Source organism: Bidens hawaiensis, unplaced genomic scaffold (genome assembly GCF_021521415.1).
Source record: "Bidens hawaiensis isolate Kalapana, Puna unplaced genomic scaffold, B.hawaiensis_p1.1 tig00015453_1, whole genome shotgun sequence".
Taxonomy (NCBI): Eukaryota; Viridiplantae; Streptophyta; class Magnoliopsida; order Asterales; family Asteraceae; genus Bidens; species Bidens hawaiensis.
The window spans coordinates 293,394-365,482 of NW_027492383.1; the positions used below are offsets into that span (position 1 = coordinate 293,394).

Consider the following 72,089-nt stretch of genomic DNA (forward strand, 5'->3'; position numbering starts at 1 on the left):
TTAGCCTGCGGCCACGTAGCCTTGATTGATAGGTTAACAGATATGTTTGGATTCAGACACATGTGTACTCGGTCTGAGTTGCTTTTATTATCTACCTTGTAACTTAGGGATCACGTAATCCCTTAAAATGTAGAGATCACGTAATCTCATATTTGACTGACTGTTTAAGATAAACAACTCATTTATCTGACTGTAAAAGGTTTAACGTATTCACCTGTGATTGTGATTGTCTTTTCTGAATGATGTGGTGACTCTCGTTTGAAAACCCTTGTGAATGAATGATTGATCTATGTAATAACATAAGTTTATATAAATACTCGGATCGTCTCTTGATCCAGTGACCTTTAGTCTGGTTTTGATAGCTTTAAACCTTGACTGATCATTTGTTTGAATAAAATATTTAGACTCATAATCTTTTCATTTGTTTACAAATCATGTGTTGAGTTTCTTCTTCATGAAGAAACATCAATTGATAGGTTTCTTCGTCAAGAAGAAACATTGAATTGACTATAACCCTGGTATGTAAAATCTTACATTTCTTAGTTGTGAAGAAACTACTATATATGCTTGTATGTAAAAGCTTATGTTTCTTAATCATGAAGAAACATTATTTTAACTATAACCTTTGCATGTATAAAGCTATTATAAACATAATCATGATCAAGGTTTTGGGCTATACTCCTGACTATGGTTTAAGCCATATAATATAATAATAAAATAATGTTTAGGCAGAACCCCTACCTTATGCGGGTATTTGGAGTTTATATGCCTAAGCTTGTACGAGAAGCGCTTCTACTTCTATCGCGTATCAAGGCTCAAATCGTCGAGACTTCGAAGCTTGGAACGTATTACGAGGTCGGCACGCTTCTTGAGACTAAGTGTGTGTAAAAGTGTGTGGTTTGATGTGTGAATGAAATGCCGAATCCCTCCCCTTTTATAGCTGATTCTGGGAGCCATCGCGTAGCGCGATGACCCTTTGCTTAGTGCATCGCGTAGCGCGATGTCAGACAAGTGACGCGTGGCTGCTGACTCAGCCCTAGCGTCTGCCACGTGTCCCCTGATCGCGACACGTGTTGCTGCGTCATCGTGCACCATCGCGTAGCGCGATGGTTTTGTTCCTGGGCTCATCGCGTAGCGCAATGGGTCTTAAAATTAGATTTTTAATTTTTGGTCCCTCGTCTTTGATAACCTGCCACTTCTTAATCATACTTCCATTTTCCAAAAAAATACTAAAGCGGCCCTTATGCGGCTCGCGGCGATGCGAGCGTGTGAAGTGCGCCATCAAAACGCCACACTACGCCCATCGTCCGAGTCCGTGTCCGTGCGTGTCGGGTGCGCAATCAAACGCCACATTACGCCCATCGTCCGATACCGTGTCCGTGCGCGTGCGCGTCGGGTGCTTCGCACCCTCCGCTAGGACTATGGAGAGTGGTTAGCCACATTAAAACATTTTTATTGAAACTTGCTTCTTTATAAAGAGCTTTCATTTCTTTGTTTGTTTCCATGTGGGATGAAAATTTCATTCCTTATTTATACCCATGGAATGCTTCCCTTTTTCTTCCATCTATCCATGTGGGATGGATTTTCCTACTTCCTTAAACATAAGATGCTTAATCTTTCCTTATCTCATTTTTCCCATTACTTGATTTTGAGGTTATTTTAATCCTCCAACTTTCAAAGTTGACATTTTTTAGTCCAAAATAAATATGGATTTTTCTAGGATGTTACATCCTCCCCACCTTAAAATGAATCTCGTCCTAGAGATTCGCTGACTTAAGTTTGTATGATTAGATTCTTTCTAGTCTGATTCTCGAGTTTAATCTTGAAATGACATCTTAATTAATACTATCAGCCAATGGTTCAGAATATCATAAGTAATTGTAAATTACTAAGCGCAGTGGCCAGTTGTGTTTAGTTATTTACCTTACCTTTTGTATTATAATCATTTACTGATGTTAAATAAAATATCTTCTTGGATTCAGACTTATCAAATCCTTTCAACTTATTTATCCTGATAACTTTCAAGATACTTCTACTGGTCTCACGTTGTCCTTTGCTTTATGAACTTGACGGATTTCTTCAGCCTATGTCCATCGGTTATTTCTTTGAACTTCCCATGTTCATGTAACCGAAAAACATACTCCTTTTTATCCGATTTGTTGCATCCTTTATTTAATATTTCCGGATGATGGACTATATTAATTATATAGTCTTTACATTCTTATTGTATTTCGGATAAAACCGTCTCTTTAATAAATATAAGCATTATTGTGTAAAGACACGATCTATATGCTAATATCTTTCTTTATTTACATTTAGGGATTTAAAGACCCTATTATGGTTATAAAACTTCTCGTTTAAAACGAGTTACAAGCAGTTTATAAGAGCTAACTTAACTATTAGTTATTTCTAATGCCTTGGAATCCTGCATATTCATTCAGCATACTCTTATCTGCTTCTATTCTTGATCGCCAGATGCTCAATCTGCTTCTATTCTCATCCGCAATCTGATGGTCAATCTGAGTGTACGATTCAAACTCTAGAAGACATGCTTCGCTCATGTGTACTCGATTTTGGTGGAAATTGGGATATTCATCTACCGCTCATTGAATTCTCGTATAACAATAGCTTTCACTCTAGCATTGGTACGGCACCTTTAGAAGCTCTTTATGGTCGCAAATGTCGTTCACCTATTTGTTGGAATAAAGTTGGTGAATCTCAAATTACTGGTCCGGAGTTAGTTCAAGAAACGACTGATCGTATTGCTCAAATCCGCCAAAATCTACTCGTTGCTTGTAGTTGTCAAAAGAATTATGTGGATAAACGTAGGAAACCTCTTGAGTTTAATGTTGGTGATCGTGTTCTACTCAAAGTATCTCCATGGAAAGGTGTTGTGAGATTTGGAAAGAAAGGGAAGTTATCTCCTCGTTTCGTTGGTCCTTTTGAAATCATTGAGCGTGTTGGTCCTGTTGCTTATAAACTTGATCTTCCATCTGAACTCTCAAATATTCATCCGATATTTCACGTTTCGAACTTGAAGAAGTGTCTTGCCGAGGGTAATTTTCAAATACCTCTCGATGAAGTTCGTATTGAAGAGACCATGCATTTCGTTGAAAGACCTGTTGAGATCATGGACCATAAAGATAAAGTCACTAAGCGTAGTCGTATACCGTTAGTCAAGGTGCGTTGGGAATCGAAACAAGGAGCTGAGTTTACTTGGGAACGTGAAGATCAAATGAAGGAGAAGTATCCTCATCTATTCGCTACAGTTATTCTCTAATTTTGGGACGAAATTCCTAAAAGTAGGGGATACTGTAACATTTCGGGTTTTACGAACTTTTTCGGATCCTAAACTTTATTAATACTTTGCATTATGAGTTATGAAGTTTCCTTATGTTCACTTTTAGCCCTCCATGTTCTATTTAATATATATTATATCATAGAATGTTCTTAAAATGACCAACACCCAAACCATAGGGACCATATTTGTCAAAAGTGAAACCTGAACCACCTGGACGCCGGAGCGCCGCGCGTCGGGGGTCCAAGGGCCGGTCGCGTGACGCCTTGAGGGTGCTGTGCAGATCAGAACGTTTATTTTAGTTCGTTAACTCATTTAAGGCATAAAATCGGCTATTTTCGGCATGAATCACAAGACTTAAGGGCCAAGACAACTTAATATAACTGAATTACATGTATTAACTCGTTTCTTATTCACCAAGATCATATCTTTTGATCATATTATGTGATTCTTTCATTAATTACGTAATTTCTTGCTTAACGGGCCAAAACGACTTTAATTAGTTCGTTTAGGCTTTTCTTATATAAACTAACCTTAAATCCCTGCCACAAATCTTTACACAAACCCTAATTATCATCCTCCAGCCGTCACCCTCTCTGCCTCTCTCAATTCTCTTTGGTTGTTGGTGTTTTTGTTGAAGAACCGTTCGTTAAACGGTTGACCTTGCTAGTACAAGGACCTTTGACTCGTGATAACTTGTTCGTTCGCATTTCGGGTAAGTTGTAAATTGAGTTTTCGTTCATAAACATCCTCTAGTCGATAACCCTCAATCAATTTATGAGATTGACGGTTATTGACTGGGCAATTGCTTTAAAACCTTATAAAGGGTAAAATAGTCAATCTGTTTGACTTCTCGTTTACTCATACTTCTGGTCGGATTCAACGTTTGGTCCAGAAGAATTTTCTTCTTGAAATTAAATTTTAAGAGTTCTGACCAAAACCCGACTCCCGACTCGAAGTTCGGATTCTGGTCAGACTCGACTCGTTTAACTATTAAAATCAACATAACGCGAGTTATACTTATCCGTATGGATTGATTCCGGCGGAAAAAGTTTTGATTTTTCTTATACTTTCATACCGTTAATTTTCAGGTTCTTTTGGATATTTTCGTTCGGCGCGTTAATCGGAAGACTCGTTGTTTCTTTCTTAATATCATATTAACTCGCTTATCTTAAGGTGAGTTTTGTCATTCCCCCGTTTTCACATATTTTCAAACGTTTTGGGGGCGTATACGTACTTATAGTATTTCGTATTATACATATCTTAATCATCAGCAAACGTTGTATTGTGTGTGAATTGCTAGACTTAAATTGCTAATTGATTACTTGTTTAATTTGCGCATTCGGAGAGGTCCACCATGTTCTCATTATAGTATGATCATACGACTGTTTAGTTGTAACCGGCGCCCGATTCGCTTGGCAATGGTTCACTTGACACTTATTTGCTCATTGGTTTGGTTTATTTACCGCTTTACTTACGTTTTGCTACTTTTCATATTACATATTATTGCAAAACTTAATGACTTGTTCACTCAACATATTGTTGACAAAATCTATTGTATTTTCTACCTATATGCAGGTTATCGCTTGAATTGAAGATTGGAGTATTGGATTGCTAGATTGAGACCCTAAGCTATTTCAAGAACACATATTTAATTTAAGAATTTTTGGATTATTTCTTTATCTGTCATGAATTATTGTTTGGAATTTATTTGCTATTTTTGGATATTATTGTTTTAAATGGAATAAATTAATTATTAGATATTGTCACCATATTTGTATGATAGTTACCTCGAGCTATGAGCAATCATGCTCACGCCCCGGCATATCCGCCTTAGGTTGGGGTGTGACAGGTTCGTTAAAGGCACGTGCATATGATTCAAGCCTTACTATTGATGAAATCGTGTCACAACAAGTTAAAAATGACAACAGAGTGAATCAAACTCAGTTTAAAAAACTTGTTACTAGTTGGTTCACTCCAGAATTTCAGGTAAAATTGTTGAACTTTGATATTTTATACAATATATGTTATTATCGAATTATTCCGGTAAATTATTTAGGTTTCGAGTTAATCGAGTTGGGTTATTAGGGTATTCGGTGTTATTCCGGTAAATTATTGATTTTTTTTCTTGTATTAGGGGCGTTATTCTGGTAAAAAAAATTTATACCATATTGATTTTTTATCTTGTATTAGGGGCGTTATTCCGGTAAACTATTTAGGTTTCGGGTTAATCGAGTTGGTTATTAGGGTATTCGGTGTTAAAAGTTTATCCAAATACTAACTCAAGAAGGTGTGTTTATTCGGTTATCGGGTTTTACAAAATTGGGTATCGTTTTAGTTGGGTTGGGTTGCTTTGGACCGGGTTCGGCGATCGGGCATCGGCTAAAACAATGACCTTATCATGCATTTATATACCATCTACCACAGAAAACATGTGATGCTAAAAGATTGAGCCGCTCAATGATGAAGGAGCCGCATGTTAGTGGGACAAAGTCGTTTGCAAGACTTGGTCATGAAATGGTATTATTCTAACTATTTTTGACATTTATTATTGTATTTTTGGGTTTTTTATTTCCCTTACGAACAATCAAACATAAATTATAGGCAATGAAGAATAATGGTGTATATCCAAGACGAGGAGAATTGTATATAAAAACTCATACTCGTAAAGATGGAAGCATTGTTAATGATGAAGCTGCTCATGTTGTGGTAATACATGTTAATGTTCCTATATATCATGGTGTGTTTTATAATTTTTTTATGATTACCTATTTTATTATTTGTTTAGGCTTCATTAAAAGATATTGCAAATAGCTCTACAATCACACCCGGTGATCCAAATGATTTTACAAATAATGAATACTCAAAAGTTAAAAGCCCGGAGAAAAGAGGATACGTTCGATTAGTTGGAAGGATGTTTGCTGCAAAAAGTAATGGTGCTTATTCGAGAGATTCACAAACTGTTGATCAGCTACAGAGTGTAGTTAGTGCTATGGCTGCCATCATCCAAGAACATATTCCTAATGCAAACTTGTCTTCGGTGCTGAGTAGTTTGAACATACAGGCAATTACTCACCTAAGCCATTATTTGTTTATATACATACATACATACATATACATATACATACATACATATATATATATATATATATTGTGTTCATGTACTAGGATTTGTTTCGTTTATATCATACAGGCCCCTTGCATCGGATCATTTGTCCATAACAACTCTTTATCGGTTAATGAAGTATCATCTTCAAGAATTCATAATGATAATGGTGATTACTTTTAACTTGGTTCTTTTTAATTTATTTCGCCCTATTAAATGGTTTTAATTATGTTGTAAATCGTATGAAATTGATCAGCCTAAACTTTTTATTTTACAGGGCAAGAAAGACGTTTGGACAATTGATCTTTAATTTTTTGTTGGCATTGCAGTTAAGGTAATATGTTAGTTTTTTTGTGTAATTCTTAGGTGTTCTGGTCATTTATAAATGGCCACTTATTATATGTTGGATTTTTTTTATCTAATTGTTAGGTGTTTGTGAATTTTTTTTATACATATTTAACTTTTGAATAAAAAACAAATGACTTTCATTAAGAAAAAAAAGAATATTTAGTTTTTTTCAATCAATACTAATGCTTGTTTATATGGTCGATAATGACAGGTTGGATGTTATGATGAGCTTTGGATCTAAGTTTTATGAAAGTGAAATTCTCACCCAAAAGAACGTTTAGATTCATCATGTAAACATTTTGAATTTGACATATGTAACTTAGTACATGGTTTTTTTTTCCAGCAATTGGATTATGTTTCGGATTGAACTTATTATTGAAGTTACAATATTATGATTTCTTCATTTAATATCGAACTTTTATGTTTTAAATATTGTGATTTGTGTGATGAAATTATGTGCCACTAATAATAATACATTTATTTAAATACACATAGTTTTTACTAACACAAAATTTGTGTCACAGAAGTCGTTTATAGATTAATGGCAGAAAAAAATGTGCCACTATAACTAGTATGATTATGCAACTATGATTACTTTTTAAAGACACAAAAATTGTGCCACGAAAATCATTTTCTGTATTGTGTCAAAAAAAAGTGTCACTAAAAGTCTAAAAACTTTGTGCGTCATATCCAAGAAGTGACACTAAATGGCTTTAGCGTCATCACTTCTAGTGACACTTTTTTTGTGTGCCGCGCATTTTTTGTGTGCCGCATATTTTTTATTTTTTTTAAATAATAATAAGAAATAATTAATAACTAATGATAACAATTAATAAGATTAATTCTTATAAAATGACCTGCTTGTCATTCGTTGCTCTTGTTAATAAATCTTTTAGACATATTATATTGATTAAAAAACTACTAGTAATAGCTTACATAAATGGATAAATGAGAATACTATATTATTTTCTGCAAATGCAATTGTCTATTTAATTAATCATTCGATAGATACTCTTTACGTTTTATTATTTTACCATTAAAATTCCATTATAATTAAACTTTTGAAAATCTTGCAAAGCTAGACAACAAAGACAAGTGAAGTTGATTGATATGGCTGCATATCGATCAAATTTCAACGATGGTGACATTTTTTATAAGTATTTTCTCTGAAATTTTGATAAGTATATTTTCACAATGGCAGGACCTGGCCATCAACTCTAGGAACGATTTAGGAGCATTCACAATGTAGTTCCTATATTCTCATTTCAATAATTTAACTAAAAGTCACAATTCTTTAATTGTATGATACATTTTTTTTTATAAGAAACCTCTTCTCACCACATTCATCATCTCCAACTCTACACATATATTTTTTCCAACTATTATTTCTTTCGCTATAATTTATCTAATATATCTATGTGTCAACATGTAATTTGTTTCTTAAAACTAAGAGATAAATAGTGAATCCCCAAATTAGAGAATGAATATAGTTTTCTAAAACTAAGGGATGGGGTATAGCGATGGAGAATGGGATGGAGTGATATTTTTAAGCAATTTTCTTAAATTTTAACGATGGGAATTGGAAAATGGGTTGGGAATACTTTAGTTGGCATTATTTCAGCTTGAACATAGCTCATGTTATGGCTGGCATAACATATGTAAGACACAATGTTATAAGACATGATTACTTATGCTGCTAGAAAATATGATGTAACAATTAATCCAAGAATCCGTATGATTATGATATATATGATGTACTTTTCTATTTCCAAACCTCCGGTCTACTATTGTACATAAAGTTTTATGTAAGTTATAAAAACGAGGAAATCAAATTTAAACTAATTTATAGATTATAATCGGTTGAGTGCTTCATAAGTAGCTTTTAACACTATATATATACATGTCTTGCTACCCTCTCTCAAGGAACCATTCAAGGAATACAAAGTGAGTTTGCTGGTATTCTTTTTTTTTCTACTCTGAGAAACAAATTTGAGACTTCAAGTTTAAGGCGTAAATGTTTGTTTCTATTTTGTTCAATATCAAAATTGTTATCTTCTGTCCTGATTAAATCTGTGAAATTTCATTACCAGGAATATAAGATAATAAGGAAAATAAGTAAGATGAGAGTTGCAGTGGTTGGTGGAGGTATAAGCGGGTTGGTATCCGCATACGTGTTGGGTGAAAGCCGGGGTGGAGGTGGTCTTATACGGGAAGGAGGACCACCTTGGTGGTCATGCCAAGACCGTGTCCGTGGATGGCATCGATTTGGACATGGGATTCATGGTCTTTAATCGGGTAAGTATGTCCTCCGCACGCTATGCTGATTATTATTCTTTGAACCAAAAAGTTCATCATCTCTCTCTATATATACATACATACATATAGGGGAAGCATAGAATGAAAACTCATTTGAGTTGTGAAAACCCTATGTAACATCGTTTTTTTTTGTACATGTAATATATGTTGTTACATTTAATACAAAACATCTAAAAAATTAAAAAAAATTGTTTTGCTATTTTTTAACATTTTTTTACTAATTTTTATATATGTTTTCAGGAGAGAGAAAAAATTATATTTACTTTTACATTTTTTATTAATTTTAATTGTGGACCACAAGTTTCAAACATTAATTAAAAATATGTGATTGAAAATGGGTTTCTAGAGTTTTCACAACTCAAGTGGGTTTTTATTTTAACTTTACCCCATACACACACACACACACACACACACATATATATATATATATATATATAGAGAGAGAGAGAGAGAGGGAGAGAGAGAGAGAGGAGAGATTATGAGAAAACGCTATTTGTGAGAAAACTAAAAAATACATATTGTATGTAACTATGTATATATATAGATGGTATATATGATATATTGTATATAGATGGTACGAAGTTTTTTGGTTATCTTATGAATTATGAGTTTTCTCGTCATCAAGTCCCTACAGGAATGCGTAACACTTACCTATTTGTCATTGTCAGATGGATAGATTAATGTTCATGAACTATTTTCTTTAAAATTTAACGGATAAATATGCAGGTGACATATCCCAACATGATGGAGCTATTTGAAACACTCGGAGTTGACATGGAGGTTTCTGATATGTCGTTCTCACTGAGTTTAGATGATGGCCGTGGCTGCGAATGGGGCACTAGACATGGATTGTCAAGTTTGTTTTCACAAAAAAAGAATCTACTAAATCCTCACTTTTGGCACATGCTTAGGGAAGTAAGAAAGTTTAAAGATGATGCATTGAGGTACACATGTTGCAAATAAATCAAGGGATTTAAGACCCTTAGATATGAAAGGCCTACGTATATCATTTTACATTTTTACCATCAAGTGCTATTGTACATGTGTCATAATTAGCAAGTCGTTAACTTATATTATTATAACTAACATAGGTACCTGGAACACAACCAAGACATTAGAGACCATGAAACATTGCAAGGCTTCATCAAGTCACATGGCTACTCCAAATTATTTCAAAAAGCTTATCTTGTGAGATAACATCAAAATCTTGAAGTTAAATACGATTTTAGTTCTTACGGTTTGGCCAAAATAACAGATATAGTTCAAAAGTTTAAAAATATCAATTTCAGTCTAGTAGTTTCAACTTTTGTCTCATTCTCTTACAATAACCTTCGTGTGTTTCTCTATTAAGTTGTTATGAAAAGACAAAAATACCCCTGGACAAAAATGGTTAAAAAAAACCTCCTCCTCGTCGCCGCAACCTTTCTACTTCACCCGTAATCAAAACCACGCATCCCTCTCCTCTTTATGGTGATGGAGGGAAGGTAGAGAGAGGTAGGAGATAATAGATAGTGTGTGTATTTAAACTTTATTAAAAGGGGTATTATGGTCTTCTTACACAAATTTAATAGCAACAAACGGATGGCATTAGTGGGTTGATTTTAATTGAGAAAAAAATAAAACCAATGGACAAAAAAAGTAAAAAGCCTAAAAAAGACTTGGACTCAAATAGTAAAGTCAAATCACGGGGTCTAAAACCATAATTAGCTCAAACTTTTACATTCAACATTTTTACATACGCTTATATATAAATCTCTGAGTGACAATATATTTATACATCACCACAGGTACCAATGTGCACTTCACTTTGGCCCTGGCCTATAGAACAAGTTCTGAGTTTCTCTGCTTACTCAGTTCTCTCATTCTTAAATAGCCATCATAACATTCAGGTACAACTCTTCTTAAAAACAACTTACATTTGAGGATTTAATATCAGGGTTTTGATCCTGAGCTATTGTGAGCACATATGTTGAAGCTATCAGCATATGCGGCGCATATGTTATTCGCCACAACATATGCGCCGCATATGTTGTTGTATATATATAGTTTCTTTGTTTCATTTGAATTGTAATTTTGATTTTGGAGCAATAAAATTTTCTTTCTTCTTCATTTCTATTTTCTTTCGTGTTATCGTTTTGTATGATTACAGCTATTTATGCATCTTATATCAGGTTTTTGATCGCCCTCAATGGCTTACGGTTAGAAGCGGTTCACATTCATATGTTAAAAAGGTGATTAATTTATCTTCCATCTAGTTGTTTCATCAACGTAACTATATATATTTTGGAATGAGTAACAGCTCAAAAAGGATCTCGAACGGAAAGGCTGTGAAATAAGAATGGGTTGTCCTGTCCAATCCGTGTCAAAACTTGATGATGGTAAATAATTGCTTTAATTTATTACTTTAGTTGTTTTCTTTTAAATTTGTGGCCCTATTATGATACTTAATCAGGACACTTGTCATAGCAATAATATATGGATATCCAATAGTTTTTCTAGTGTCACCCCTCACTTTTAGGATTGGTCCCCTTTTCTTTTCTCATTTTTATCATGGTTAGTAGATAAGATGAAAAAATACTGCTTTTGTAGGTCACTAGGTCCTGTGACGGATCTAACAATTAAGATCCCGGTTCAATCTGGACCACTAGTTAGCAGAAATCATTAGTGGTTAACCAAGATCTCAGATCTTGGAGTGTTTGGTTATTTCCAAGATGGTTGGAGAGAAAGAGAGAGTAGAGAGAACGAGCAGGAGGTTATGGATGGATAAGAGTGCTGTTTTTGCAAAAGGTTGCATTGCATGTGAAGTCTTACACTATTTATAGTGGAAGACATTCCATGCTCCCATCATATTATTTCCGGCTCATTGGGCTAAACCATGCAAGGCCTCGGGCCCAAACATACAAGCAAACGTAAACCAATAAGCTACCTAGATACAACATAAACAAACTAAGTAAATACAAAAAGACTAATATGCAAAACCGGGCTCTACATCTTTATATTAGCTAATGGATTTATGCTTGTTATTAGTCAAAAACTGTGAAACACATATATAAACCCTGGCTCCTATTGGCTAATGTAGTTGTCACCTGAATTCCTCTCATTGATACATATCTCATAATGCTAAAGAATGTGTACACAAAAAATAATAGTTGAACCTATAGTGAATGTTACCAAATACGAATAGGTTGCCTGATAATCTGTGAAGACGGCTCTCAAGAAAGGTGTAGTGGATGCGTAATAGCCACACATGCCCCTGATGCTCTTAGAATTATTGGAGAACAAGCTTCATATGAAGAAAAGAGAATACTCGGCGCTTTTAATTTCGTCTATAGGTATGCTCGCCCTCACAACTTGGAATGCATACTTTCCGCATGTGCTCGCTAAAGCCTTTAATTTATGGATCTCATGATATCCTATCCTTGATGAGTGGAAATTTAGATTTGATATTTAAACTCTAATTAATTATTGCAGTGATACTTTTCTACATCATGACACGAAATTAATGCCACAAAACCAGAAAGCATGGAGTGCGTTGAATTTCCATGGAACGGTGGATACGAAAGTATGCTTAACATACTGGCTGAATTTGATTCAGGTACCTATGACGTCTTGCGTCTTACCCTTAAATATTAGTTAATCTATTTAAGCAGAGCACTGAAACTTGTAAAAGATACCAAGATGGTGTAGAACCTATGCGAATTCCTACTTCATTTTTAAGCGCATAAGATCATATTGGAGCACATCAATCTACTTTGAGACCAAGTTTTTTTTTTCCCTTTTTCATATTTATATCAAAACGCAGAACATTGATGACACGAGACAGCCTTTTCTTGTTACAATTAACCCACCCAAAACCCCGGATGGTACGGTGCTTAAGTGGTCAACTGGGCGTCCAATTCCATCTGTTGCTGCATTAAAGGCTTCACTTGAGCTTCATACCATTCAAGGAAAGAGGAACATTGTGTTTTGCGGAGCATACCAAGGTAGTATTACTTATTTATACAAGTTACAAATATTTGAAAGCTTGATATCTTTATGGTCTTCTTGATATATAAATTAAAGTTACTTAAGGCCCACTAATTCATATTTTATCCGAATAGGTTATGGGTTATATGAGGACGGAGTGAAGGTAAGTTCATTCCTAAATAAACCCTTATTCAACGATTAGAGTAACTTGTGGATTATTTGTTTGATAACTTTTTGGCAACATCATTGAGTGAAAAGCATCAAATGACTCACAAACATTTTTAATGTGTTGTAGGAAGGTATTGCTGCAGCAAACATCATGCTTAATAGAAGTTATGACATTCTAAACAACCCTAAACAAATGGTGGCTTCTTTTATGGAAGCGGGTGCACGGTCGCTTATTGTGAAGTTTCTTCATGATTATATTTCTACTGGAACTTTAATGTGAGTCACACTTTAGCAGTTGCCATTTTCTTTTGGAAATATTTTCTGGGCGCGTTTAATAAAACAAGTTATATTCCTGACACATTTGATCCCCAAACATTAGTCTTTTGTCTAGATATTCATTTCTTCGAGTTTACGAAGCTTGTATCTGTGTAGTTTACTTGAAGAAGGGGGTACAATGTTCACCTTTGAAGGAACCAACAGGAAAACCTCTATAAAAGTTTATGTAAAAGTTCACAATCCCCAATTTTATTGGAAGGTTAATTCTCTATTGCCTTTTTCTAACAATGTTAATTCCTTTTTAAATGTTTTTGTATAACTGTTTTGTCATCCTAAAAACTTGTTGTAGATTATCACAAAAGCTGATATAGGTCTTGCTGGTGCGTATATAAACGGAGACTTCTCATTCATTGATAAGCATGAAGGCCTTTTTAATATGTTTACGGTACTTTTTGATTGACATCCAAGTAGTTCCTTTACACGATTCCCTTTTCTGACTCTTCCTGGTTGTAGCTTTTTATAGTTAATAGTGATTTACAACGTGCCTCAAGTTCTAGAAAAAGGTAATTAGAGCTTCCATATGATGCCACACATTGATATTTAATATTTACTAATTTACATTTTTAATAAATTATATTGCTTGTGGCTTTAGAGGATGGTGGACACCAATATTCTTAACAGCAGGAATATCATCTGCAAAGTATTTCTTTCATCATGTTATGAGGAAAAACACGGTTACTCAAGCACGCTCTAACATATCTTGACACTATGATCTGGCATGTGAAAGTTTCTTATCATCTTTAATACATTTTTTTTAGTTTTATGAACATTTGTGGAATCCGGATTCTTATTTCATATAATATATGGTTTTCTCATGTTTTTGTAGAGTAATGAAGTCTTTTCTCTCTTCCTAGATGAAACCATGACATACTCGTGCGCGATATTTAAGGTTATAATTTCAAATATTACATTTATCCCAATTTTTGGTGTTCGAGTACTTAGTATAACACATCCCATATGCACATTCTTAATAGAGCGAAGATGAAGACTTGACAACAGCACAGATGAGAAAAATATCTTCCTTGATTGAGAAAGTGAGTGTTTGTATGTTTTAACTTTCCATTATCTAGGAAAAAAGTTTCACTAAAATGTATCTTTAAACATGTTTGGTTTATATTCCGCACACCTCTATATTGTCTACGTACAATGTTGTCATGTTTTTCTCTTTAAGGAAACTTGTGCCGAAATGTTTTTTGAACCTGTGTAGGCAAGAGTTGATAAAAACCATGAAATTCTTGACATAGGATGTGGTTGGGGGGCTTTCGCAATTGAACTAGTTAAACAAACTGGATGCAAATACACTGGCATCACTCTCTCCAAAGAGCAAATTCAATATGCAGAACGTAAAGTGAAGGAGCTTAATCTACAAGTAAGTGCTTAAAATCGGAATACTCGCCTTCATAATTAAACTTTAGAAAATACCTTTCGTTGATGCATTTCTGATGATGATTAAAAATATAGAAAAGCTAAACATTACATCGATATTTGATAATTAAAACAGGGGTTTTATGCTTATTTTCGATGCAATTATTTTTCTCAAATATGTTCATAGGAATTTTTGTAGGAAAGATCAACATGTAAATTTGGAATCAGTAAAACTTTAAGATTCCTCGTGCTCCTTTTATATGTTCTCTAATGCCATTAAATGTTCAGGACCGAATCAAATTTCTACTATGTGACTATCGGCAATTACCGGACAATGTCAAATACGATAGAATAATAAGCTGGTGAGTTAGAACATTTTCTATCTCAATGCTACTTCATGATGTTGTTGTTGGTTACAACAAATTTTCGGCTACTGGTTACTCATAATTTAACCAATGCACGTTTATTTTTCAGTGAAGCCATAGAACATTTTGGCCATGAATACTATGAGGAGTTTTTCGGATGCTGTGAATCCGCGTTAGCAGAGGATGGAATTTTTGTCATGCAGGTATCTCAATTTCGCAATACTGTATATTACTAAAATCAACTAAGATTAAATTCTTTGGAATATCTTTAGTTCATATCAGTCCCGGATGGAAAGTATGACGAAATCAGGAGGACACCAGGCTTTGTTAGAGAATACATATTTCCCGGAGGTGACATACCGTCGCTTAACATATTAATATCAGCCATGGCTGCATCATCCAGATTATGGTAAGTGCGCTGCTCGGAGGAGGTCATATATATACGAATAATTTTAAGTAAAACACGCAGGGGCGGATTCAGTGTTGGGTCAGGGAGAGCGTAGGCATCCCCTCAAGATCGTATTTTCTTCAATAAACTTCTAATATATTAGGTTCAAAGACCCCAAGTGCCCCTTCCATGTTTTTTCTAGTGCCCCAAACCCACCATTCTGACCCAACTCGTCAAACGTAAGTTTAATTTTGCTTTCACAAAATAACAATTAAGCCCAGGTTATTTAGTTGTCTAACCACTTTATTAATTAGTTATTTATATAGCGATAAATTCTTGAGTCTAATTGGATCATTATGAAAATTAGACCAAATATGAGATATTCAGAATATCATTTCCTTTTTATTATTCTACACTATTTAATCATGTAACTTTTTTATTGGTTTAGTAAAAGCCTTGAGCTATGATACATATGGAAAGGTTTTCATCAGTTGTAATATATATTTTGTTTATTATGTTTTATTGAAATTTGTTGCTTACATTTTTATACATGACTTATTTAATGTAATTTTTTTACCCGACCCATTTTGGTTGGACCCTTTCTAGGTTGACCATTTTTGGCACCCACTGACTCAAATTTCTGGATCCGCCACTGAAAACACGGTGCTTTTTTTTGTGATAACCGAAAGAACACAAGTAAATTATTCATTATTTTCATCTTAAGGAAAGTTAAAATATCTAAAAATGGTTGAAATACAATATTGTACGTGGAATTAGAATTAGCCCCAAAAAGAATTACCAAGTCACCCCGTGTTTCTTCCTTTGCTTCACACTATTTACATGTTAAATTTTCATTCGTATTTGATTCAAACACTATATATTTATACACAAACACATATACACCTTGATCTAATTTTGTCAAATGCTTCAAATTGCAGTGTGGATCATGTGGAGAAGATAGGAACACATTATCACCCGACACTTAGAAATTGGAGGTCTAACTTCTTGAAAAACCAAAGGTATTGTTATTTTTAACAACGGTCGTTTCAATTCATGAATTCTATGACTTGATGGTTGGCTGTTTGTTTATGATACTCCTAGCAAAATCCTTGCTTTGGGCTTCAACCAGGAATTTATTCGTACTTGGGAATACTATTTTGATTATTGTGCTGCTGGCTTCAAGATAGGAGTACTAATGGACTATATCAGGTACTCTTTGCATATTCTCTTCAATGCAGTCACCAAAGTTATTATTAGTATTCTTATGTTTTCTAAGAAGTAACATTTTTAAATGCTGATACATAGTTGATTATAACGATATGTCTAACTAATTAAACCTATATATGATACATCGGCCGGTCATGTGTCTAAACAAATTACTAATATCGGTGTCCAAGTTTTCCATGCAAGAAAGAACTATGTTATTATAAATGATGTGTTCAAACCTTTCAACGCTTTATTCAAAAGAAGCTGTGACTTGAATGCATTTACTTTTCACCTTAAAATATGCATCCCGTATTGTGGTTAGTTCATATGATTCCCATGTTAATATCAATTAGCACACGAACCAGCCACTATACATATATATAACCCAAAAAAAAAAAAGACTTATTTTTATAAAAATGATTGTTATGAATTTGATGGTTTCTATGGAGTTACCATTTTTGCATTTGAACAACAACTATCATCCTCGCAAAACACACAAACATCTCAATTATTTTTCATCTATATTTTATTGAAGGTTGTGTTCTCAAGGCCTGGAAACTTTAACGCCTCGCTTGGAGATCCTTACAAGCCAGTTGATCCTGTTTATTAATTGAAAATGTAATTTACTTAGATTGTATCCGGTGAGATTCTGTCGTGGTATCTTTCTATATGGTTAATATGTTATTGCATATAAGTCATCACGGCGATGACCTGACAATAGTGAAGATTTTTGCCTACAATTGTGCATCTTATATATGATAACTAGTGTTAACCCGGCGCAGGTTGGTAAAACACCCATGCGTTTATAAAACACAAGCGTTGTCGGTCCAGAGCGTTGAGGCGTTAATTTGACGCGAATTTGATTGCCTTCATTTACATGCGTTATGCTACCAGAACTAAAACAAAAAATAAAACCAAAAAGTATATGAAAATGGAGATGGACCAATGAGTTGTCGTTGTCGGTAAAACTCAGACATTGATTAGACCCGAGCCTTGTCGAACCTGGAAGTTGAGGCGGTGAGTTTACACAAATTCGGTCGGTTTCCGTCACGTTGTTATTGTACCGGAACTAAAACAAACAAATACAATTGGCATTCGGTCGGTTTCATTACATTCGTCACGGTACCAAAGTTAAAACAAAACGCGGTGAGTCTACGTGAATCCAGTCGGCTTCAATCACGTTCATTACGATACCAGAACTATAAAAAAAATTGAAATTTTATCGAAATATGCTTTGAACACGGTCCAACGATGCGAAAAAACCGATCAAACTTTGACTTTCTTCAGTTTGGTCAACACGAAAAACAAACGGCTTACTTGGCCCAAAAATATCTTGCAAACACTTTGCCTCAGTTCGATATCTCTTGTAGGCGTTTATATAAAATTATCAAATTCAAGAGAATTACCTTTGTTGAATCATGCCAAAAAAAATGTCGAACCATATCCCCTTTTAACACGTAGACCCAGCTTGCCATTGCATCTTCTGAAAAAAAATATCACCAAGCTTTAAGGTAAAATTATGTTTTCAGACCCGGCCCGTACGTTGGCCCGGAAGCCTTACCGGGTCAATGGTCGGACCGGTGTTTGACCCGGATGACGTCATAAATAAATATATATATATAGGGTAAGGATCCTAAGAGAATCATTGGCAAATTAAGAACTTTGAGAACCATTTTGGACCACTAAAAAAACCCTCTAAAAAATATTAAAAAAATTATAAAACAAACAAAACCGAAAATTTTAAAAAATAAAAAAACCAAAATTCTTATATTTCATTCCGGTTTCATTAAAAAAAAAACCGAAATTTTTTTTTCTTCTTAATTCGTATTATACCTATACACATATGTATAATTTCATTTAATCTCTAGTTACATAATATACACATATGTACATTATTATTTACCTTAAATTATACATATGTGTATAGGAAAAAACATGTGTGTACATATTATACATATATGTATAATAAAAAAAACCAATTTTTTTTCTTTTTAATTCGTATTATACCTATACACATATGTATACTTTCATTTAATCTCTAGTTATGTAATGTACACATATGTACATTATCATTTACCTTAAATTATACATATGTATATAGGAAAAAAAACATGTGTGTACATATATGTACATATTATACATATATGTATATGTATAATTTAGCTAAACCGAGAATTTTTTTTACGTTTTTTTTAGAAACCGGGATGATAAATAAGAACTTTGGTTTTTTTACTTTTTTTATTTTTGTGTTTTTTTTGTTTTATGATTTTTTTTTATTTTTGGGTTTTTTTGTGGTCCAAAATGGTTCTCATAGTTCTCAATTCCCAAAAAGTTCTCACATGATCCTGATCCTGATCCTATATATATATATATATATATATAGAGGAGATTTCAAATGAGAACCCCTTTGAGTTTTAAAAACTCGAAAGAACTCAGTGTAACGATTTTTTTTTCGAATTTTTTTTACACATGCGTAATATATGTAGGTTACATACACGTAAAAAAATTACAGAATTTTTTACGCACCGAGTCGACATTTTACACATGTGTAACGGACGTAAAAGTTAGTATAATCAGTTACATATATATTCTCTCTCCTACTTTGACTTTTTTGCCAGATTTAATCTCAACCACATATTCAAATTCATTTAATTAAATGTGTGGTCTAAAATGAGAGTTCTTAAGTTCTTACAACTCAACATGGTTCTCAAAATATCCTTCCCATATATATATATATATATATATATATATATATATATATATATATATAATATGGGGAAGGTTCATGTACATTTTAATCTTACCATGAGAACGTAGGAAATAATACCAATTTATAAAAAAAAAATGAGAATGTAAGAGGCAATACTAACTTCAATACCAATCTACATAAACAATGATTAGAAAAAAATCTAAAAATTACAACAAAAGAATCAAAATCAAGAACAAAATAATAACAATAAGTACCAACAAATACTTATAACAGCAAAAGAAAAAATCTAATGATAACAAAATATAAATCAACAAATACTTATAACGTCTCATAATCGAAAATTAGCAAATACGAACAAAAAATAACAGCAAACACCTATAAAAATAATCATAATAATAGCAGCAAATTGGTTCTCACTGTTTTCATGTTAAGAATAAAATTTATTTGATCATGTTTCTATATACATATATATATATATATAAACGAAGACCCTAAAATCCTACGTGTCGCGATGTGGTCGCTCCCCCTTTTATGGAAACCACCAGATTGCTTGATTTTTAAATGGAGGCCTCTCATTGATTTAACCCAAATTCATGGGTATGGGTCTAACCAAACCAGATAGCTCTTAAACGGGTTATAACATCTCATTAAATTAAAAATTAATCTTTCCAATTATTTGATATGAAAATCCTATAAAATAAGGATTTACTAAAATTTAATATCCAATTTAAAAAAAAAATATATTATTTATAATTAATAAAAAAATTTATAGTAAAAAAACATAAGCGGGTCATGAGTCACCAAATTCAGATAGCTTTTAAACGGGTTATAACATATCATTTATTTATAAAACTCTTTCATTATCAAACCCTAAGTATATTATTAATTATATTTAGTCGTCTATGTCTATGTATAACACTTTAATAATAAACATCACCTAACGTTATTTTCTATAAACATTATCTTATTTTATCAAGAAAAAAATCTTAAAAGATTTATTTAAATAACAGAGGATTTATATATACTGGAAGCCGGGTCTTCGGAGAAACTCACCGGAATCACCAAAATAATGTTTTGCGATACCAGACGCTAGAAGAATTAAGCTAATCTTTGTGTAATGTAATAATGTATCCCGTCTTAACTGTAATCAAAACTTTAAAGAAAGCAACCCCTTTATTCTCCGTCAATTCTCACTCTCTTTGTTCATCCACCTTATACCCAAAAAAATAACTTCAGATATTAACTTTCTTACAATAAAGAAAATTAAAATTCAAAAAATAAATATTAAAAAAACAAAAAATATAAAACAACCATTCTTTCAAGCCATCAGATTGTTTTATTTGTAAATGAAGGTTTCTCACGTATTTCACCCGAATTCACAGGTAAAGGTCTCACCAAACTCAGATATCTTTTTAAACGGGTTATAACATCTCATTATATTTAAAATTAATCTCATAAAATATTTGATATGAAAATCCTACAAAATAGGGATATACTAAATATTAATATCCTATTTTATTTAAAAAAAAGATATTATTTATAATTAAAAAATAATTTTATAATAAAGAAAATAAATGGGTAATGGGTATCATCAAACCCAGATAGCTTTTAAACCGAATTATAACATGTCATTTATTTGTGAAACCATTTTATCATCAAGCCTCAAGTATATTAATTATTAACTTTCTTACAATAAATAAAATTAAAATACAAATATACATACATAAATATTAAAAACGAATAATGTAAAACAACCCCCGTAATACGGGGGATAAAATCTAGTATATATATGTGTTAGTTTTTTTGGAAATAGATAAAGACGTGAAGTTAATGTTGGTATTCTACTGTCCGAATACTTTTGTTTGCTTTTATAATTGCAGAGATTATGCTACATATAAAAAATATTATAATCAACTTTTATGTTCATTTGTTATGTAGGTACTGCTTCTGCTTTTTTAGTGTATAAGAATTAATTTTCATATTAAAAGACATCAATATATGTTTCGGTTGGCCCGTGATGGGCTTTTAAACACTTTCTTCACAGCATGTGCGCTAGTTCGAGTCCTACACCAGTTTTTGGTAAAAAGAAAATGGAGATTAAAGTCTTACTTTTGGTGGTGGTTTTTTTAGTGCATCCCTTAATACAATTCGTAACTGGCAATCATGTGAGTCCCACACCACACCAACTCACCAAGTGCAGTCCAAATAATTCAACCAACCAGATTTCAGGCCCACATAAGGTCCATCGAACAAGCAGGCCCAACAATGGTCAAACCTAAGATGGCATCATCATTTAGCATTCTAACCCTAGCCGTTATCCGTATCATCATCACCGGTGACCAACCTGGCCGGAAAATCGTGCTCCGACATGCAAACCTTCAAACGCCAATGCCATAATCCATCATCCCAGGTCATCTTAAAGAACCATCTATCATCAACCCTAGCCTCACCCGCCGCCATTAATAAACCACCGGTGACCAGCTCCGGCACTTGCTACCTCTCTGAACGAGATCTCTCTCCGTCGCTGTCACCTCCGTGAACATAATCAGGAGAGTCGAGCGTGCAACCATTGCACCGTAACAGGTCACCGACGACCCATATTCACCTTATCGCCGCCACACTATCCCACCAAATAAAAGTACCGTAGCCACCGTCGTTCGCAACCACCACCAACCACCGTTACAATGTTGTATAATATTTGCGTACCTGGGTGAGGAATTCGATCAAATATTCAAACATGTAGTCTTGATTTTAATCTTCATAAATAATAGCAGCCTGGATTAATCTCTGAATCGTATGAAAACTTTCAGATAAACCTATTTCGCCGGTTATACGCGAATGATTTATCGGATAAGACAGAGATTTTTCTTGTTACTGGAATTGAATTTGTATGTTGCCATGAATGCCATCAAGAACAGAATGGTAACCGCCTTTCTGTTCTCTATCTAATCAATCGAATGAATTTTTATTTTTTTTTATATAGTCTCCATACATGTAATTATAAATTGATGTCATGGGTTTAAACCAAAACCCATTTAATTAGTAACCCATTAGATAATCTACTAAGGCCCAAGTTATAATTTTAATAACAAAACCCAAATAACAGCTAGAATTAAATCGAGCCTACACTCCCTCGTCACCCAACTCGTTTAATCTATAATGTTATTTACTCGATCGACAAGTTAACCCAATATACTAAAAATACATGTTGATAACACTAAAATTACCAACAATCCTCCCCCATTTTAGTGATATCAATGATTAACTTAATTATCCAAACACAAACGTATGCATAAATGAAATGTCGGGACGATTGAATTTCACATTAGTATATTATACATTCCAAATATTCGAATATCGGGGTGTCACTACGGATTGAACCCTTGCTATTCATAGTGAATACTCGAAGATAATATACACATACGTTTATAAATCCAAATTCCACTTGACACAATATTTTACTAGTCTGTGTCTCAATCCTTCAAATAATATATCAAAGCTCAAGTCCAAAGCTTCTTGAAGCGGCTAAACTTCATATTCTTATAGGTAGTTCATTAATCTTGCACCCGCACTGCAATTTTTCAATGAACTACTAAGAAGCTATACTTCAACCTCCTTTATATCGCGGTCCGAACACATACCTTGGGATGATGCTACTAATGTGTTCCAATTTCTAGATGTTAAGCTTTCCACATTGAATTCAGCATCTAATATCATATTAGATGGGGATTAGGTATCTTAACATAAGAAATTTTATGTGGACTTTAAACCCATCCTTATAGCTGATTTATTCATGCGATCTCTTCCTAACTCTTTAGTTAGATCATCAGCCAAATTATACTCAGATATCACACCGTGCATGATGAATCATGCTATGTATAATATATATAACCGTCTAGACTTTCCATTATACACCTAACTATAACTCATAGTCAGCACTATCACACCTGATATAGTTTGGTGATATAGGTTTATCCACAATGGAATTTCATAATACCAGTTTCTTAGCCATTCAGCCCATTTTATCAGTTGCTACAAATGCTATAAACTCGCATCCCATTGTCAATCGATGCAAATTCATTCATTCATTATCTAAAAAATGAAACCTTCTCCAATAGAGAATACATATCCACTTAGTTATACAAATTGCACCAAAATACCCTTATAGAATTGAAGGAAAAACTTAAACAAACCATAATTCATGGTTCTTTTAATACCTTAGCCGAGAAATCGAATCACCTTGATTAGACATAAGTTTGATATTAGGATCTATAGGAGTGCTAACCAGAGGACAATCAATCTGATTGAATTTTTCAATACTTTCTCAATGCAATGAGATCGAGTTATAGCTTTACAATTGTCACTCCTTTTTATCATCAAAACTAGGATATCATCAACCTCCCCCAGATCATTCATATCAAAACTTAGAAGGCAATAATTTTTTTTTTAATCTTGTCAATCACTCAAACCCGAGTAAGTCAATAAAGATTTATGTATTTCCTTTAAGATTTCATTTTTCTTTTCAGGCTTTTAGCCACACCGTCTTATTTGTGGTTTACAAGGAACCATGGTTTTGTGTAATATACCTGTAGACTCATATACACTGAATCATAATACTCTCCACCTCTATCGTATAGAGATTCTTACTCAAACCACCTTGATGTAACTCTACTTCTTGTTTAAAAAAATAAAATAAAATTTTCAAGAGTTTCATCCTCAGAATGCGACAATTAGACATGTGTTTATTCTAAATAATTCACATGACCTAATCTAGTATGTCACAATACATAAACATAATCTACCCTGCTTTAAGATAATGCCATACAAAAAGTTTCAACACCATTCGGGACACTAATAATAAGTTTAAACATGTCATGATACAAATATTCAAATCCAACAAAATTATATGGTGAGATAAGATAAACTTGTCCTCAATGACCTCTTTAAAACTATTATTATCTAAATCAATCCAAGAAAAGAGATTCTTTCGAATTCATGAAACATACAACACATAATCCAACAACAAATGTTTTATAGCCCATAATACAAGTCTAACTTTTCCTATTTCTTTGATAGGCTTGGCTGCTACATTTCTCATCCTATGTACACATCCATCTTTAATTGGTTCAAAATTCTTCAAACCATTTCAGATCCTTGCATATGTGACTCGTAGCACTCGAGTCTACCCACCATGCAAGCATGTCATCCTGTACATTAAATGATCCAGAAATAAACAATACATGGTTCTCAACCGAATTATTTCTAGAAACCATTGGACTTTTAAGTCCAATAACAAACCCGAGACTAGGATTTCGTATATTTCCCACACAACAGGTTTCTTGACTTGTATACCTCTAATGGGCTAATTACCTAGCCCATGATCCATCAACCCCATGTGAGTGTCATCGCACCCGGCAGATTGAGAACTATATGGATAAACACTTATAGTCTTAACTTTATTTGATTCAAATACAAGTTATAAAATAAACTTTGTTTCTTTCAATCAAATCCAGTTTTTGTGTTTTACAAAACTTAACATGTCCCGAATTAAAGATTAAATCAACTACAAAACTCAAAGGTTTTGTCATGTTTAAAGCATAATTATTATACGTACCTTTTTGGAGCATATGGGTCTTTTGACCACATAGAACCTCCCATTAAACTCGTTTCCATTCGTGTTATTCCACCTTAGTCTTAAATATTTTGAATTTATCTAAGGCTTCATCCAAGTAATAAATACATGGAGCAAAATGTAGATGCATTATGCATAAAAGTAACAAAATACTTTCATTTCCACTGTGTAAAAGTGAAAAACACAAATCACTATGTACAAGTTTCAGATTTCTTACCAAAATAAGAATTAAACCATTCCTAAGCATATCATGTATTCTCTAAAACGTACATGATCTAAATAAACAAGCATGTCATAACACAAATAAGATCAAATTCAATAAGCATGCCACATCAAGATCTATCGTGTTTGTTTGATTTAAGAAACACAACAAAATCCAGCAGCTAATTAATTAATAAACTATTATTTTCAAAGAATAATGATTGCATTTACATTTATTCTTATCGGTAAACTAAATAGGACTATTCAACAGTAACTTCAAGAACAAATTCCAACGGATAAGATCACATAAATTTTCATATCAAATTCAATGAACAAATCTTATCCATATAGTGCAAATAAAATACGGTTTCCATAAAATGAGCCGGTTATATGAAGATTCGACCCATATTTTCATATGCCTTTGAATTTCAAATTTTAATCGATCATTGAATCCATATATAAGCAAATTACATGGATATTTAATATCCACATGAAACAGTTTCAAATCTATCATTTATAAATCTACAAATTCTAGCTCAATCTCCTTTTTCAAATCACATGCGTAATATTGAACCCCCACAAAAACCGCTTTAAACCTATGGTTTCCAAAACCGTATAAAATACTAACCCAATGACATACTGTGAAATTCACTTGAAATCGAACATGTGATACTAGATTTCTAAATCAAGAACACCAAATCATGTAGTAAGTTTGATGCATTAGATTCCGTTTTGTATCATAATACATTTTATCCATAATCCATAAACAATAATATATATTACTTGATCCATTAACAATGTTCATGCTAGTTGCAATCAAATTTACTTCATATCAGTTATTATAAAAATTCCAAGTTGAAATTAGAATCTACCAAGTTTTGACGCCACATTCACCCATTATTTGAAAATAAATAATCATATATATGACATCTAATAATTGAATAGTACATAATGAAATGTAATTTTTAAACAAAATTAATCAACCGTGCATTTCATTGTGAAAAATTCACTCCAACCAATTAGTTCATGAATATTTAATTGAATTCATTTATAATCCAAGATATAAAATTCTGGATAGAGTTTTGAATAACCGTTAATTTTTTTTTCTATAATATATGATTGTTTATTGGATTACATCGAAACAGAAGGCAACCGTTAATTTAAATAAGAAAACTCAATCATCAATTTTAATGATCTTAATTCTCCGTTCCCAAAGTCCACGAATTCTTGATTAAACAGATATACACTTATGGAACCCTAATCATGTTAAATCAATTAAGAACATGATAGTAAATAGGTTTATCTTTGTTGTATAATATTTGCGTACCTGGGTGATGAATTCGATCAAATATTCAAACATGTAGTCTTGATTTTAATCTTCATAAATAATAGCAGCCTGGATTAATCTCTTGTTAGCTACAATTGAGAGAAAGAAACAATTAGAGAAGAAGTTCGGTCAAATCATAGCTGTTCGTTCTCATTAACAAACTGGTAGTTATAGTAACTACTAACTAACAGCGACTCACTATTACAATTAACATATTTGACCCTCCTAGTATTCACTTATTACAATCAAACCCTCAAACTATTACTATTTATCTAACATCTCTGTATCGTATGAAAACTTTCAGATAAACCTATTTCGTCGGTTACACGCGAATGATTTATCGGATAAGACAGAGATTTTTTTTGTTACTGGAATTGAATTTGTATGTTGCCATGAATGCCATCAAGAACAGAATGGTAACCGCCCTTCTGTTCTCTATCTAATCAATCGAATGAATTTTTTTTATATAGTCTCCATACATGTAATTATAAATTGATGTCATGGGTTTAAACCAAAACCCATTTAATTAGTAGCCCATTAGATAATCTACTAAGGCCCAAGTTATAATTTTGATAACAAAACCCAAATAACAACTAGAATTAAATTGAGCCCACACTCCCGCATCACCCAACTCGTTTAATCTCTAATGTTATTTACTCGATCGACAAGTTAACCCAATATACTAAAAATACATGTTGATAACACTAAAATTACCAACATACAAGTCATCGAGCAAATAACAGCCGCCGGTCTCCAATGCCGGAAAACCAACATCACCTTCTTTAAAAATCGGCTATAGAATCCAGATCTGAAAACACGAGATGAACTTCAAGCATCTTTATTTCTCCAAATCTTTAAACTTTATTTTCAAAACTTCAACGGGTCTTTAATAAATTAACGTCTCGGTTCGGGTAATCGCGGAATTAGAACCCAAATATCAAGAACAAAGTTAAATCATTTGATTCAAACCCGCTCTGATACCAATTGCAGGTCCTGAAACCGGACCCGACAACGAACGGCTTTGTTTTGGATAAACGCTCGAGATGGGTGTGGTGAAATCAACGACCGAACAAAATAATATAGCGATAATATAAATAGAAACGATCTCGATATCGGTTGAAAGATTTAATATATTAAATAAATGAACCGACCCCACCCAAGGTGAGCTCCCCTTGGGTGGGTGAAAACACCACACATAAATACACATAAATAAAGACAACAAGTCTCTATTTATAGCTAAACTAAAAATATTCTAGAAGCTTTCTTCCTGTTAAAGCTAAACACGTGCCCAAAGCCCTCGTTTCGTGTCCGGACTTATCGCCGACATTAATTATTATCTTGACCATGAAAAAATAATGGGTTTCGTAATTTGATATCGCAAGTCACAAATTTTGGCCTTACATCTATAATATATATAATTGAAAACCCTAAAATCCTAGGTGTCGCGATGTAGTCGCTCCCCCTTTTATGGAAGCCACCAGATTGCTTGATTTTTAAATGGAGGTCTCTCATTGATTTAACCCAAATTCATGGGTATGGGTCTTACCAAAACCCGATAGCTTTTAAACGGGTTATAACATCTCATTAAATTAAAAATTAATCTTACCATTATTTAATAGGAAAATCCTATAAAATAGGGATATAGTAAAACTTAATATCCAATTTAAAAATAAAAAGATATTATTTATAATCAATAAACAATTTTATAGTAAAAAACATAAGCGGGTCATGGGTCAGATAGTTTTTAAACGGGTTATAAATTATCATTTTTTATGAAACCCTTTCATCATCAAACCCTAAGTATATTATTAACTTTCTTATAATAAAGAAAATTAAAATCCAAAAAGTAAATATTAAAAAACGAAAAATGTAAAACAACTATTCTCTCAAGTAGGGGTGCAAACGAGCCGAGCCGAGCTCGAGCTCGGCTCGTGAGTGGATTTTGAAGCTCGAGCTCGGCTGGGGCTCGGCTCGTTTACTATTGATCATTTATTTTTTTTATATAATTATAATTAATTATATATTTTTTTCTATTATAATTTATGTATAAAATAATATATATTATTTAGTTATTTTTATTTATTTTTTCATAACATTATATATCTTAATTAATAATTATTAAATATATATATAAATAGCAGGCTCGTTTAGGCTCGCGAGCCGGCTCGAGCTCGATAAGTGAAGCTCGGGCTCGGGCTCGATCGAGCTTTTTAACGAGCCGATCTTGAGTAGCTCGCGAGCAGCTCAGCTCATTTGCACCCCTACTCTCAAGTCATCAGATTGCTTTATTTGTAAATGAAGGCTTCTCACGCATTTGACTCGAATTCACAGGTAAAGGTCTCACCAAACCCATATAGCTCTTAAACGGGTTATAACATCTCATTATATAAAAATTAATCTTATCAAATATTTGATATGAAAACCCTATAAAATAGGGATATACTAAAAATTAATATCCTATTTTATTTAAAAAAGATATTATTTATAATTAAGAAACAATTTTATAATAAAGAAAATAAATGGGTAATGGGTATCATCAAACCCAGATAGCTTTTAAACCGGATTAGAACATATCATTTATTTGTGAAATTATTTCATCATCAAACCTCAAGTATATTAATTATTAACTTTTTTACAATAAATAAAATTAAAATCCAAATATACATATATAAATATGGAAAACGAATAATGTAAAACAACCCCCGTAATACGGGGGATAAATTCTAGTTTATAAATAATCCGATTAAAGAATTTTTCAAACGAGCCTCGAGAGATAACCATAGTTAGGTATCCCTGTAAATCCATGTTTTCGCCCATAAGTCATGAAGAAACCCACATTTTCACGGGTCAAATTTATGGGTTCGGGTGGGGTGATTCGTAAGTATCTAGATTTGCGTGTTCACTCTCGTTTTGAATGAGATGAGAGATATCTCAAAAAATCTAGTTTTGCGTGTGCACTCTTGTTTGGAATAAGGTGATAATATATTGGTGACTCTAGATAGACAACAGATAAAATTGATATCTGTTATTACTTAAAAGTTTTATAATCTATAGATTAGAAAACGAGAGTGATTGTTTACAATACGTTTAAGATTATCTTTAAGAGTTGATCGATACAAGACCTTCAATATAAAATAACAATACAAAATTGGGCTTACGTGTTTGTTTTGCATTTATCAATTTTTGTTAGACTAAGCCATTGACATTTTATAGACCCAACTACTACATGAGGTGAACCACGGCGATTAGATCAAACTGTGGGCAAGGTTTCTTAACAATTATTTATGCAAGTTGCTGGTCTTACTTGATTCATAATAAAACAGTAATAATTATAATAAAAACAAATATAATAAATAAATAACTTCAGAGTAATAACGTTTAAAATTAAAAGATATTAAGCATGTCATTTTCTAAAAGTTACTACCATAATATACGCAATATAACGCATTTGTCACCCACAGCTTTCAAAGTTGGGAGAATATTTTTGTGATTTTTATTTCTTTCCGTTTGATTGAAAAGGACTTCAAGGAAGCTCTACAACATATTTGATGACAGATATCCAAGCTGGGCTTAATGTTTGGGTCGAGCCTCAGATAGGGCTTAGCCCATTAGGCCTAGTCCATCCCACATTCCTCTTTCGAGCCTCAAATTAACATTATTGTAGGGTGTAAGTCAATACATGTTAATAGTTAGTCAACAACAGTTAGGGGATGAAAGTGTCTTTTCCAATACTTGGTGGAGACTTTGGCAATTCTTTCTAAGTTGAAGGACTGTTTGTGTATAATTGATAAATGGCTTGTTAAATCAATTGTTATTAGCAGCTAACAACCAAATTGGGGATAATAAGTAGCTTTTCAGATTCGAGCTTAGTTTTTATTTTGATTTTGTAGTTTTTGTTACAATACTCGTGTAATCATTTGTTTCATAATCCGCAATAACAATCGTTCGAGTTTCGTTCTTAATTCGTTTTGGTATAATTTTACTACATGTAGTATCCGAGCCAATCTCTTGTCAAATCCTTGGTGAACTAGTCATCATTAAACTGATTAAGCTACTTTTATTTACTTTTCAGAAGTCATATTGTTTTTGCAAAAAATAAAAAATTTAGCATTCAATCCATTTGTTTTTATTCCCATCATTTATCAAGCACATGAATATCCAGCCTTTAGTTGTTACAGCTTCAAATTACCAAATAAATAAAAATCTTAAACCGACAGCCCAATGCTCATTCCACTTGTAAAGCTGATAACCCAATTTTTATTTCTTCAACAATTTTCTTGATAAAATCTGCACTAGACCTGCAGTATAGTTCAACAAAATATTGTTAGCATTCTCGATTCTCAAATACCCAAAAACAGATTACTTTGTTTAATCTGCATACCATTAGCCTTAAATATGCAAAGTTTAAGAAACAGATACACAATTAGAGATTAATTTGCAACAAAGATTAGGAAGTCACCGAAATTTGGAGTATTCCAGTCCTGGTTCATTAGTTGCTTCAACAAGAGCATTCCTCCAAACTTCCATCTTTGGGTGTCTATCATGTTCGGACATCAGTTCCCCAAAATACCCTTTTTGTGCCCGCACATCAGAACGACTCACATAGAGGAATACAGACAAAATTAAATGTCTTTTTTCTTTCATGCATTCAATAATCTTGGCAACTTCATCCAAGTACCAAGAATTAGCAGCAAACTTTTTGGTGAAAAAAATGACAAATAGTCGTGAACGCTTAATGGCCTTCAAAAGTGCTGACTTGTTACGGGGTAGTGTCACTTCATCCTTGTATGTGGAAACATCTCCTTGGTGAAGAGCAGCACAAACATCATCAACAACATGGCATTCGGGGTTTTGGTGTCTAAAAGTAATGTATACGTCATGCCAAAATCCACTCGACCCCTATTAAAAAATAAGTAATTTTTCGAAGAATTAGGCATACAAATTTGTCTGTTTTAAAAAAAGATGAATATTAAATTTTATGTCAAGTATAAGTAATAAAATTGGGAAAGGCAAAACCTTTAAAAAACCAACAGAAATTGGCTATTCAAAAAAAGAAGTAAAACTATATGGATACAAGTTGTCACTTGCCACAACTTACTTGCTGATAATCTAATGCTTTCTCGAGTTGATCCACAACCAGGCCCATTGTTGGCCGTTCATCTTTTTGTTTTTTCAAGCATTGATAGGCAATTGTCGAATAAGTACTCAAGCAATCTGAATTCATTTGACTTCTTAGACTTGAAACAATAATTTCATCTAGTGTTTCCTTTTTGTAATGCTTTTGGGCCAATTGGGCTGAAAATTCACACTCATCTTGGTATTGCCGTACACTTACTAACCTACTACACAATACCTCAAACAGTACAACCCCGAAAGAGTAAACATCAGATTTTTGTGTGAGGCTATTATGATTACAGTATTGTGGATCAACATACCCCTGTGTGCCACAAACATTTGAAATCATAGCACTACATGGAACATTTGCAAGGCCTACCTTAGACAAACCAAAATCTGAAATCTTGGCCTTCTAGTTCTCGTCTAATAGGATATTGGAGCTCTTGATGTCACGGTGAAGTATTCTATGTTGAGCTCCAATATCTTCATGTAAATACTTCAACCCCTTGGCAGCATCTAAACAAATCCGAAGACGTTGGATCCAAGTTAGATCCTCACAACGTATGTGTTCGTCAAGACTTCTGTTCATTTCATACTTCAAAACAAGTATCTTGTGCTCATCTTGGTCGCAATACCCAACAAGAGATACAAGTTTTTCATGTTTATAAGCTGACAGCAATGCAATCTCCATCATGAATTGACGGTCTCCTTGGTTGTACTTACGATCTAATTTCTTTACAGCAACTTTGCCAAGCTTTTCAGATTCGCCTTGGTACACAAACCCAAACCCACCTTTCCCGATGATGTTATCTTTAGAAAAGTTCTTTGTTGCTAGAATTATTTCGTGGAGAGGAACCTCTGAGCGCTTCAATTCTTCATGGGATGGTGGTGGGATGCTAATCATACCACCACCTCCGTATTGCATATCTCCTAAGCGGGTCTGTAATCCTATAAGCCTGACTTTATCCGGAAACAATGTTTTTGAAATTTTCTTGACAATTAGTTGGATAAATTTTGCCTCATGTCTGCACATTGGATAGTTAAGGAAAAAAAGCATATCCACGTATTGATCAGTTATTCACACAGGAAGGAATTAGCCCCACAATTCACGTTATAGAAATCGTTGTTCAATCTTATCATAGTTCTATCTTCCTTATTCTTCAATTCAGTAATCAACCATGTGAAAACTTCAATCCCGAACCAAATGCATCAAAAATTATACACTAGTTTTAAAATGTATTATAATAAAAAAAAAAAACTCTAATTATGCTTTACCAAATCTCTTAAGTTACACTATAATAGCTACTTAGCTATATAGTGCAGTCGTGATAAAATTGGTTTGATAAAATTACCTTTTTCTTGAAGGCAAAGTTATGTGACGTACTCCTAATACTCCCAAAACTCCAATGTAAACACTCATTATCTTGGTTAGAAACAAAATTACTTGCAATTCTAAATTTCAATTTTATTATAAAAATATATAATTTTTTGGAAAATCACCAAAATAAACTATGTGACACAAATTTAAAAAATAGACCTTCACTTTTTGTACTTTTCAAAACAAGTTTATCTTAAATCAATCAATCAGAGATTTGCAAATAGCATATAAAGTGGGGGCTAAGTCTTAACTCTTAGCTAGTGGCTAAAAGTGATAGCAATATCTTAGCATGGGGCTAAATGGCTACTTCTACCTATAACATTTAGCCCCACTTTTAGTCATCGACAATTATATAGCCGCTAGTTTACATGTGAAATTATTATATTGCTGTTATTGAGACACATTGTACTTTTAATGTTTTTAGTGTCAGGTGATAACTTAGCCGATTTTGCTTCTTTGTTGTTTTTTAATTTGCTGATTGTCTTATGTCTAGGTTTGAAATACTAAAAGTCGATTAATGCCTATTTTTTCAGTTTCTTAGGTTAAAGTGCGCTTAACTTTTAATTGAAAAACGGTCTTAGTTATGACATATTTATATGCTTTCTTCGCAAGCCAACTATAGTTGAGTTCTAGAGTACAACATTTAAAGCAGTAATTTTTTATATAAAAAAGGAACAAAGAAAACTACCCGTCAGCATGGCTCTGGATATCCCATCCACTAAGGTTGCTTGCATCCCTTAGTGCTTTTCTCCGTAGTTCAACTTTGGAAGGATTGATCGACTCATGCTTGGAGAACACTTGCTCAAAATCCCCTCGTTGGTTTCGTACATTTGGTGTATCGACATGATAGAATACCGGGACAACTCTATGCTTCCTAACATCCATGCATTTCATTATATAAGCAAGCTCATCCATGCACTTGGAAGACCTTGCATAGTTTTTGGAGAATACGATGATGGAAATTCGTGATTCTTCGATTGTCTTCATCGTTTCTGAATGTAATTGATCTGATAAATTGCTTTCCCTATGCATGTAAGTGAGAATTTCTTCTTCCTCAAGAGCTGAGTGTAGATGATCCACAAAGTTGCGGCCAGTGTCTTCTCCTAGAAAACTCAAAAACACATCGTGATTTGCTGATTTAGAAGGGTGAGTTTTCAAAAATGAAGATTTCACTGATGTGTTGACTTGCTTGGAATCATCATTACCCGAACCTGGATTCAAAAATTACATAGATATGTGAAATGATGTGTTTTCCGGCACGGTCACGTTCAAATAAAGGGAAAAAAATGACTAAGATATTGCAATAAAAAAAAGGTAGATGTAATTCTTACCACCACCCCTTAATTTCGGATCTTGTAAGTGAGTCCCCATTTTAGTGAGGTCTTTCCTGGGAAACAATATATTTGAAATTTCCTTGACAATTAGTTGGATACCTTTTGCCTCAAATCTGCACTTGGATATTCAAGTAAAATTAAGCATGTATATATATGCTTCACACCCTAGGGAATTAGCCCCGCATATATGTAATCAAAAACCAAATATTAAAAGATCATGCATTGGCAAACTCAAAAATATTGTGAAGTTTTGAAAAAATCTTGAGCTACAAGTCAAGAACCGAGATCAAAACTTAGTTTCTTTATTATTATTACTGTAATTCTTATTTTTATGTTTTTTTTTCAATCAGAGCTTCCAATTTTCCACCTCTCCGGCCGCCAGGGTGGAAGAGGGGCTTCGGAATGGATATTAGTATTTTGGATTTATCACCCATATTGTAATTTCCTGTCGATTGGAACACATGCAATCCAATCTTTCGTAACTTTACACTACCAATCTCTAATCCTATGATTATAATATATGCGATAATACATAGGGCATTGACAGTTAGATTGGTATGAGAAAATTACTATATAACAGTTAATTCAACCTTTTATTTTGTGAGTTTGGTTTAAATAGGAAGTTAAGAAGGCTAGGAAGAAGGGTATTTTAGTCTAACACTTTAATCTCAAAACCCACTTACATTCATTTCAAAAACCCACTTACATAAAACACACTTACATCTTCACTCATCTTCTACAACCACCACCACCCCACCGCTCACCGCCACCACAACCGTCACCCACCGCCACCACCTTGCTGGAAAAGTCCAACAAAACACAATGGAAAACACTATGAAAAACACAATGTAAAAAACACAATGGAAAAAAACACTATGAAAAAAAAACATAATGATAAAAACATAATAAAAAACACAATTGTATGACACAATGTAAAAAATACAATGGAAAAAACACAATGAAAAAAAAACACAATAAAAAATCCTATTGTATAACACAATTTTGTAAAACACAATTTGTAAAAAACCCACTAAATTTTTTTTAATTTTTATATTACAATATGGTACTCATATAAAAGATAAAAAGACACTCGTTATTATGGTGAATTTGTTTTTCAATAAAAACGTCGTAAAAAAAGTTATGGACGTTTTAAAATGATGAGGGAATTTGGCATGTGCCTTACATGTGGAGAGAGAAAGTCAACAAATGTGTTATTCCTTTTATGCCATTTCCCTTATGTTCACACTTGATTTCCATATAAACTAATCTCAACCCTTCATATTCAAAATCAATTGACAATATTACTTCTTATCCTTCCTACAAAAACTATACTTCCTATTATAACATAACCCTTTATTTTATTATATATATATATATGTTACACATTCATATCTTTTATAAAAAACCAGTATACTTTTTGTTTTTTTTTTTATAAAAGTCTCTCAACAATTTTATACATATAAAAGTCCTTATACATGTTATTTTTAAACAAAATTATGAATTTTGTTAAAATTAATTACATGGATGGTTCTTACGTTTTTACCATATTACAACTGCAGTCCCTAAGTTAAAAAAAATGTTACAATTTTAAACCCATTGTTTGCATGAATAACATCCTTGGTCCTTGAGATCAACAAGATGGATGGAATTAAGTTTTTTCTTAAATGAATATATAGCAAAATACCCATAACAAAGATATATATATAAACAAACTATATTATTTAAAACTAAAAGTAAAAAACAGATCGTCAATTCTTAAGACCACCCAGCATCACTAATGTTTGAAACCCACCTGTAGTCCAGATAACGAGGTGTCGCCGATCACTGGTGGCCCGTGGCTATCATCCTCTGATCTTGCCTTAGCAGTGAGCACGACGACCACTGTGTGAAAAAGACGAGGGAGGAGTGTGGTTGTATGGAGTTGTAACACTTCATTTTAATTAGTTGTATTTAAAATGACTTCGTGTAATTGTTTTATATAAATGACCATGTTTTTTATATTAAATTTATGTTAAAAGTATTTTGGTATAGACACATTTAACAAAAAAAGTTAATTCTTTTTATTTCATGGACCAAGAGTGTTATGCGCCTACGCTCATGTAAAAAGTGGGAACGCTTTTTATTTTTAATTTGGGGACTAAAGTTGTAATATGGTTAAAACTCAAGAAACATCCATGCCATCAATTTTAACCAAATTCACAATTTTATTTAAAAATAACATGTATAGGGACTTTTATATGCAAAAATTATTGAAGGATTTTTGTAAGAAAAAACAAAAAGTCTTAGAGTTTGCTTAACTTCACTCGGCCCATACTACCCGAATTCCTATTTCACCATTTCTAAGAGCATTCACAAAGGAGTCTTCATCCTATACTCTATATCCAAATTTTAAAGAAAATATGACTTCGCTCATTTTCATTTCTACATTAGAGTTCCCATACCTCAAATTATATGGGAAACCAATGTAAAACCATATATTTGGGTTTTCATTAATTCACCCGTCATCCTATATTTTAGTATGGTTGTGAGTAAAAACGTGTATTATTTAATTGATTATGAATATACATGGAGAATCGGATATGGAAAAATTTACAAAGCGAACAATTTTTTATAGATAAATTAGTATGGAAAACACATTATTTCTCAAATAATACTGTGCTCTCAAAGATCAAACCAAACTCTCTCTCTCTCTCTCTCTCTCTCTCGCTCGCCCTGTAAAAAACTGAAACATCCATGCCCTTGCAACATCAAAATTGTTTGATTTGAAGCACTGATTTCCCTCCATTGCTCTCTTGACGAAACACCAAAGTTGCCACCAGGGCCGGCGGGGGGGGGGGGTCGAGGAGTGCCACGGACCCAGGCCCTTTCTTCTGAGAGGTCCATAATTGTTACAAAGAATTATATGTTTTTTATATATTATTTTGTTTTAAAACATAAGTCTACAAATTGACTCATTGATGCAATGGAATTAAAGAGGGACATGTATGAAATCAAAAGTCATTGGGTTTAATTTCCATTGGAGGTTTTTTTTTATTTTTATGGAAATAACTTTCATTTGTGTTTTATATAGGCTATTATGGTAACTTTGTAGTAGTAGCAGCAGCAGGAGTAGTTTTGGTTCATATTTGGATTTGAAAATGCAACTAAATAGGTAAAATTGTCAAATAATTTAGTATATAATTAAAATGTGATTTTAGAGACCCTTTTTTATGCTCGGCCCAAGCCCCTAAATTTTAAGGGATTCACGGAGACGGCTTGGTTGCCACTTTGAAGCACCAATTCATGCAATCGTCTGGCTCATGAAATCAAGGTATATTTTATGTCCATTTTTGTAAAATGTTTGTGAATTTGATCTCGCAGTTTTGCTTTTGATCATATTAACATTCTTTCAGTGAAGAAGAATCTCTCTTGTTGATCTTGGTAACTTTTTTAAGCCGATGTTTGTTTACAGATACTAATTTGGTGTTTATTGTGTTCAATACATTTTCATAAATTTGCAGGATCTAAATAAGAATCAACAGCAGTATCAAAAGTCTGACTAGCCAATTGGATACGCTCGTATATTTTATTCGAAATATCAGTGATCGTGGTTATATGTGTATATTTAAGAATTTGCATATCATCTCACTTCTAAAACCCAAAATTTTAAGTATCATGATTTTGAGGAGTGAGATGTTAAAAAGTGTACATGACATGGGCTATCTAGAATTTGGATTGTTCAAAGTAAGTGTTGCAGTTAGATATATGATACATTCACCTAATTTCTCATCCATGTATTACTTTCATTAATTATTGCTTAATTTTAAGCCGGAGATATGCGAGTTGGGAATGCTTTTAGTGGCATTGGATGACTCTTTTACCCCTCTTTTGGAGCTTGATAAATAATTACCAAATCCTTCTGCTTATCATAATTTCGTAAGTTTCTGATTGCAGATCTCAATAATGGTTTTTGGTATTTCATTGTTTTTAAGGTGGTACACGTACGAGATTGACGATGACCATGCATGTTGAAGATATAGAGGTTCCTTTAGATACGATTTTCGTTGTTTGGAATTCATTTTGTTCCTCAACGCCTAATTAGTATGACGGTTCTCACTGTTAATTTGATTGTTACTCAAAAACCACCTTCCCCAAAACACCTACCACATCACATGCACCAAAGACTGCAGCCGCTTTCTAGACCTTTGAAAATGGCTTGACAACCCTGGGATCTTATGGTAGATCTGCTTTATACAGCATGCCACGTACACCGTACTACAGAGGTCCTTCAATGTTAAGTCGAACAGTGATGAATCTAAACCCTTTTCTCCTTTGACCTTGTGTCATTGTGACCTCATAATTATTCTGCTTGATTTAATGGTGTAAGCGTAACCGAAATTATGGTTCTATTCCTATATTTGTCCTGATGCATGACCGATTGGCCCAGCAAGGTAATGAAGTAAATTTGCTGCAAGTGACCTTATTTGCTGCTTATGCATGTTTGTTCTTTTTTCTGGTGCTATGCAGCTTGGCTACTTTAACCATGAATAAAGATCAAGCACCATTTTCAGCTTCCAATAAAGATGATAACGTCAACACTCGGCCGGTAAATTAATTTGTTTAGTAATTCAGGATCATCATTCACTGATAATATGACAACTGCATCAACAGATGGTCTAGTTTCATTTGGTAGCTCAAGTGTAATTTACGCCCATGAGTGTGCATGTGCGGTTCGGTTAGGTTTTGACCCTTAACCGAACCAAAATCGAATATTTCAGCTTAATTGATCTGTTTTCGGTTAACATGTTTCCCCCTCGGTTATGGGTCAACTCCTGATCCCATAATAGAGACCACCAAGAACTTTTTTTACTATGAATTCTGGGAAAGTGCCAATAGGAAGCAGAGGAGAAACGTCATAGCGCGGCTGCTGGCACGGGTTTTAGCCGGGGCTTCTTCCTCGGGTCTTACCGCAGCTGCTGGCAGGAGAGGCCAAATTACATGTTGTGAAAGACGCGTTAAGGAGACAATATGTCGTGAAAGACGTGTTTGGAGGGAAAACATGTCATGAAACACGCGTTGTGGCCAAACACGTTGTCAAAGAGGTGTTGGTATGAGACACTTCTAGAAACTTTAATTTATGAGGATAAAAGTAAAATCTCTCCGCAATAAAATGACATTTTGAGAATTTTCCCTTTCCTTTTGATGTGCATTGCGTTGACTAATTTGTCCGCTATTTCATATTAACGCTAATTTGTACGCTACTTGATGTTGTCGAAGTTGATTTTAGTTGAAATGACTGATATTATATTTGTTAATCTCTAGTTATTTTTGTAACTTTTTTTGGTTAAGTTTTAATTTTATTCTTTTGGAAACATGTATAAAGATAGTTATAATGAAAAGTAATAAAGAAAACTCGATTCATGGGATCCCTCGATTCATGTCTGGCTAACCCTATCCCGAATTCACCGTTTTGACGTCGCACGTCCGTGGGATAAACATGATAGTATATGGGCATAACAGTTTGCCCCGTCACTTTCTTACACTCTAAGATATATCCAACTTCGTCCAAGCACCATGAAGAACTGGCAAAGTTTTCCGAGAACACGATGATGGCGATCCGTGATTCTTTGATAGCTTTGAAGAGTGCTCGATGAATCGGTTCGCCATGTTGAAGTGTTTCCGTGTCAAGGTAAGTGTTGATTCCTCGTTTGTAAACACTACGAAGGTCTTTCTGGTGTCTGCTCCTCGAAAAGATACATAAACATCGCGATTCCACTCATGACTAGAAGCAGCGGGAGTCGAGCTTGACGACGCCATTAATTCGTTGAGTTTTTCGGATTAGTTATATATTTAGAGATGTATCACTCGGTTTCTTGAACCGATTGACCAACCACAATGGGAATATAAGAAATCAGCGATCGAATATAGCCAGAATATAGACAAAAAGAAATCAACTATCGATTCAGATAAGAGATAAGAGAGTAGCAGCTGTTCTCGTATCTATGTGGTTGAGGATTTATGTTCCAGATAATTAAGTTCTAGATATTTTATTCTCGAGTATAAATTTAACTAGGATTAATATTGACTTCAAGCAAAATGGACACCTAGTCTCTTATTTTTAGAGTTTGTATTATTAAACTATTAGGTTAGAGCCCGTGTTCTACATGAGTGAAAAATTTAATAAAAATGAAAAAATTATTATATGTAATACGTAAATTCAATTATTTCATATAATAATTTTTATTTATGACTTTTTTTTATTAAGTTTTTGATATATCTAATCTAACTATATATTAAAGCAACATGATTTTTCCACATGACATCATTCTAGGACTTCCACATAGGATGCTACATAGATGCCATGTGAGCAGTTTCCTATTTTATCATCTCTTCTTCCGAACACAATATGGAGCATGAACCCGTTTAGTTATGTTATAACCCATGACCCGGTTTCCCTTCAAATACAACAATCTTCATATAAAGATAACATGTCATGTGAGCAGTTCCTATTTTATCATCTCTTCTTCCAAACACAATATGGAGCATGAACCCGTTTAGTTATGTTATAACCCATGATCGACCTGGTTTCTCTTCAAATACAACCATATTCATATAAAGATAACATTTTGTAAAATTTTAAAAAATAAATTATTGTGTGATACAAGTCTCCAACCCAAGATCTCATGTTTCAAACTAAAGATGCTTACCAACTCCACTTAAGTAGTTATTGTGTTGAATTTCTTGACTTCTAAATGATATAATGTTATATGTAATACATTAATGTATTACATATAACAATTTTTTATTTTTATTATATTTTTCACCCGTATGGAACACGGACTCTAACCTAGTTATGCACTACAATTTTAAGTTGAAAACCAAATCTTGATGTTTGATTTATTTCAAATAAAACATCATAACGATATTGTTATTGTATATTAAATATTGTGTGTATAAAAATGATATTTATAACAAAATGTTGTCACAAATTTAAAAACTAAATTTACAAAGCCTAAGGTTTTGTTCTAAAAGAAAATAAATAAAAATATATTATATTTTAAAATAAAGAGATAAACGATGAACAATCTTAAATGGTTGTGTTAGAAATATATGAGAAGACAATGTCATATTGTGAATTATGAAGATGTTAACAAATAAATAAAATATTGGTTTTATACTTGAAGAGAAATCACATTTATATACGTTAAGTCAAGAATCAAACACAATTATCATTTTAGTGGAGTTGGTAAGCACATTTGGTTTGAAACATGAGGTCTTGGGTTCGAAACCCGTATCACACAATAATATATTTTTCAAAATTTTATAAAGCCTTATGGGTCATGGGTTATAATAGGATGGGTCATGGGTTATGGGAAAACGGGTCATGGGTCATAATATAATAGGAAATAATGACATGACATCCACTTGGCATCATATGTGGAGTACCTAGTTAAATACCATGTGGATAACTTATGTTGCTTTAATAATATAGTTAGATTAATAATAACGATATCGGGTATTTATTTATTTTGGTTGTTAAAACATTGGAAATTTATCAGAATAGCCAATTTGACCGGCACTTTTCAGAAATAATCATGGTTTTCAACAATTTCTAAAAATAGCCAAATCTGACAGATTAGATTGGCCACTAAAATCCTGTCATGTGTCATCATGTCTGGTCTTCCGACGAAAAACAAAGTTTTTCGTCATCCGACGTAATTTTTTAGTCTCCTGATGTAATTTTTTGGTCTTCTGACTTAATTTTTTTCATCTTCATCTTTTACATTTCAAACCCTAAAACCTCCATATATAACCAACATCCATCTCCATCTTTCTTGCTTATTTTTCGAGGAGAACACACCATAGTGTTTATTTTCCATGATTCACATTTTTTTTTTGAGAAATCCATCCAAAAAGCGATGTGAGTTCAATTTAGAGAAATTGGATGGAAGGTTAATCCGTCAGATTCGACGGTAACAGGAATTAAACCGTTAGACCCGACTGTTTTATTTTATTTTTTACGTTGGCTCTTTTGTAGGGCCCATTTTGTGTATTAAGTCTTGTGTATTTGTTAGATTACTTAACGTTGTACTTAGTACGCTTTCGTTTGTTTTTGTTGTATATTTGGGCCCGAGGCCTTATACACGAAAGCCCAATAGGCCGGTTATAATAGAAGTGGTATGGCAGGTCTCACACTATAAATAGTGGAGACATGTCCATGCAACACAACTTTTGGTAAAATCAACAACTCTCACCTGGTCTCTCTCTCTCTTAACCTTGTTTTCTTAAGTTTCCTCTTTTGGTAAATAAACAAACACTACAAGATCCGAGATCTTGGTTTGTTGTTGGTGCTAACCAACAACCGAGATTGATTCAAGAACTTGTTGTTAGATCCGGTTTAAGAGACCTACAATTGGTATAAGAGATTTTGGCTCTACTAGTTGAGGTTCTTGGTGTGACATCTGACCCGATCCGACCCGACCCAGGTACCCGTTTCTCTGACCCGATCTCTTTCTTTTATGATTTAATATTTATTTATACATATATTTTACTTTTAATAATAATAATATATTTTCCTTCCCGCCTCTTTCTCTCTCTTTCTTTCCGCCGTCCCGTCCCTCTTCCTTCTCTCTTTCCGCCTTCTTTTCCCTCTTGTCGCCGTCCCGCCCTTAAGCCTTGTTTCCTTCTTTTTCTCCTCTCCTTGTCCTTTGTTTCTTCCCGCCTAAGGTTGTCTGCGCAGCTCCACGCGCCAGACTCCTTTCAAGGAAGCCTGCGTGAAGACCATCTGTTCCAGCGATACGCGAGACGAACTCTTCTCGCAGCGCGCTAAGAATTGTAATTCTTCTCGCAGCGCGCTAAGAACGGTAGTTCTTCCCGCGACGCGCTAAGGATTTGTAGTTCTTCTCGCAGCGCGCTAAGAATCGTAGTTCATCCCTCGACGCGCGAAGAATTATAGTTCTTCCCGCGGCGCGCTAGGAATTGTAGTTCCTCCCGCGGCGCGCTAAGAAATGTGATTCTTCCCGCGGCGCGCCTTAGCCTTCTCGCGCGCAGCTTTCTCTCGCTAGACTTATCTTTTCTTCTGTTTAATCTAGCCGTTTGCTTTTGTGTTGTCTTATCTTCTGTGCTGTTGACCTGACCTATCTTATGTCTGAAAAGCCACTTTTGGCGCAGCATGCGCACCAACCCCATTGGTTGGCAGAAAAAGTGACTGACATTATCTTTTGAGATCTGCTTTTTCCATGCTTGACCAGTACCTTTATCTGACCCGCCCATGCCTGTTACTGTTCCCTGTCAGCTTTATCTTGCCCCCTGCAGCTGCCATATCTTTTGATATCTTTTGCTTTTGGAATCTTTTACTTTTTGAGATCTTTTCCCCTTTTCTAGGGATTGTGTTCCCTAGGGTTTCTCTATAAATAATAATATTATTTTCCTAACACATCACACACAAACACTTAATCTCTCCTTTTCTCTCTTGCTCCTTGCTCTCTCTGCCGTCGTCCTCTCTGCCTCCGTCTTCCTCCCTGTTCTGCCCTGCTTTTCCGGTAATATATATTATATATAATAATTTACTTATTAATTATGCTAACTTATAATCAAGACTTAAAACAAATCGTTAAAACAATAATCTTTAATTATAGGTTAACTTGTGCTTGTTTAAAGTTGGTTCTTGCTTTATCTTACACCGCATCGTTTATCAAGTGAGTAATCTCGTACCTAATCCCTTTTTATTTTTAATGTTTTGGGATGTTCATGTGTTCGTACAAACTTAGAGTCTTAAACTTGTTTATGAACTTTAGTCGCGCAGTATCTCATGTGTTGAGGACGTTTACTTGGCTGTTTATTTGTATGTGTGTATCATTAACCGCTTTGTTCGGCCTATTCCGAAGTTTTCATGGATCCATTAGATGAACACGGGAGACCTATCGTTTACGGTTTTCTTTGTTTACACTTGCACAGATGTTTTCTTGTTTTTGTGCTCATTTGGGAGCACGGATTGAACTATGAACTATGAGCTATGATCTATTTAGGCTTGATCACAATCTGATTACACCCTTGTTAAACACCAGACATACACGTGTTGCGCGCAGATTTATTGTTATCTATGTATTAACTATTAAACTTGATTTCTCACCAACACGCAAGTGTTTGACGTTTATTTTAACACATGTTCAGGTTTGCTGTAGCTACATTTGGAGCTTGTGGACACGTAGGACGTTTTTACTTTTGGACCTAGATTAAAATGTATCAAGACAAGTTATTGTTGTTCGAATATTTTGCCTTATAATATATTGATTTATGTTGCTTTATGTTATCTTCTGTCTACTTTGCGTGTGCGCGAATGAATATATTTATTAAATATTGACACCCAATAGTGTCACGAGTAATGAAACAATATGTGGCGCCCCGATGTATAATCCGCCTTTGGTCGGGGTGTTACAGATTGGTATCAGAGCTCGTTGACTTTAGGATAGGTGGTTAGACGTAACGGCCTAGAATACCTAAGAGTCCCTTCTCGCGCATGAGAGAAATCTCATGTTTGCGCGCTTATTGTTAATTACTCGTTATTTATGAATATGCTCGCGCTTGCGCAGTATATGATTTTATGTTTTATTTCGCGATATTTCGATTTTTGTTGAATTTCGATTTTTTATTGATTTTACTTACATGTTCGTTTGTTGGATTTGAAAATCCGAAAAGTCATGGTGATACATGAATAGTTGATTTTCAATTTCCATTTACGATTATGTTTTGAGGTTGGAGACTTGAAAAGTCATGGTGATACATGAATTGTCAACCTCCAATACTCATTTTCTTGTATGTTTTATATTGAAGATTGAAAAGTCATGGTGATACGTGAATCGTCAATCTCCAATACTCGTTTACTCGTCATTTTAAATTGAGAATTCGGAAAGTCATGGTGATACATGAATTGTCGATTCTTGATTCGAATTTGTTACCTTTATTAAGTTTGCATCTAGGGTCATTTATTTTACTTTAAACTTTTGACAGTAACTGACTCCGCGAAACCAAGCTTTATAAGATTATACTTGGCGCTAAGATATTAACTAAAATTAAAACTTTTATAGAATGCCTCCGCTATCTCGCCGTCATCAGAGGAGAGAAGCCTCGCGCAGACGATCGCAGCAACGTTCCCAGGAAATGGCCACCGCAATAGCCCAAGCTTTGAGCCAAAACAATACCAACACCCCCGGTTACAACATTAAATCCTTCAATGCGGGTAACCCTCCAAAGTTCACAGGCCTTGAAGGAGCCACCGTGATGCTCCAGTGGCTTGAGAAAATTGAAAACACTTTCCTCCACACCCAATGCCCTCTAGACAGACGAACCCTATATGCCTCCAGTGTCCTGGAATCTAGAGCGCTTACATGGTGGAATGGAGTAGCTCATGCGCGTGGCGCAGAAGCTGCTTCCAGCATGCTCTGGGAGGAATTTAAGGAAATTCTGACGCGAGAATTCTGCCCTCCCAACGAAGTTAAGCGCTTGGAGGAAGAATTCTGGAACTTGAAGCAATACAGCGGTGAAGCGCGCGAGTACGCGACGCGTTTCCATGAACTAAGCCTACTTGTCCCTCACCTTGTTACCCCTTCCCGCCGAGCCATCGAGAAATTCCTTGGGGGTCTCCCCATGGAAATTCAAGATTCTGTATGGGCCAGAAACCCAGTAACCCTCTCTGACGCCATCGAGTTGGCCGCTGTGCTCAGCGACAACCATGTCAGAGCAGGAACCCTGTTCCTGCGGGGATCTGAGAAGACCAAACTCACCAAGACTGTTCCTGAACCAACAGAAACCAAACCAGAACCCTCAAACCGTAACAACCTCAAGCGCAGGCGCAAAGCCTATGCGCTTACCAACCCGCCCATTGTCCAGCAACCCATCTACCAACCTCCAGTTTACGCGCCTAACCCACTGTCAACCTACCCAACACCTCCTGTAGTCCACAACTATGCCTTAACCAATCCAGCACTCCCTGCCCCGCCACCTAAGAAACCTTACACAGGAAATCAACCCTTTTGCCCAACCTGTAGACTTCACCACCCAACCCAAACCCCGTGTCGACAATGTAACCGATGTGGCCGCGTTGGTCACTCAGCCGAATACTGTAGAGTCCCTCCCGCCAATCCAATTGCGCCAACACCACCAGTCTACCCGCAGAACCCACAACCAACCTACCAAAACCCACGACCCAGGTCGTGCTATAACTGCGGTGATCCCAGTCATTTCCGGAACGCGTGCCCCAGACTACAAGTTCAGATTACGCAAGCGAATCCGGTGAACCAGATTTCGAACCAAGTGACACGCGGACGAGCTTTTAACATAACCGCGCACCAAGCGCAAGCGAATAATGACGTAGTTAATGGTACATTTTTGCTTAACGGATTTTATGCTTCTGTACTTTTTGATATTGGCGCCGATCGAAGTTTTATTTCTCGCGCGTTTGAGCAGAAGCTTGCGCGACCGCGCAACGATTTAAAAGAAAAATTTTCAGTTGAATTGGCTAATGGCGAAACTGTTTTAATTAACTCAGTGATTAAAGATTGCACGCTTAACCTTAACGAAAACGATTTTCTAATCGACCTCATCCCCATGCCTCTTGGAAGCTTTGATGTTATTATTGGTATGGACTGGCTCTCAAAGAATCGCGCCGAAGTTATTTGCGCCAAGAAGTTGATTCACATACCTCGAGAAAATGGTGATCTTCACATCTACGGCGAAAAACCCTCCAGTGGTCTTAAGCTTATGTCTTGCGCCGAAGCCCAAAGACTCATGCGGAAAAGGTGTATTGCATTCTTAGCCCATGTGGTTAAACCCGATGAAGGAAAGAAGAAGCTTCGCGATATCCCTGTTGTGCGTGATTTCCCTGAAGTTTTTCCTGATGATCTTCCTGGTATCCCTCCCGCTCGTGAAGTCGAGTTTCGTATTGATCTTGTCCCTGGTGCTTCCCCCGTAGCCAAATCTCCTTACCGTCTTGCGCCCGCTGAGATGCAAGAATTGGCAAGCCAACTTCAAGAGTTGACAGCTAAAGGATTCATTCGCCCTAGCTCTTCGCCCTGGGGTGCTCCGGTGTTGTTCGTTAAAAAGAAAGATGGATCGTTTCGCATGTGTATCGATTACCGCGAGTTGAACAAACTCACCATTAAGAACCGGTATCCCTTACCGCGTATTGACGACCTCTTTGATCAACTCCAAGGTGCCTCTTGTTTCTCCAAGATTGATCTCCGCTCTGGCTATCACCAGTTGCGCATCCGCGATGAAGATGTTCCGAAGACTGCTTTTCGAACTCGTTATGGCCATTTTGAATTCTTGGTCATGTCCTTCGGTTTAACCAACGCACCCGCCGTTTTCATGGATCTAATGAATCGGGTGTGTAGGCCTTTCTTGGATAAATTCGTGATTGTGTTTATCGATGACGTTCTGATTTATTCTAAGACCAAGGCTGAGCATGAGCAACATCTCCGATTGGTATTGCAAAAGCTTCAAACCGAGCAGCTCTTTGCCAAGCTCTCCAAGTGTGAATTCTGGTCTGATGAAGTACAGTTTCTTGGCCATGTTGTAAACAAGATGGGTATTCATGTCGACCCATCCAAAATTGAAGCAATCAAGAACTGGATTACGCCGACCACTCCTTCTGAGATCCGTTCCTTTCTGGGCTTAGCTGGTTATTACCGGCGCTTCATTTCGAACTTCTTGAAGATCGCTTTGCCTTTAACAGCTTTAACGCACAAAGGTAAACCGTATATTTGGGGCTCGAAGCAAGAAGAAGCCTTTCTAACGCTCAAGCGTTTGTTGTGTGAAGCTCCTGTTCTTGCGCTACCTGAAGGTAATGATGATTTTGTCGTGTACTGCGATGCCTCCAACCAAGGTCTCGGTTGTGTTCTTATGCAACGAGGCAAGGTTATCGCTTACGCATCAAGGCAACTCAAGGTTCATGAAAAGAATTATACAACTCACGACCTCGAACTAGGCGCAGTGGTTTTTGCCTTGAAGATCTGGAGACACTACCTTTATGGTACCAAGTGTATCCTCTACACTGACCATAAAAGCCTTCAGCATATCTTTGATCAAAAGGAACTTAACATGAGACAACGCCGATGGAACGAACTCATCAGCGATTACGATTGTGAGATCCGGTATCATCCTGGTAAGGCTAATGTGGTAGCTGATGCGCTCAGCCGAAAACCCTGCCAGCTTAACTGTATCTTGCCGCGCACGCAGCTTCACTTCGCGCCGATTCAAAGCAACCTTGAATCGCGCATTCGTGACGCGCAGCGCGCATCCATCAGTAATGGTAACCTTCGTGCCGAGTTAGCGTGTGGCGCGGAAGCGCATTTTGTGCCCAATCTGAGTGGAATTCTCTGCTATCTCAATCGCATCTGGATTCCCTTTGATGAGAATCTTCGCGCTGATATCCTGAGTGAAGCGCACAAATCTCGATATTCCGTTCATCCTGGCGCCGATAAAATGTACAAGGATTTGCGCATTACTTATTGGTGGCCCGGTATGAAGAAGGATATTGCTGTATTCGTAGCTAGATGCCTGACTTGTTTTAAAGTAAAAGCTGAACACCAACGCCCATCTGGTTTGCTCGAACAACCAGAAATTCCTACGTGGAAATGGGAAGGTATAGCGATGGACTTTATTACCAAGTTACCTTTGACAGCAAGCAAACATGATAGCATTTGGGTAATAGTGGATCGTTTGACTAAGTCTGCTCACTTTCTGCCCATTCGTGAAAACTACCGTGTTGAGCAACTTGCGCAGCTTTATGTCAAGGAAATTGTCTGCCGCCATGGTACTCCTTTGAGCATCATATCCGATCGCGATGGCCGTTTTATATCTCGCTTTTGGAAATCTCTCCAATCTGCGCTAGGAACTCGCTTGGACATGAGTACTGCATATCATCCTCAGACTGACGGACAGTCTGAGCGAACTATTCAAACTCTTGAGGATATGCTCCGATCTTGTGTTCTTGATTTTGGAGGTAATTGGGATTCGCACCTGCCTTTGATCGAGTTCTCTTATAATAACAGCTATCATTCCAGTATTGGTATGGCCCCATTTGAAGCACTTTACGGTCGTAAGTGCCGCTCCCCGATTTGTTGGAGCGAAGTGGGTGAAGCTCAAATCACAGGACCCGAACTTGTTCAAGAGACAACCGATAAAATCGCCAAGATCCGTGATCATCTGCTGACTGCCAGAAGCCGACAGAAGAGTTACGCAGATCGCAGGCGAAAGCCTCTCGAATTTCAAGTTGGTGATCTTGTTCTCCTCAAAGTGTCGCCTTGGAAAGGTGTTGTCCGCTTTGGGAAGAAAGGAAAGCTTGCTCCTCGATATGTTGGACCATTTAAGATTCTCGCGAGTGTGGGAAAAGTTGCCTACAGACTTGACCTGCCGCCCGCGCTCAGTAATGTGCATCCAACGTTCCATGTATCCAATCTCAAGAAGTGTTTAGCTGACGAGAACCTTCACATTCCACTTGATGAAGTTCAAGTTGATGAATCTATGCATTTCGTTGAGAAGCCTGTTGAGATTATGGATCGCGAGGTAAAGCAAACCAAGCGCAGTCGCATCCCTATCGTGAAAGTTCGCTGGGAGTCCAAGCGCGGAGCCGAGTTTACATGGGAAAGGGAAGATCAAATGAAGATCAAGTACCCGCACCTGTTCTCTGCGCAACCTACTTCGAGATAAATTTCGGGACGAAATTTCTTAAAGTAGGGGAGACTGTGACATCTGACCCGATCCGACCCGACCCAGGTACCCGTTTCTCTGACCCGATCTCTTTCTTTTATGATTTAATATTTATTTATACTTATATTTTACTTTTAATAATAATAATATATTTTCCTTCCCGCCTCTTTCTCTCTCTTTCTTTCCGCCGTCCCGTCCCTCTTCCTTCTCTCTTTCCGCCTTCTTTTCCCTCTTGTCGCCGTCCCGCCCTTAAGCCTTGTTTCCTTCTTTTTCTCCTCTCCTTGTCCTTTGTTTCTTCCCGCCTAAGGTTGTCTGCGCAGCTCCACGCGCCAGACTCCTTTCAAGGAAGCCTGCGTGAAGACCATCTGTTCCAGCGATACGCGAGACGAACTCTTCTCGCAGCGCGCTAAGAATTGTAATTCTTCTCGCAGCGCGCTAAGAACGGTAGTTCTTCCCGCGACGCGCTAAGGATTTGTAGTTCTTCTTGCAGCGCGCTAAGAATCGTAGTTCATCCCTCGACGCGCGAAGAATTATAGTTCTTCCCGCGGCGCGCTAGGAATTGTAGTTCCTCCCGCGGCGCGCTAAGAAATGTGATTCTTCCCGCGGCGCGCCTTAGCCTTCTCGCGCGCAGCTTTCTCTCGCTAGACTTATCTTTTCTTCTGTTTAATCTAGCCGTTTGCTTTTGTGTTGTCTTATCTTCTGTGCTGTTGACCTGACCTATCTTATGTCTGAAAAGCCACTTTTGGCGCAGCATGCGCACCAACCCCATTGGTTGGCAGAAAAAGTGACTGACATTATCTTTTGAGATCTGCTTTTTCCATGCTTGACCAGTACCTTTATCTGACCCGCCCATGCCTGTTACTATTCCCTGTCAGCTTTATCTTGCCCCCTGCAGCTGCCATATCTTTTGATATCTTTTGCTTTTGGAATCTTTTACTTTTTGAGATCTTTTCCCCTTTTCTAGGGATTGTGTTCCCTAGGGTTTCTCTATAAATAATAATATTATTTTCCTAACACATCACACACAAACACTTAATCTCTCCTTTTCTCTCTTGCTCCTTGCTCTCTCTGCCGTCCTCCTCTCTGCCTCCGTCTTCCTCCCTGTTCTGCCCTGCTTTTCCGGTAATATATATTATATATAATAATTTACTTATTAATTATGCTAACTTATAATCAAGACTTAAAACAAATCGTTAAAACAATAATCTTTAATTATAGGTTAACTTGTGCTTGTTTAAAGTTGGTTCTTGCTTTATCTTACACCTCATTGTTTATCAAGTGAGTAATCTCGTACCTAATCCCTTTTTATTTTTAATGTTTTGGGATGTTCATGTGTTCGTACAAACTTAGAGTCTTAAACTTGTTTATGAACTTTAGTCGCGCAGTATCCCATGTGTTGAGGACGTTTACTTGGCTGTTTATTTGTATGTGTGTATCATTAACCGCTTTGTTCGGCCTATTCCGAAGTTTTCATGGATCCATTAGATGAACACGGGAGACCTATCGTTTACGGTTTTCTTTGTTTACACTTGCACAGATGTTTTCTTGTTTTTGTGCTCATTTGGGAGCACGGATTGAACTATGAACTATGAGCTATGATCTATTTAGGCTTGATCACAATCTGATTACACCCTTGTTAAACACCAGACATACACGTGTTGCGCGCAGATTTATTGTTATCTATGTATTAACTATTAAACTTGATTTCTCACCAACACGCAAGTGTTTGACGTTTATTTTAACACATGTTCAGGTTTGCTGTAGCTACATTTGGAGCTTGTGGACACGTAGGACGTTTTTACTTTTGGACCTAGATTAAAATGTATCAAGACAAGTTATTGTTGTTCGAATATTTTGCCTTATAATATATTGATTTATGTTGCTTTATGTTATCTTCTGTCTACTTTGCGTGTGCGCGAATGAATATATTTATTAAATATTGACACCCAATAGTGTCACGAGTAATGAAACAATATGTGGCGCCCCGATGTATAATCCGCCTTTGGTCGGGGTGTTACACTTGGGTCACAACCTTGGATATTGGTCTTGTTTTAGTGTTTGACAAGTGTGTTCGAGTGTAATAAGGGTTATTTGGGTTGTCTAAAGCTTCAAAATTGGCAAAAAGAGTACTTCTGTGAAGATATGTACGTAACAGCGTGTTACGTGATTGAATTTCTCCAGATACTTAATCACACTTGCATCTGGAAAGAAAATCGCAATCGCATCTGAATAGCCAATCGCAATCGCATTGACTTGTCAGTCGCAATCGCATTTAAATCACAATCGCAATCGCATTGGCATGACCAGTCGCATTCGCATCCACTAACTCAGTCGCATTCGCACACACTATGCCAGTCGCACTTGCATACCATTCTCAATCGCATTTCACCCAATCGCACTCGCATTACTGTACGTTCACGTACGATTGTGATTCCTAGTACTTAGAATTTTTCACAAAATCTACTAATTTCAAGGCCTGTTTTAACTTGTTGATTTCTGATAAGTTAGCGAAGATGTCTTATGATATGGAGTTATTAAATAACAACACGATGCTTGAAAGTGAGGCCGGAACTGTAAGCAAACCTCCTAGACTTTTGAACCTTGAATGTAATTTTGATTAATGGAAATGGAGGTTCAAGAATTTTATAAGAATAAATGACTTTGCACTGTTAAGATCCATTGAAAACGGGCCTTATAAACCTATGTCAATGACTGTTGATGGAGCCGTTGATGTGTGACATCTGCCCAAATCCGACCCGACCCAGGTACCCGTTTTCGGATCCGATTTTAAAGATTTAAAGTTTGATTATAATCTTTTTAAATTTATCATATAAATATATATATATATTACTAATAATGATGATATTAATAATAATTCCTTTCCGCCGTCCCGCCCCTTTTTCTCTCTTGTCGCCGTCCCGCCCCTCTGCTTAACCCTTAAGCCTTGAACCCCTTTTTCTCTTAACTCTTTGCTTGTCCTTTGGTTCTTCCCGCCTAAGGATGTCTGCGCAGCTCCACGCGCCAGACTCCTTACAAGGAAGCCTGCGTGAAGACCAGCTGTTCCTGCGATACGCGAGACGAACTGTTCCTGCAGCGCGCTAAGGATTGTAGTTCTTCCCGCGGCGCGCTAAGGATTGTAGTTCTTCCCGCGGCGCGCTAAGGATTGTAGTTCTTCCAGCGGCGCGCTAAGGATTGTAGTTCTTCCCGCGACGCGCAAAGGATTGTAGTTCTTCCCGCGGCGCGCTAAGGATTTTAGTTCTTCCCGCGGCGCGCTAAGGTTTGTTCTGTCTGCCTTCGCCCTCGCGCACTCAAGCCTTCTCGCGCTAGACACTTAAGTCTTTTCTCCAGTTTTAGCCAGCCTGTATGCTTTTGAAATATCTTATCTTCTGTGCTGCCAAGGTATGGGCACAGTAGGCCAGATCTGACATCTGTCCGAAAGGTCACTTTCGGCGCAGCTTGCTTACCAACCCTCTTGGTTGTCAGAAAAAGTAACTGGCATAATCTTTTAAAATCTTCTTTTTCTTGTCTTGAGCAGTACTTTATCTGACCCCTCCCATGCAATGAACAGTAACCTGTCAGCCTTCCCCATCCCCTGCAGCTGCCACCATATCTTTTGCTTGTAATATCCTTTGCTTTTGATATCTTTTGCTTTGATTTGATAAGATCTTTTTCCCCTTTTCAAGGGATGTGTTCCCTAGGGTTTTTCCTATAAATATAGCTAATTTCTTGGTTGATTAACACTACACTTAAACACTTAAACACTTTCCAAAATCTTTCTCCCTTACTCTCTGCCGAAGATCTTCAGCAACGCCTCCACTCCTCTCTTTGCAATCCGCCTTCTCTTCTTTTCTGTCCAGAAATCTCGGTAAATATACAATATATAATTTGTTTTAAATAATTTGTTTAAGTGACTTGCATATATTCAAGACATAAAAACCAATCGTTAAACCAATAACCTCTTATTTATAGGTTAACTTTCGCTTGTTTCAAAGTTGGTTCTTACGTTATCTTTCAACACACCTCTTACAAGTGAGTAATCTCGTACCTAATCCCCTTTTATTTTAACGTTTTGGGATGTTCATGTGTTCGTACAACTTGAGTCTTAAACTTGTTTATGAAATTATGTGCGCAAAACCCATGTGTTATGGACGTTTACTAGTGTTGTATATTTGTATGTGTTGATCATTAACCGCTTTGATCGGCCTATTCCGACGTTTTCATGGATCCATTAGATGAACACGGGAGACCTATCGTTACGATTTTCTTTATTTGTTTGCACATACACGAATGATTATTTGTTTTTGCTCGATTTGGAGCACGTTATGAACTATGAGCTATGATCTATTTAGGCTTGATCACAATCTGTTTACACACTATGTTGAACACCAGTTATACACATGTTGCGCGCAGTGCTTTGTTATTATCTATTATATCTATTAATCTTGATTTCTCACCGACACGCAAGTGTTGACGTTTTATTTTAACACGTGTTCAGGTTTGCTGTAGCTGCTTTTGGAAACTCGAGGACACGTAGGATGTTTTCTTTTACTTTGGACCTAGTTTAAAATATAACAAGACAAGTTTATGTATTTGAATATTATGATTTATGTTATGTGATTTGTTACTTTATGTCGTGTTATGCGCATGCGCAATGAAATGTATTTATTAAATATTGACACCCTAATAGTGTCACGAGTAATGAAACAATTGGTAGCGCCCCGATGTATAATCCGCCTTCGGTCGGGGTGTTACAGATTGGTATCAGAGCTCCGTGACTTTAGGATTAGGTGGTTAGACGTAACGACCTAGAATACCTAAGAGTCCCTTCTCGCGCATGAGAAAAATCTCATGATTGCGCGCTAATTGTTAATTACTCGATATTTATAAAATATGCTTGCGCATACGCAGCACATGATTTCATGTTTTATCCGCGATCTTTCGATTTTTTTTATTGTTAAAATTCAATTCGTTTCTTTACTTACATATATTCGTTTGTTGTTGGGACTTTGAAAATCCGAAAAGTCATGGTGATACATGAATAGTTGATTTTCAATCCCCATTAACTTTATGTTCTAAAATTGAAGATTTGAAAAGTCATGGTGATACATGAATTGTCAACCTCCAATACTTATTTACTCGTATATTTTAAATTGAAGATTTGAAAAGTCATGGTGATACATGAATTGTCAACCTCCAATACTTATTTACTCGAATATTTTAAATTGAAGATTTGAAAAGTCATGGTGATACATGAATTGTCGATTCGAATTCATTATCTGTATTAAGTTTGCATTTAAATTCATATTGTACTTCAAAATTTAATAGCATTTAACTCCGCGAAACAAGCTTTACAATGATATACTTTGCGCTAAAACGATTTCGCATACCAAGATATTAACAAAAACTAAAACTTTTATAGAATGCCTCCGATATCAGCTCGCCGTCATCAGAGGAGAGAAGCCTCGCGCAGACGTATGCAGCGTCGTTCCCAGGAAATGGCCGCCGCAATAGCCCAAGCCTTAAATCAAAATAATACCAACCCCTCCGGATACAATATTAAGTCCTTTAATGCGGGTAACCCTCCGAAATTCACAGGGCTCGAAGGAGCCACCGTAATGCTTCAATGGCTCGAGAAAATTGAGAACACCTTCCTCCATACCCATTGCCCTCCAGACCGACGAACCTTATACGCCTCAAGTGTCCTGGAATCAAGGGCGCTTACATGGTGGAACGGAGTAGCTCACGCGCGTGGCGCAGAAGCTGCTTCTAGCATGCTCTGGGAGGAATTCAAGGATCTTTTGACTCGAGAATTCTGCCCTCCCAACGAAGTAAAGCGCCTTGAGGAAGAATTTTGGAACTTGAAACAGTACAGTGGCGAAGCGCGCGAGTACGCTACGCGCTTTCACGAACTTAGTTTGCTTGTCCCGCACCTAGTTACTCCTTCCCGCCGCGCCATCGAAAAGTTTCTTGGGGGTCTCCCCATGGAAATTCAAGATTCTGTATGGGCCAGGAACACAGTAACCCTCTCTGACGCCATCGAGTTGGCCGCTGTGCTCAGCGACAACCATGTCAGGGCAGGAACCCTGTTCCTGCGGGGAGCCGAGAAGACCAAACTCACCAAGACTGTCCCAGAACCAACAGAAACCAAGCCAGAACCCTCAAACCGTAACAACCTCAAACGCAGGCGCAAACCTAATCATCAAGCCTACGCGCTTACCAACCCGCTCATTGTCCAACAACCCGCCTACCAACCTCCAGTATATGCTCCTAACCCACTGTCAACCTACCCAACACCCCCTGTAGTCCATAACTATGCCTTAACCAATGCCGCACTCCCTGCCCCGTCAACTAAGAAACCTTACACAGGAAACCAACCCTTTTGCCCAACCTGTAAACTTCATCACCCAACTCAAACCCCGTGTCGACAATGCAACCAATGTGGCCGTATTGGTCACACTGCTGAGTACTGTAGAGTCCTTCCCGCCAACCCAATCGCGCAAACACCACCAACCTACCCGCAAAACCCACAATCAACATACCATAATCCACGACCCAGGTCGTGCTATAACTGCGGTGACCCCAGTCATTTCCGGAACGCGTGCCCGAGACTGCAAGTACAAATTACGCAAGCTAATCCGGTTAACCAAATTTCAAACCAAGTGGCGCGCGGACGAGCTTTTAATATAACCGCGCACCAAGCGCAAGCGAATAATGACGTGGTTAATGGTACATTTTTACTTAACGGACAATATGCATCTATACTTTTTGATACTGGCGCCGATAGGAGTTTTATTTCTCGCGCATTTGAACAAAAACTTGCGCGACCGCGAATAAACTTAAACGAAAACTTTACAGTTGAAATGGCTAACGGTGAAACAATTATAATAAACTCCGTGATCAAAGATTGCACGCTTAACCTTAATGAACACGATTTTCTAATCAACCTCATTCCCATGCCTCTTGGAAGTTTTGATGTTATTATTGGTATGGACTGGCTCTCGCAAAATCGCGCCGAAGTAATCTGCGCCAAGAAATTGATTCGCATTCCTCGGGAAAATGGTCAAGATCTTCATATCTACGGCGAGAAACCATCTAACGGTCTTAAACTTATGTCATGCACTGATGCCCGAAGACTTTTACGAAAGAAATGTGTCGCGTTCTTAGCTCATGTGGTCAAACCCGATGAAGGAAAGAAGAAACTTCATGAAATCCCCATCGTGCGCGACTTCCCTGAAGTCTTTCCCGAAGATCTTTCTGGTTTACCTCCCGCTCGAGAAGTCGAGTTTCGTGTTGATCTTGTTCCTGGTGCATCCCCCGTAGCCAAATCTCCTTATCGACTTGCACCCACTGAAATGCAAGAATTAGCAAGTCAACTTCAAGAGTTGACCGATAAAGGATTCATTCGCCCTAGCTCTTCGCCGTGGGGTGCTCCGGTTTTGTTTGTTAAAAAGAAAGACGGTTCGTTTCGCATGTGTATCGATTACCGCGAGCTGAACAAGCTCACCATTAAGAACCGGTACCCCTTACCGCGTATTGACGACCTCTTTGACCAACTCCAAGGTGCCTCTTGTTTCTCCAAAATCGATCTCCGTTCTGGCTATCACCAGTTGCGTATCCGCGAAGAAGATATTCCCAAAACTGCCTTTCGAACCCGCTACGGTCATTTTGAATTCTTGGTCATGCCCTTCGGTTTAACCAACGCACCCGCTGTCTTCATGGATCTAATGAACCGGGTGTGTAGGCCTTTCTTGGACCAATTCGTGATCGTGTTTATCGATGACGTTCTGATATATTCCAAAACCAAGGCCGAGCATGAACAACATCTTCTGTTGGTGTTGCAAAAGCTTCGAACCGAACAACTCTATGCCAAACTCTCCAAGTGTGAGTTTTGGTCTGACGAAGTACAGTTTCTTGGTCATGTTGTAAACAAGATGGGTATTCATGTCGACCCATCCAAAATTGAAGCAATCAAGCACTGGATTGCACCGACCACTCCTACCGAAATCCGTTCTTTTTTGGGCTTAGCTGGTTACTACCGGCGATTCATTTCGAACTTCTCAAAAATCGCCTTGCCTTTAACAGCATTAACACGCAAAGGCAAACCGTATATTTGGGGCTCGAAGCAAGAAGAAGCCTTTCAAACGCTCAAGCGAAAGTTGTGCGAAGCTCCTGTTCTAACGTTACCAGAGGGTACTGACGATCTTGTCGTTTATTGTGATGCCTCCAACCAAGGTCTCGGTTGTGTACTTATGCAACGAGGCAAGGTTATCGCTTACGCGTCAAGGCAACTCAAAATTCATGAAAAGAATTATACGACTCACGACCTCGAACTTGGAGCAGTTGTATTTGCCTTAAAAATATGGAGACACTACCTTTATGGTACTAAGTGCATCATTTACACCGACCATAAAAGCCTTCAGCACATTTTTGATCAAAAGGAACTTAACATGAGACAACGCCGATGGAACGAACTCATCAGCGATTACGATTGTGAGATCCGATATCACCCTGGAAAGGCTAATGTGGTAGCCGATGCGCTCAGCCGCAAACCCAGTCAACTCAACTGTATTTTGCCGCGCACGCAGCTTCACTTCGCGCCGATCCAAAGCAATCTTGAATCGCGCATTAGCGACGCGCAGCGCGCATCGATCAGCCAAGGCAACCTACGCGCCGAGTTAGCGTGTGGTGCGGAAGCACATCTAGTCCCTAACCTGAATGGAACTCTCTGTTATCTCAATCACATCTGGATTCCCAATGATGAGATTCTTCGCACTGTCGTACTGAGTGAAGCGCACAAAACTCGGTATTCCATTCATCCTGGCGCTGACAAAATGTACAAGGATTTGCGCCTTACTTTTTGGTGGCCCGGTATGAAAAAGGATATTGCTGTGTTCGTATCTAAATGCCTAACTTGTTCTAAGGTAAAAGCTGAACATCAACGCCCATCTGGTTTGCTCGAACAACCAGAAATTCCTACGTAGAAATGGGAAAGTATAGCAATGGACTTTATCACCAAGTTACCCTTGACCGCAAGCAAACATGATAGCATTTGGGTAATAGTGGATCGATTGACCAAGTCTGCCCACTTTCTGCCCATTCGTGAAACCTACCGTGTTGAACAACTTGCGCATCTTTATGTCAAAGAAATTGTCTGCCGTCATGGTACTCCCTTGAGCATAATATCCGATCGCGATGGCCGTTTTATATCTCACTTTTGGAAATCTCTCCAATCTGCGTTAGGAACTCGTTTGGACATGAGTACTGCATATCATCCTCAGACTGACGGACAGTCTGAGCGAACCATCCAAACCCTTGAGGATATGCTTCGATCTTGTGTTCTTGATTTTGGAGGTAATTGGGATTCACACCTACCTCTGATCGAGTTCTCTTATAATAACAGCTATCATTCCAGCATCGGTATGGCCCCATTTGAAGCACTTTACGGACGAAAGTGCCGCTCACCGATTTGTTGGAACGAAGTGGGTGAAGTTCAAATCACAGGACCCCAACTAGTTCAAGAGACAACCGATAAAATCGCCAAGGTCCGTGATCATCTGCTGACTGCCAGAAGCCGGCAGAAGAGTTACGCAGATCGCAGGCGGAAGCCTCTCGAATTTCTAGTTGGTGATCTTGTTCTCCTCAAAGTGTCGCCCTGGAAGGGTGTTGTCCGCTTTGGGAAGAAAGGTAAGCTTGCACCTCGTTATGTTGGTCCGTTCAAGTTACTTGCGAGGGTGGGAAAGGTTGCCTACAAGCTGGACCTGCCGCCCGCGCTCAGCAATGTGCATCCAACGTTCCATGTATCCAATCTCAAGAAATGTTTAGCTGACGAGAACCTCCACATACCACTTGATGAAGTTCAAGTTGATGAGTCTATGCATTTCGTTGAGAAGCCTGTTGAGATTATGGATCGCGAGGTGAAGCAAACCAAGCGCAGTCGCATCCCTATTGTCAAAGTTCGCTTGGAGTCAAAGCGCGGAGCCGAGTTCACTTGGGAAAGGGAAGATCAATTGAAGATCAAGTACCCGCACCTTTTCTCTGCGCATCCTACTTCGAGATAAATTTCGGGACGAAATTTCTTAAAGTAGGGGAGACTGTGACATCTGCCCAAATCCGACCCGACCCAGGTACCCGTTTTCGGATCCGATTTTAAAGATTTAAAGTTTGATTATAATCTTTATAAATTTATCATATAAATATATATATTACTAATAATGATGATATTAATAATAATTCCTTTCCGCCGTCCCGCCCCTTTTTCTCTCTTGTCGCCGTCCCGCCCCTCTGCTTAACCCTTAAGCCTTGAACCCCTTTTTCTCTTAACTCTTTGCTTGTCCTTTGGTTCTTCCCGCCTAAGGATGTCTACGCAACTCCACGCGCCAGACTCCTTACAAGGAAGCCTGCGTGAAGACCAGCTGTTCCTGCGATACGCGAGACGAACTGTTCCCGCAGCGCGCTAAGGATTGTAGTTCTTCCCGCGGCGCGCTAAGGATTGTAGTTCTTCCCGCGGCGCGCTAAGGATTGTAGTTCTTCCCGCGGCGCGCAAAGGATTGTAGTTCTTCCCGCGGCGCGCTAAGGATTTTAGTTCTTCCCGCGGCGCGCTAAGGTTTGTTCTGTCTGCCTTCGCCCTCGCGCACTCAAGCCTTCTCGCGCTAGACACTTAAGTCTTTTCTCCAGTTTTAGCCAGCCTGTATGCTTTTGAAATATCTTATCTTCTGTGCTATACCTGCCAAGGTATGGGCACAGTAGGCCAGATCTGACATCTGTCCGAAAGGTCACTTTCGGCGCAGCTTGCTTACCAACCCTCTTGGTTGTCAGAAAAAGTAACTGGCATAATCTTTTAAAATCTTCTTTTTCTTGTCTTGAGCAGTACTTTATCTGACCCCTCCCATGCAATGAACAGTAACCTGTCAGCCTTCCCCATCCCCTGCAGCTGCCACCATATCTTTTGCTTGTAATATCCTTTGCTTTTGATATCTTTTGCTTTGATTTGATAAGATCTTTTTCCCCTTTTCAAGGGATGTGTTCCCTAGGGTTTTTCCTATAAATATAGCTAATTTCTTGGTTGATTAACACTACACTTAAACACTTAAACACTTTCCAAAATCTTTCTCCCTTACTCTCTGCCGAAGATCTTCAGCAACGCCTTCACTTCTCTCTTTGCAATCCGCCTTCTCTTCTTTTCTGCCCAGAAATCTCGGTAAATATACAATATATAATTTGTTTTAAATAATTTGTTTAAGTGACTTGCATATATTCAAGACATAAAAACCAATCGTTAAACCAATAACCTCTTATTTATAGGTTAACTTTCGCTTGTTTCAAAGTTGGTTCTTACGTTATCTTTCAACACACCTCTTACAAGTGAGTAATCTCGTATCTAATCCCCCTTTATTTTTAACGTTTTGGGATGTTCATGTGTTCGTACAACTTGAGTCTTAAACTTGTTTATGAAATTATGTGCGCAAAACCCATGTGTTATGGACGTTTACTAGTGTTGTATATTTGTATGTGTTGATCATTAACCGCTTTGATCGGCCTATTCCGAAGTTTTCATGGATCCATTAGATGAACACGGGAGACCTATCGTTACGATTTTCTTTATTTGTTTGCACATACACGAATGATTATTTGTTTTTGCTCGATTTGGAGCACGTTATGAACTATGAGCTATGATCTATTTAGGCTTGATCACAATCTGTTTACACACTATGTTGAACACCAGTTATACACATGTTGCGCGCAGTGCTTTGTTATTATCTATTATATCTATTAATCTTGATTTCTCACCGACATGCAAGTGTTGACGTTTTATTTTAACACATGTTCAGGTTTGCTGTAGCTGCTTTTGGAAACTCGAGGACACGTAGGATGTTTTCTTTTACTTTGGACCTAGTTTAAAATATAACAAGACAAGTTTATGTATTTGAATATTATGATTTATGTTATGTGATTTGTTACTTTATGTCGTGTTATGCGCATGCGCAATGAAATGTATTTATTAAATATTGACACCCTAATAGTGTCACGAGTAATGAAACAATTGGTAGCGCCCCGATGTATAATCCGCCTTCGGTCGGGGTGTTACATGATGTCCCTCCTGAAAGTCTCACTGATAATGATAGGAAACTAATGCTTGGTGATGAAAAGGCATATGGCTTTCTCAGTATGTGTTTGTCCACTGTGATCACTCAGACCTTAAGAGAACGCACTACTGCAAAAGTACTTTGGGATGCATTGGTGGATAAATTTGAAGAAAACCTAGATATGAGGGAAAGCCATAGGGAAATGTTAAATGGAGAATTCAATATGTTCAATCATATTCAAGGTGAAATGGTCACATCACTCATTTACCAACTTGAAGCACTAAACACCAAAAGGAGAAGTGCAGGTATTATCAGAGAAATGCCAGAGATCAAAAAGAAGCTATTGAATTCATTGCCTTACACGTGGAACAGCAGTGTAACTACTATCAAGAGAACAACGAATCTGGATATAACAGCACTCACAAAACTGACCTCTACCATCAAATCATTTGAGATGGATGACAAACTCCGAATGAGTAATCACGTCAGTTCTCTAAATCATGCAGGTGTCTTAACGAGCTCTAAAGTTAGCTCACACTACAAAAAAGAGCGGTTTCTAAGACTGAAAAATCAGTCTTTGATTCTACGAAATCAATCCCTAATGGTAATTAGAGACGGATTTTGCCAGTCCCCGGTTAGTCCCCTATTCCTAGTCCTAGATAGTAGTTTTAGTAACTGAAAATCAATCTCTAATGAATAACATCGAAGGGGACTAACATTCAGGGCCCATTCAGTCCCCAAATTGTTCCCCGATACCATATCATTTCAGTCTCCAATACATTTTTTCATGACTAAAAATCAGTCTCTAATGCTATGATAATTTAGTTCCCAATTCAACTTTTTTAATATTGAATTTCAGTTCTATAAACTGTGACTATTTTGTCTCCAATAGGTTTTAGTATATTAGTGATCTCATGCTATTTCAGTCTCTAATAAGATGTTTCTAAGTCTAGAAATTAGTCTTTGATACTAAATCAGTCCAATTGTTAATATGTTTATTTTAGAGATAGTTTAGCCTCAAATAAGATGTTTTGAAAACTGAACATTAGTCTATAACAACACATCATTCAGTCTTTAATATGTTTATTTAGATACTGAAAAATATTCTTAAATACCATTTTATTTTATTCTCAAATATGCTTTTTTAGTGACTAAAAATCAGAAAGAACAAGTTTAATATGCTTATTTTAAAGACAGAAAAATAGTTTTTGGTACCATCTAACAATCTCAGATTTGGTGTGTTTCATTCTCAATGTAGCCAACCAACATTTATCATAACACTATAATTCAAAACTTAAAAAATCAATACTTTGTTCAGAAATTCTAAACATTAGAACTATTAATAATAACGATATCGGGTATTTATTTATTTTGGTTGTTAAAACATTGGAAATTTATCAGAATAGCCAATTTGATCGTCACTTTTCAGTATTAACCATGGTTTTCAACAATTTTTGAAAATAGCTATATTTTTCTAACTGATCTGACAGATTAGATTGGCCACTAAAATCTCGTCATGTGTCAATGTTTGGTCTTCCGACGAAAAACAAAATTTTTCCGTCGTCCGACGTAATTTTTTAGTCTTCTGATGTAATTTTTTGGTCTTCTGACTTAATTTTTTCATCTTCATCTTATATCTCTGTCACACCCCGTTGAGCGATTTGCGGAAGCGTAAAACGGAAATGTAACAGACACCTCTGATATCAACCACATTGTTTATAAAGAACAATACAAACTAGTTTACAATATTTTACATCGATCTAACTTTGTTTACAACTAGGTGATACAAACTTAACCCAGCCCGTTAAGCGGCTTTACTTCTTACTAGTACACTTGCATCAATTCACCCAGCATTGATCGCAAGTCAAACACGTAGCACATTGACTTTCTATTCCAAGTTTGGTATACCTGAAAAACATGTTAAAACGGGTCAACCACAAATAGTTGGTGAGTTTCAAGAAATCGGTTGTGCGTGTAACAACCATAGTTCGTAAATACATAAGTATGTATGTATGTATGTATGTATGTTCACAAGTACATTTGTTTGTATGTTTATGATGTAATTATGCTAAGCTACAGTAAAGCCTTGATTGTTCGTGCTGCGTGCCTCCATTTCCCACGCTCAATCAACCACTGTGCCCCCATTCCGCCCACAACATGCCCCAAGTAGCTATGTCTAACACTACAAAGTGTATTTGTTTAATTATGGTCATGTGCAAACGGGATAATGTCTCAGCAAACCGTGTTGGCCCCGTCTGGGTTTGTCAAACCAATACTACTATTCACAAGCCACCGGCTCAAAGTTAATCACTGTGTTAGTGGGGACTTTTGTGTGTTAGCACTTAGATAATTCCCATCATCAAACAGTTCAGAGTATATATAGATATGTATCAACATGTTTTTCACCTCAAATGTTCGTGAAAGCAGTTTAAAAGTGGGGTCATGAAACTCACAGTTTAATAGGGATTCAATACAGCGTCAGCTTTTAGTTCGTTTGACTTGTTCACAGGTCCTTATAATAATAATATTAATATTTTAATATTGTTATTATTTCAATACTAAACTGGGCTGTATAACTAATTTGGGTATAGCTGGAACGCCCAGAAAGTGTCAATAGGCTTAGGTTGTGATATTGTTCAATGTCTAACACTTAAAACCAAACTTGGCTCAGTTTCCCCGTTTTTCCAGTTGGGCCAAGTTGTTTGTTTATGTGTTCAGAAAACAGTTATGGGGAAGTAAGCTTGGGTAAATTTGTTGATCGATAAAATGATTAAGTTATATAGAAAGACCACACATTGGGGTTCCGGATTCACTACGGGGCCCGTTTCTGTTTATTCAGTTTGATTTGAGAAGAAACGCGCACAATCTATCCAAATTGTCCAGGTTTCTCATAAAAAGGTTCGTTTTTACTTAATTAATCCAAAAATATGATTTTTGATCATTCTTGGTGTTCTGATATTCCCGCAGGGTCGTTAATCACGAACTTGCCAGTTTTTATTATAATTGAGTTTGTTTAATTTTCAAATTAACATAAATTATTAAACGTTAATAGTTAAATTACGAAAATTTAGCCATTTATCAATTAAAATATGTAGACTTTTATAAAAATATTTCTGGAATTGTTTACTGGTTTATTAATTTATAAAAATTCTTTTTACCTGCTATATTTAGCTTGAAAATCGTCCGTTTATCCCAAACGATTTTCAAAAATTCCACAAAAATTCCTGGATATTTAAATTATAACCCAAAACCATTTGTATCAATTCCAAAATGTAACAACCTTTTTCAATATTCTTTTCGGGCCAAATTCGGCAATAAAAACTCATACAACGCATATGCACAAAACAGACTTATGATTTTCCAAATGCTCCCAAATTTCATATGTGATCAATATATACCAAATCTGAGTTTTCCACAAAATTTCACAATTTTTGAAGCAATTTAACTATTTTTATCAAATAAACACCCTAATTCGGTAATAAGTTCGCCAAATATTCTCGGATGGTCGAAAAATTACCAAATTTGAACAGGGATCAAATAATATTTCCCTTGATGTCCCTGCAAATTTTTATGACCTAAAAATATGCACATCACAACCTTAACCCAAACAGCCCGTAATCGAGCATTTCGGCATTACCTTTACGGTTTTTGCCCATTTTTGTTTTCTTAATCCAATTTCCGGGTCCTTGTGCTTCTACATAAGTTAGGTACAGGTTCTATATCACAAACTAAGCATGTATCATCAAAATACCAGCCATGAACATTAGGGTTTCGGTTAGGGTTCTTAACCTAACTTTTGAATCGTAAAAACGCCGTTTAAACCCTCTAATCCGTGTTTATGACCAAAAAAGATCATGATTCAGATTTCCAATTAGGTTTAGCATCAAAGTATATTTTTGGATGATTTTAACGAGTTTTGCATGGTTAATCATGATTTTTACTAATCAAACTATCATCCTTATGATTAAACCATGTTTAATCAAGTGTAAAAAGATCAAATTCATGGTTTTTACCTTGTTTTATGGCTGGGAAAGATGAGGATCAGCAGAAGCAGGTGCAAGGGATAGATTTTGGCCAAATATCTTAACCTTCTAGCTTAGTTTGGAAGTTATAACAAGAGGGGTGGGACCCCCCCTTGCGGCCGCAAGTAATAAGGCCCACAAGGGCCCCCATTTTGTTCCATTTTTCTCGATTTACGTGCCCGAACGTGAAATCCCGGGTCTAAATTTATTTCAAGTTCGGTTTTTGGCACGAAAAATATATCGGGTACGACAAACAGCGTGAAAACGAGTGTTTTTCGGACATTTTTGTATAAATTTAGAAAAATATGCCATTTGATTGTAAAAATCGAAAATATTTTCACGGATCGCTTAAAAAATTCCCAAAAAGTGCTTGGTAAGTCTTTTTCGGCTTAACGGATGATACAATGCTTGTTTCGGAACTATCTTTTGCGTTTAAATCCATAGCGGGTAGTTAAAGGAGCATGGTTTCGTTTAACTTGTTTGCTATCAAACTAAGGCCATAATACTAATATATTTGCTTATAATAATCACATATCACTTATAGATGCCCCCCGGTATATCTGGGTCATAACCAGACCCGTTCGGTTAATCGTTTGTTCGATAGCTAATACGCGTTTAATCGTTAAATTGGTAATTGCGTATTAAGGTGTACTTGGTTTTGTCTCAGTTGTCACATTCTCCCCTCATTAGAAAATTTCTTCCTCAAAATTCAATTATGCCAATTATACGTCCCCTTAGGGACAAACATGAGTATTTGTTTTTGTTTTCAAATATAATTAGTTCCCCATTGTGGATTTTTCCGAACCTTGATCCTTGAAATTTTTGTTGAGTCGTAACTGTTTGATTTTCATGTTCTATATATATACGGGTTCTTTACCACATTTAGTTATAAGTAAGTGTTCTATTGGTATTATCTCCGCCTCTTCAATAAGGCACTTGTTTCTTTCAGTATATAGGAGATTAATAGTAGGACTAAAACTCGACAATAAATATGGTTTTGGTCGATATGCTACGAGATTAAATTTCAAGATAACATCGTACGGTTCCATATATATTGATGTTAACTTATCGTTTTCTTCAACTCTAATATCACCTTTCAAAGGTACATCAGTCTATTTCTTTTGACAGCCTCAGTCGGCTTTCAGTTTGTTTTTGAATCTTATGAGCTTTATCTGTAGTTTTCGGAATCAAATCAAATTTTGCCTTTTAAGTGTTACCAACTTTCGGTCTAATAAAGTATCGATTCATGTTCCTACTCGTATCGTACCAGTTATAGTGTCGTTCGTATGATATTATGATAACTATTAATATACGAAGATTAGACCAGCAGAAAATACTGGTCCTAATTTCCTCCAGATTTAAGATACATGTGCAAGATAATTCTCCCAATGTCTGAATAAGTCGTCCAAATCAATCGTTTAGTTGGGAACGACAGGTCGTGCTTAAACCGATTCGTTTTTTTTTTTAAAGTTTGTCAGAACCTAAAAGGCGAAATGACTATCTCAGTCTGAAGTTATTGAACTAGAGACACTATGTCAAGATATGGTTATGTTGCCATAATGGTAAGCGAGCCATTCAATTGTGTAGTTGTTATAAATCAGGAGGGAGTGTGTTAATTAGGTTATTCGGTCAACTAGTACCTGAACTATACTGTGGCCTCGGGATGATTTATAAAAGGTTGTTACGAGGCTCATAATAATCTGTTCCCACTTCCACTGGGTGTTTCCGGTTGTTGTAACATTACTGAGGGCTTTTGAAATTCCGCCTTAATTCTAGCACGAGCCAGACATTCGGACCACCAATAATATTCCTTTAAATATTTGTACATTTTATCGGCATCTGGATGAATAAAATCTTTAGACTTATGCATTTCGTCCAGGATCAAGTCACATAGTTTACCAAAAGTTGGAATCCAGACTCGCTTTGTCCGAGGTATAAAATTTCATCGGTTTTCTTTTCAAAGTCCTGCTCGTTCCCGTGTAATATTTTGTTTTCTAAATGTTGTGCTCTTAGGGCTTTCTTTTGGGTGACATGAATTTGCCCAGTCAGCTTTATTTAACCAATCATTTCAAATGCCCGTACTTTCTAGTGTTTAACTTTATCCCTTCATCTTAAGGCATCGGTTTTTTTAACAATTACAATCATTCCACAACTCTATTCGTCTTTGTTACCCCATATTTAATTTTGTCAGATCAATTGCAGATCATAGGCTTTTGTGATTCATGTAATTTGTGTATTTGATGGCATATAATTAGTATTCCCATGCCTTAGGTGCAAAAGTAATCGTCCCATACTCCGGGTCAAGGATAGTATAATTTTTCTCGTTTGCCTTTGATCGTCGAGAAACGTATGTTATAACCTTGTTTTTCTGCATTAGTACGCATCCTAAATCTTTTCGGGATGTATCACAATAAATTATAAGATCATTAGTCCCATATAGGAGACTTAGCATAGGGAGTTGACAAAGTCTCTGTCTCAGCATTGAAAAGCTATTCCTTGTTCTTCTCCCCAATCATAAACTCGGTTCTTTTTGGGTTAAGAGGGTTAATGGTTGGGTTAAACTGGAAAATTTTCATTAAGGTGCAGTAATTCCCAGCTAGTTCCAAAATTTGGCGAATTTCTTTTGTTGACTCTGGTGTTTATTAGTTTTTCTCGGGTGTATGTACATTCTGTGTTCGAAAAATCATATTCCTTGTAGCTAGAATTCATACTTGTCGGATAGTGGTATTCCGGGTAGTTTATTAGAAAATACATCAGAATATTCATGTACCCCGCAGATATCTTTTATGTGTTTTTCGTTGGGATTCTTTACAGTTACATTTGCTATAGACGTCATACACCCTTGGCGTAAACACTTCAACATTTTGAGATGGGACACGAGAGGTAATATTGAACCAGACTTCTCTCCCTGTACCATGATCGTTTCGTCATCCGAGAGAAGAATTTTAACTATCTAGTCATTACAAATGATTTCCGCTTAGCATTTAGTTAATCAGTCCATATTGACACTATATCGACTCTTCCCAACTATACCGGGGGTAGATCAATAAATTGGTTGTTTGTTTAGGTTACTAGGATAGTTTCAGAATATTTGGTTAACAATTATAATTTTACCGTTAGCGGATTCGATAGCATAGGGATCTATTAGTCCACTAACCGGTATATTTTCCAAGGATAAGAAGTTAGTGGGAATAAGACTTCTATCGTTTCCTATATCAACCGAGGCTGAAGTATATTATTTAGTAATTACAAATGTATTATTTCACCACATTAAGTCTTGCTGTGTTTTATCGGGTCCGATCATTAATCGCGGCCTCTAGTCGAGTTAGACGTCGATGTTCGTTCTTATTTTAACTTGGGACGGTTCCTTTTGAAGCGTTTTGTACTTCCACACTCATAGTAAACATGAGGGTTTGTCATAGTTTGTGATCGAATTGATTGCGATTGGGATAACCGTAAGTGGTGAGGTCAGAACGGTTAGTTTACAGTGTTCATAATGGTTTCACGGCTACAGGCAGTATCCAATCTTCTCGCTTTTATGCCATGCCTTTATTCGACATACCCTTTAGCAACGGTTCATTGTATATGTTTAATTCTGAACCAGAGTTGATTGTCGTATTATTTTGAGTTGTAGGGTGCGCACGTTTAAATTGTTGTAGCTCTTGTACTCCTGTTTCGTGATTAGTTTGTTTTGTACTAGATGATTCTCCGGTACTCCCAACACACCTTTCCTGATCGAATTCAAAGCTACCACCCCGGCTGGCATCACGGTGTTCTCAAAAGTTAAGTGACTAACTGGATTAACTAAGGTCTCTACTTCCGGATTACTAACCATATTATTAGTCGAACCAGATCGTTAGAACGTTTTATGTATCCCAATTGACCTGCCCTTTCATTTTGGATTTCATTCATTGGATAAAATTTCAATATAAGGGTTTTAAGTCTTGCCCAGGTCATGCGGATAATTGCCTTTTGTTCCCGAATTCGTACAATCGTTATCTATCACATATGTGACGATCAATTTTTTTTTTGTATTGATAACAAATTTTTTTACCACTTCGATTCATTTTACTAACCCATTTAATTCCTTAGTACCATTAAGATTTACATGTTTGCACAACTTAAATCGTTTAATCGAGTATTCCTATCGTGAAGGATCACGGTTGTTATGACTAGTATTCATGTTCGGTAAAAGGTTTTTGTTGCCAATGGCATTTAGTGGGGGAAATTACCATTATCAGTTGTAGCATTAGTGCTCAATCGGGGAGTATTATTCGTGACAATGTTCGTATTTATCATGAAAATAACCTTCGTAACTGTATTAGTATTGGGCGGCGAAATAATATTCGCGGACGTATTAGTGTTTGGCATTTGATTTGCATTCATTGTCGTATTAATGCCGGTAGCGAATCGCGCTGTGATTGTCAAAGTTACCAATTGCAGTTGCCGAACAATCATTTCAGCCACAACTGCCACAAATCACGTGTTTGTTTTCTTAGGGGCCATCTTATAATGATAAACGACTATACTTCACTTAATAGTAATTCCCCTTATACTCATCGCGCAAGGAATTACATTAACTAATACTCAAGTATTTCAAATAGCACATAGTATCATACACATCGAATCCTATATCCACCATATACCAAGGATAGTACATAGATTTGGCCTAATAAGGTTATTGTTTGCATGTAAAGTTGTCACCTAGTGACAAGTAATTTTAACCCGGTATGGGTCAATGCTTGTACTAAAAGATTCAAATCACTCCTTATCAGCATAGCATACTACCATATGCTTGAATGGAGTATCGAAGCTATACACAACAGTGTCATACTATCCTTGTCTATCCGGGCACATAGTATAATAATCATGAATAGTTCACAACTTGTACCACAATTATTTTGATATAATCCAACTATTGGTTATCTGCTTTAACTTGTATCTCTAGTAAGTAGACATTTTGTTTGTTACAAGTTTAGACCATATGATATAGTCGGGAGGCATTTGTATTCTCCCCTTGACCTTTAGATGCTATTAAATGTAACTATAGAATATTCTTTCATCAGGTTGTTTGATACACGCAAGCATGCTGAGTCTACTGAAAGTGGTGATTTATTAGTTGGGAGTAAGTATGTTCTCTACAAGCCAAGACACGTCATTGGTCCGCAAGCGTGGGATCTCTCTTCTATGATAAATCGATCGGAGTGGCAACAATATAGGAGTGGTTGGAGATACTCGTACACAGGTGCTTTGATAAGTTTATTAGTTAAGGAGGGTTCATCAAGGTCGGTGGTACTGGTGAGGTATAAAGGAATTCTTATTTTTATAGTTGGTGTATGATATATGTAGGGGGTCACGGTTTATTAAATTATTGAAAATTCAATAGGATAGTTATTATATTTATAATTTGATAAACTATACACTTTACTAGGTATTACTTAGAAGTAGTGTTTATTTTTGAACAACGAAAGTGGAAAGATGACTAGAAAACAGTTTAGTTTACTGTTAGAATCTGGTATATGAGATAAAGATTAGGCCCGAATCGAGAAGTGTTGTGTTCCCTTGAGATGAACGTATGTAGATCACACCTTCCATGGTTCCTTTCTGGGCCTTGAATTTACTCACGGTCTGTGGTTCGATCATACAATAAGATTCAATTTGGACTTGATAAAGCTTTATCAAAATTCTCGCTTATAGGTAACACCGGTTCTTCATCCGATATGAGGCTACCAGATCTC

The 72,089-nt window shown here is 36.3% G+C and overlaps 3 protein-coding genes and 1 pseudogene across 3 annotated transcripts; 1 reads left to right on the plus strand and 3 right to left on the minus strand.

Moving 5' to 3' along the window:
* Nucleotides 1-8,872: 8,872 nt before the first annotated feature.
* Nucleotides 8,873-17,472, plus strand: LOC143549275 (uncharacterized; annotated as a pseudogene).
* Nucleotides 17,473-31,187: 13,715 nt separating this feature from the next.
* LOC143549276 (disease resistance protein RPV1-like) lies at nucleotides 31,188-31,878 on the minus strand. Its single transcript, XM_077040209.1, has 2 exons — nucleotides 31,831-31,878; nucleotides 31,188-31,631 (listed from the first exon to the last, which is right to left on the minus strand). Exons 1-2 carry the CDS (start codon nucleotides 31,876-31,878, stop codon nucleotides 31,188-31,190), a joined length of 492 nt encoding a protein of 163 aa, XP_076896324.1.
* Nucleotides 31,879-32,259: 381 nt separating this feature from the next.
* On the minus strand, nucleotides 32,260-32,880 carry LOC143549277 (putative serine/threonine-protein kinase PBL23). Its single transcript, XM_077040210.1, has one exon. The coding sequence runs from the start codon at nucleotides 32,878-32,880 to the stop codon at nucleotides 32,260-32,262; it is 621 nt and encodes a 206-aa protein (XP_076896325.1).
* A 1,029-nt stretch (nucleotides 32,881-33,909) lies between these two features.
* Nucleotides 33,910-34,596, minus strand: LOC143549278 (disease resistance protein RPV1-like). The gene is made up of 2 exons (XM_077040211.1): nucleotides 34,557-34,596; nucleotides 33,910-34,436 (listed from the first exon to the last, which is right to left on the minus strand). The coding sequence occupies exons 1-2, from the start codon at nucleotides 34,594-34,596 to the stop codon at nucleotides 33,910-33,912; spliced, it is 567 nt and encodes a 188-aa protein (XP_076896326.1).
* Between the last annotated feature and the right edge of the window lie 37,493 nt (nucleotides 34,597-72,089).

Coding starts and splice junctions, on each gene's coding strand:
- LOC143549276 (XM_077040209.1), bottom strand. CDS start 31,878: ATGGGCCTGGTTGTGGATCAACTCGAGAAAGCATTAGATTATCAGCAA. Junction 31,632..31,830: donor AAGCATTAGATTATCAGCAA/GTAAGTTGTGGC, acceptor ATTTTTTAATAG/GGGTCGAGTGGATTTTGGCA.
- LOC143549277 (XM_077040210.1), bottom strand. CDS start 32,880: ATGTGCAGACATGAGGCAAAATTTATCCAACTAATTGTCAAGAAAATT.
- LOC143549278 (XM_077040211.1), bottom strand. CDS start 34,596: ATGGGGACTCACTTACAAGATCCGAAATTAAGGGGTGGTG. Junction 34,437..34,556: donor TCCGAAATTAAGGGGTGGTG/GTAAGAATTACA, acceptor TTTTGAATCCAG/GTTCGGGTAATGATGATTCC.